This window comes from Lathyrus oleraceus, chromosome 7 (assembly GCF_024323335.1).
Source record: "Lathyrus oleraceus cultivar Zhongwan6 chromosome 7, CAAS_Psat_ZW6_1.0, whole genome shotgun sequence".
NCBI lineage: Eukaryota > Viridiplantae > Streptophyta > Magnoliopsida > Fabales > Fabaceae > Lathyrus > Lathyrus oleraceus.
Window position 1 is genome coordinate 115,362,720 of NC_066585.1, and position 72,089 is coordinate 115,434,808.

Consider the following 72,089-nt stretch of genomic DNA (forward strand, 5'->3'; position numbering starts at 1 on the left):
CAACGGACGACTAGGAAATACTCGACCAGACATCAACGGATGAATGGGAGAAAGAAGCCACGACTAGACGTCAACGGACGAATAGGAATAAAGAAACCACGACTAGACGTCAACGGACAAATAGGAATAAAGAAACCACGACCAGACATCGAAAGATGATGAATGGGAAGAGAAACCACGACTAGACGCCAAAGGACGAATAGGAAAGACTCAACCAGACATCAACGGATAAATGGGAGAGACTCAATGTTACGGACATCGAGAGATGATGTTTACGGACACCAAAAAAAGAAGGACCCACACGGGGATCAACATGACACCTACTGGTATTACTAGAATGACATCTATATATGCCAAGACCAGGCATCACATGTCGGGGACTACACTGGGGAGTCAAACTTTCTTTCCAAAAGCGGGCGAGGAAATAAACCTCTCTGGGGATCGTCAACTCTGCATGCTGTCAGGAGCCACCGCTACAAATGTGCCATGCGAATTGTCGAACAATAATCCGCCTCTGCAAGGGATATGGTCCAATCAGGTTTAGCACATGTATGCATATGTTTGGTTTGTTCTATGGCGTAATGCTCCATATTGAATGGAAATGCTACGCATTTAAGGATGCAATGATTACTACATGCAAGATGCAAATGAAGAAAACTCCTGCTGGGGAGAACTGGTTGCTCTGCTGAGCACACAATTCTGATTTGATCCTCCAACTCTGTGGGGAGACACGACAAATCTGCTGCGGATGCTTTGCTGATCTGACACTCTGGGGACGGCAGAGAAACCAACTCAACCGGGGAGTCTCTGTTGGGGAATACACCAACCTCTCAAATGTGCTGGGGAATAGCATCGCTGCTGGGGGAAGAGATAAACCTCACTGAGGGACGACCTCCACTGAATCCAATCCTCTTAGGGACTCCGCTAGGGGAAACAACCAATGCAAACCTCTGCTGGGGATAACTACCAACTCACAGGCAGGAGTAACTCTTCTGGGGATAATTTTCACCGAACCTAATCCGCTTGGGGACCTCGCTGGGGGAAACCATCAACGCAAACCTCCGCTGGGGAAAGACATTCATAACCCTGCTGGGGAAAGGCATTCACGACCCTGCTGGGGATTACAGTTCTTCAGACCCGACTGCTGAGGAACAAACTACCCACAGGCACCACCGCTGGGGATATAGCAACCTTCAGACTCAGTGGGGACTAACAGTCTTCAGACCTGCTGGGGAAAGATCAACTTTCAGGCCTGCTGCTGAGGGACAAACTACCTCCAGACACCGCTGCCGGGGAAAAACAGTTCTAATAGTCTTCAGACTTGCTGGGGAAAGAGCCACTTTCAAGCCTGTTGGGGAATCCCTGATCTCGAATAGGTTGGGGAGACAAGTCCTGCACTTGCTTTAGACAACCCAACTTCTCACACCGCCGGACAGTGTTGAACCATCTTTGAACAAACCGTGGCTTATCTGCTCTAGCCAGCAATCAAAGGTCATAACCTGCAAAACAATAAGACATACATGCCCCAGGGGTTTGTATGGACAAGATACACCCAAGTGTACTCAACATTCAAAATTATTTTCAAATGTTTTATCTTTCTGCACGTTATTGTCTAGCCTTTAGGTTTTTAGATGCAATGTTTATCAAAAATTCGGACGTTTTTTGCAAACAAAACAGTAAAAGTAAAAACAAGAGAGCAATTTGACTGAATAACGACTTTTATTGATTGAAAATGGGCCTATAAAGGCGAATACATCAGGAAGCAATTCCTAGGAAGAGGTAATTGCGCACAAAAGGAAATAAACTATCCTATTGGCAATGTGAACACGGCATCCACTATTTTCCAATTCTGTTATGACTCATAGATCATCAATTTCCTCCCAAATCCCTTGCTTTCTGAGAAGAATGATTGGACCGGTCATATCCTTCGAGATGGTAGACACTGAAGCGCGATGAAATACAGATAACTCAGACTTTAGTCTTCGCTCTAGTCCCTCTTTTGCCTGGATCGCCTTTTCAGGTTTTCAATCCATCGGGATACCCATTTTAGCCTAAGCCGCCCTTGCGGGTTTTTGACTTACCGGGTGTACATATTCTTTTCATTCTTTATCCCTAACTTTTCCCCGAACCTTTTCTTTTTTTTTTCGGTTCGCCGGGATGCCCTTTTTTGCCTGGATTCTTTTATTCTTTTCGTCCAGCGAGTCAATTTATGCGAAGTATTTTTTGACTACATCTGAGTTAACAGGGGATGGAAAATCTTCACCATCCATAGTTGTAAGCATCAAGGCTCCACCGGAGAAAACCTTTTTAACAACATATGGACCTTCGTAATTCGGAGTCCATTTGCCCCTGTTATCTGTACCGGGAGGAAGGATCCTCTTCAAAACCAAATCACCTGTCTGATAGCTTCGAGGATGCACTTTCTGATCAAAGGCCTTCTTCATCCTTCTCTGATACAATTGCCCATGGCACACAGCTGCTAACCGCTTCTCTTCGATAAGGCTCAACTCATTAAACCTTGTCCGAATCCATTCAGCTTCGTCTAGCTTAACATCCAGCAGGACTCTCAGAGAAGGAATCTCCACTTCAACAGGTAAGACTGCTTCCATACCATACACAAGGGAGTAAGGGGTTGCCCCGGTCGACGTACATACTGTGGTACGGTATCCATGCAAAGTGAAAGGCAACATCTCATGCCAATCCTTGTACGTCACGACCATCTTCTGCACAATCTTCTTAATATTCTTGTTTGCCGCTTCTACGGCACCATTCATCTTCGGTCTGTAAGGAGAAGAATTGTGATGTTCGATCTTAAAATCTTTGCAAAGCTCTTTCATCATCTTGTTATTGAGATTCGAACCATTGTCAGTGATGATTCTCTCGGGAACCCCATAACGACATATAATCTCCTTCTTAATGAACCGGGCAACCACTTGTTTCGTAACATTAGCATAGGAAGCTGCTTCCACCCACTTGGTGAAGTAATCAATCGCTACCAGGATGAAGCGATGTTCATTAGAAGCAGTAGGTTCAATCTTCCCAATCATATCGATGCCCCACATCGCGAACGGCCAAGGCGAATTCATGACATTCAGAGGGCTTGGTGGTACATGCACCTTATCTGCATAGATCTGACATTTGTGGCACTTCCGAGCGTACTTGAAACAATCGGATTCCATAGTCATCCAGTAATAACCGGCTCTCAACAACTTTTTGGACATTGCAAGACCACCAGCATGGGTACCGAACGATCCTTCATGCACTTCCTGCATCAACATGTCTGCTTCGTGTCTATCCACACATCTGAGCAGAACCATGTCAAAGTTCCTCTTGTACAACACATCATCCTGATTCAAATAAAAGCTTCCTGCTAGCCTTCTCAGGGTTTTCTTGTCATTCTTTGACGCTCCTTCAGGGTACTCCTGGCTTTTGAGGAAATTCTTAATATCATAGTACCACGGCTTCTCATCAACCACAGACTCGGCTGCAAACACATACGTAGGCCTCTCGAGTCGATTCACGTCAACATGTGGCACATGATTAGGCCAATGGACTTTGATCATAGAAGACAAAGTAGCCAAGGCATCAGCCATCTGATTCTCATCTCGGGGTACATGATACAACTTCACTGTCTTGAAGAAAGTCAGGATCCTTCTGGTGTAATCTCTGTAGGGAATCAAATGCGGTTGGTGAGTATTCCAGTCTCCATTGACTTGGTTAATCACTAGAGCGGAATCTCCGTAGATGTCAAGTGTTTTGATTCTTAGATCGATGGCTTCTTCAATCCCCATAATACAAGCTTCGTACTCAGCTTCGTTGTTGGTTACCTCAAAAGTCAACCTGGCAGAAAAAGCTAAGTGTGCACCTTTAGGATTGATAAGTACTGCCCCAACACCGTTACCATTCACATTAACTGCCCTATCAAACATCAGCATCCACTTGTCATCAGGATCCGGTCCTTCCTCGACAAGAGGCTCTTCACAGTCCTTCATCTTTAGATATATGATATCTTCATCAGGGAATTCAAACATCATCGGCTGATAGTCATCAATCGGTTGCTCGGCAAGGTAGTCAGACAGAATACTACCCTTGATGGCCTTCTGCGGCGTATACTGGATATCATACTCAGTTAAAATCATCTGCCAACGAGCCACACGCCCGGTGAGAGTCGGCTTCTCAAAGATGTACCTCACTGGATCCATCTTAGAAATCAACAAGGTAGTATGGTTCAACATATACTATCTTAGTCGGCGAGCAGCCCAGGCCAAAGCACATCAAGTTTTCTCGAGCTGCGAATATCTTATTTCACAGTCGGTAAACTTTTTGCTAAGGTAGTATATGACATGCTCTTTTCGACCAGACTCGTCATGCTGTCCCAATACACACCCCATCGAGTTCTCAGTCACTGAAGCAAGTGATTTTCATGATTTTCTAGAACTTTTTTCATGATTTTCTAGATCTAGAACTTTTTTCCCTCCAAAATTTTCTCCCAATCCAAATTCAAATTTTCTTCACATAAGCAAGTGATTTTCTTCCATATTCTTGTTCTCTGATATTGATTTAGCGTAGATCAAGCATTGAATCATTGATTTTGGCCAGAATTCATGCATAGTCCAAGGAAGAACATGAAGATGGAAAATGATTTTTGAGCTAGATCTAGGTCGTGCCAACCCTCAATTTCAACTTCAAGCTTCATAACAGTGATACAGGAAGAGATTTGGATGCTTGCCAAGCCTTGAATCTGCTACTGCCATTGTTGAAGCTTCAAGAGGTAGGTTTTTCGCATCTCCTAATTTTTGTTTTTATTACCATAGACTTGTAGTGCGTTGCTTTGGATGTGAAATTTTATTTTCACCGATTTTCATGTTTCTTTGAGGATTAGGATGAAACAATAGTGGATTTGGATCCCCTATGTCAAGACGAATCGATTGGTGTATGATATTGTAAATTCTGCAAAAAGAAAAATCATGCGTGTACTGCAACAAACCTTGCTGGCGCTAGGGTTTGTCCAGTTTTTTGCCACGCAAGAGCCTCGTGGCAGAGTGATTGGTTGTGGCTCCGTTGACCAATACCACGTGAGCCTTGGACTGGGATGTGGCATGGCCACATCATTTAGTGAAACGCCAGCGTTTCAATAAGTGGCACTCCTTGAACCATTGCGTGGCCTGTTCGAACCCTAGCTCCATGCAATTGCCATTTCATTCATTTCTTTTTTTTATGTTGTGCAATGTTTATTTCATTTTGTACATGATATTCAAAAAATCAGAAAAAGTAGAATAATGGTCCAAATCATTCCCAACTTTTTTCTACTTGTTCATGCGGATGTCTAGAATTTTATGGTGTTGATTTTATGATTTTACCATTTCTGGAAAATAAATTGTGTTGAATTGATTGAACATGTATGCTTTTGGACCATGCTTCATTCAAACTAATGTGAAATGCTCAATAATGATCCAATTGGCATGATACTTTGTGTGCTGATTCTTGACATGTTGTGTGATTTTTTAGGCTTGGTTGTGCATTTTTAGCATTTGTCATTTCTGTTTTAGGCACATGAACTTATGGTGTGACTATGTGTGTCACACAATTTGATGTTGATCTTCTCCATTTTCATTTCCTTATCAATTGAGCTCCTCTGTTTATAATTTTTGGCATGATGATTATGTTTGACATGTTGATTGTTCATAAAAATTTCCAGAATTGTTTGAGTCATTTCTGTTTTAATGTGGAATTTTGATTCTTGATGATCAATTGCATGCTTTGAAATTGCCTTTGCCTTCTCATGCTCATGAAATGACTTTGCTTAATGCTTTTGACTTGGTCCTTTTTAGGACATGTTCTTGATTGAATATATGAGCTATATGTTGAGTTTTGGTTGCTGTTTTGGTTTTTTTTCCTCACCTTTGACCCTAGGCTTTGCCCTAGGGGTTTGAACTCACATTTGAGCTGTGTATTTCAGGACCAAGCATCCAATCAACATGGTTGATGTTGCCTCATCATTTGAGTGTTTTTATTTACCTTGTCCACTAACCCTTGCTGTTTGTAGGTCATTTGAGACGATGAAACAATTTGAATGCTTGCACATAAAGCTTGCATGTTGTGTATATTGGTTGTCTGACTGTTGATATATGTTGGTTGTTTGTCTGAATATAGTATTGATTGTTTAGCTTTTCTTACAGGTACTTTAGCCGCTTTAACTCATTGTTTGAGTTGCTTTGCTTTGCTTGTGGTGGGCATACCACTTAGGTAATGATTCCTAACTCCATTTAGTCAGGAAGACCTGTCATGTTAATTTAGCAGGCACCTGTCTGAAGCCCTCCTTAAGAGGCAATGTTTGTGCTTGTTTATCTTTGTGCCTTGTACATGTAAAGACCTCCTAAGTGAAGAGGCATTGGCAGATAAAAGGGATGTGCAATCCATCCCGTGCTATTCAGTTGATTCTTTCATCTTGCTCGCACCACGTGCTGATGCATTTTGAATAAACACCCAAGATCCTTGTACATAGAGTCAGTCATGTGGAGTAGAGTTCCCCATTATGGACTCCTACACCTTCATTGTTTCAAGCTCTCCCAGGCCAGGGATAAGAGCTATGAGGTCTTACGTTCATTACCTTTTCATCTGCTCACCCTGACGGTTAATGTCAGTGGTTATGTGTTAGACGGTGTGGCTAGTGATCGAGAGGGGGGTGAATAGATCACCTCTTTAAAATTTAACGGATTTAAGGTTTTATCAGAGTTTTCAAAGTTGGCGGAAAAATCAGTCCTGAATCGACTTCCGTCTATTCCGAACCGCTACTGGAAAACCGGACACACGAGCTTAATGTTGGATTTGAATAAGAATGACAGGAACAATCCACACCAGAATTTTAGCTAATTGAATGCACTTATCATTAAAGTCTATTTCCAATGAATAAAACCTAGCTAACAATTTTGTCAAACAGTTGGTGTGTATGTGATCAATGATGAACAGCAGTAGTGTTTAATTAAAATTGTTTTCTTGCCACTGCTGTCTTGCAAAAGGAACAATCACAACACACACTAAGTGAAATTGCGAAAAACTGTTTTAAACGTAAAAAGGAGTAAGGTGAGAATACGATACGCAGAGATTTGGTAAGGAAGTTCCCCACGTCGTCCTCGCGTGTGGGTACGTCTCCCTCTCAATTTCAAATGAAATTGAGAACTTTGATTATCAATTATTGCCGAATCCGTTGATACAAGGTTATGATACAAAGACAGAATTCTAAATTCCAAGAAATTCTTCTTGTATGAACCTTCACTTGATCTGAGCACGATCCAGAATTTCCTGCACGAAATTGCAAACAATTCACCGATTCCACGACCTGCTTGCGAAATCCCCCGATCTCCAAACGCAACGCTGCGGCTGAATCTGTTCTGCAAACGTGACTCCCAAACCCTCAAGAACACTCCAGTTCTTGAAGGATAAACCAATAGGTTTTTCCTAGAAACCCCCTTCAATCTTCAACTCAGCTAGATCCTTAATCGTTCCGCTGAAAACCACAGCTAGATCCTTGATCGTACCACTGAACGTTATCTCGATAATCCTTTAACCCAACGAACAAGAATTATTATGTGTTGATGTTCTTGAAGAAAAGTGATTGAGAAGATGAAGAAGATGAAGTATCTTTCAGGTTTCTATGTGCTCTCAAACAATTGCTCCAACACTGCTTTTGATCTTGTGTTCAATTGTTTTCCCTCTAAGAATTCGTCCTTTTCGCTTCTGTCATAGCCTGTCTTATATATGCAGCATAACAGAAACTGTTAAAGCACAAAACAGCTTTATGCATTGATACATGAGAGTATGCATCGATGCATACTGTAAGATGAGTGAATTTTTGGTGAATTGAATTGAGCATGTATCGATGCATACTTCGTATGTGTTGATGCATATGACATTTACACTAACTTGTATCGATGCCTAATGCGTATGCATTGATACATAGGCTATTTCAACTGATCATGCATCGATGCCTAATGCGCATGCATTGATACATAGGCTGTTTCAACTGATCATGCATCGATGCAAGGATCGTATGGATCGATCCATAGAGCCCTTTTTCCTTTCATGTATCGATACATGACTCGTGTGCATCGATGCATACTGAACAAAAAGATTTTGTGATATACCACATGATGTATGTATCGATGCATAGGCTTATGTGTTGATGCATACTGTCACAAAATGAATTTTATGTGTTATTTTACGAGATGTATCAATGTAGGACTTTATGTACTGTTGTGCAACAATAGAATGGGATAAAAACACATTAAAACACAAATGTATTATGTAATGAAATGCACAACCAACATTTGGATGATGATCACACAATTTGCTATCATTCAAAATTAATTCAAGGTGAAGAATTTTCTCACAAACTCCCCCTTTTTGATGATGGAAAATTCTTGGCAAGATGTGTGATACTCCCCCTGAGTTTGTGCATATCTGCATTTTCTCCCCCTTTGTCAACATCAAAAAGAGGAAGAAACAGATCTATCAAGGTAGCATAGTGTAGCAGGACATGGCAAAAAATGGATAACAGGCTATCAATCACAAAGAAGGAAGCTTCAAAGTAAAGAATCATTCACAAAGAATGACGAATAAGGGCAATAACAATAGAGATAAACAAAAAGAGAAAAGCATTTAAAGATTCGAACGAGTTTAAGGATTACATAAGCTAAACCATATATTGTGCGACAAAATAAAACTTGAGCAATATGAGATGAAATGCAGTGAGATGAAATGCAGGTGGGTTAATTTGGATTGTGGCCACCACAAGACTCTTCATCATCTCTGGTAGGATCTCTGTAGCTTGGTGGAGGCGGAGGAGGAGGCATTGTGTCTGGATTTTGGCCCATGAAGGAGTATTGCCTAAATCGGTTCTGAACTTCAATGCTTCTAAAGTTGTCCATGATACCAGGATTTTCACGGCAGTCGTCCATAAAGCCAGACATTTCGTTGTAGAAAACTTGATGCCATTTAACCAAGTCTTGGTGCCAAGCGTGTTGATTCTGATACATCCTTGTATGCTCATCATGCCAATCACGATGCTCCTTGTGCCACTCAGATTGTTGTACATTCCAATACCGTTCTTCTTCATGGCGTTCTTTGTTAGCAATTTCCATCTGTTGAAGCATATGAGTGATGTCCGCAGTAGGGATTGAGGATGAAGTACCACCTGAGAATGGAGGGACTGTAGGTTCAGGTACGTAGTTGGTGGGAGACCACCTTCGTGGCACCCAATCTCCCTAACCAGCATTGGCCTCAGCTTGAGGCACATCTGTTTCAGGCGCATCCTGCATTTCTTCATCAGGCTGTTCTTCAGCAACATGGATTCGTTCCGAAGGCACGTCAAAGTTGTAGATTCTGGTTTTGGATTTTCTTTCAAAGAAGTAGAAACATTTGCGGTCCTTGTCCCACCGATATCCCATATGCGATAGAGTGGAAGAGTCAAACTCTTGAGCAGCAGATGGAGATATGAGAGGAACAATAGGTATGGCAACTTTCCAAAACTTAAGAATTTTCATTATTTGAGAAGCATAACCTAGAGCCACATTCTTGGAGCTGTCTCGCACGAAAAATAGGCGTTTTACAAAGTAGTTTGCCCAATTTAAGGGAACCTTATTTTGCAGAATGTGGAGAAGATGTATGCTTGGCCTATCCAACCGAGAATGTCCACTGTTTGTTGGACGCAGAATGTGTGTGATAATCCAGTGGAGAATACGCGGTGTTTGCTTAATCATACCAGAAGTGACGTGTTCGTCCTCACTCAGCGGTCTGTCTATCTTTAGGATAGATGGAGTAAAGTCCTTCATGTCAAATTCAGTATCAAAGTGCAGGTCATGCCAGGACTTGACAGTTATCGACGGAATTGGAATTTGAAATACCGTTTCCCAATCAGATGCTTCAAAGGTATATGTTCTGACACCGATAGAACACCGGAACATGTAGCCTTTACCAATTTGTAAGCCCGCATAAAAGGCCCGGATGAAATCCTCATGATAATCATCCTTTGTGGACAGAAATGACCCAAGTCTTTGTGCATGTAGGAGTTCAACCACCTCATTTAGGTGCAGGTGAATAACATCTGTTTTATCAAAGACATGGGGTTTCATGACTAACCTTGTCTTGAAGGATTCCTCAAATTCAGCAGCAATAGCAGGATGAAATAGGTCTAAGGCATTTGAAGGAACATCTGGTGGTTGCTGAGAAGTACCGGTTGTTTCCTTTCCCTTTCCTTTTCCTTTTGCTCTGACTGGAATAGTGCGTGGAGGCATGGTGATGTGAGATTTAGGGTTTTAGAGAGAGAGTGAAGATGAAGAAGATTAGGGTTAGCCACTGGTTTTGGGGTTTTTGAGGGCAGATGATATGAAGTCTTGAGATAGGAAGTGATAGGATTGGCTGATGTGTCGATGCATGAGAGAGAAGGAAATGCATTTAATTCAGATAGCATCAGTATGTGTCGATGCAAATGGTCATGCATCGATGCCAATTATTCACATTTGGCCTGTGTATCGATACATGCGATGGATGCATCGATGCATCCTGAACCAGTTTGTTAAAAGAATTGAAATCCAGAGGAATGTATCGATGCATACTTATTTTGAATCGATGCATACTGATGCTAAACCAGGTTTTAATGAATTTTGATGCAGTATGGATATGCATTATGCATTATGTCATGATGGTTATGCCCAAGAAAGATTTATAAGTCAGAATTTTTAATGTGCAAACAATATAGGTAAGGAATATATGCAATCAAATTTATATCAACTAGAGTAAGAACATTTGTTCTAACATACACAACCACTTAGCAGTGCGAGAATTGTAGAAAGGATTGATATTGCCTATGTTGGCGTAATCTTGTGATGGATAATTGACATCTAAAACAACTCTTATCAACCATGGTGAGGCACAATATAATTAAGAGGTAACATGCTTAAGACATCAATTGAGAAAGATCTAAGATCCCTAATTCGCGACGAATGTTGAAGAAAGGTTCCGTTGCCAACGGTTTAGTGAAAATATCAGCAAGCTGATTTTTGGAATCAACGTGCTCAAATACAACGTCTTCTTTTTCAACATGGTCACGAAGGAAATGATGTCTAATCTCTATGTGTTTAGTGCGTGAGTGTAAAACAGGGTTTTTAGTAAGGTTTATGGCACTAGTGTTGTCACATTTGATAGGAATACGTTTGAGTTGAATGTTGAAGTCTTGTAGTTGCTGCTTCAGCCATAAAATCTGAGCGCAACAACTACCAGCTGCAACGTATTCTGCCTCTGCAGTTGACAAAGCCACAGAAACCTACTTTTGGCTATGCCAACTGACCAAGGAATTTGAAAACAGGTGACATGTACCACTTGTGCTTTTCCTATCTGATTTGCAGCCAGCAAAACCAGAATCGGAGTACCCTACTAAACTACAATCACTTCCTTTGGAATACCAAAGCCCATATTTAGGTGTTCCGTGAAGATATCTAAATATGCGTTTCACCGCCTTTAGGTATGATTCCTTAGGATTTGATTGATAGCGTGCACACATACAAACACTAAACATGATGTCAGGTCTAGAAGCAGAAAGATACAAGAGAGATCCAATCATACCTCTGAACCTTTTGACATCTACACACTTACCGTGCTCATCCTTATCTAGATTTCCGTTGGTAGGCATTGGGGTGTCAATTGATTTTGAGTCATTCATTCCAAAGCGCTTGAGTAGTTCTTTGCAGTATTTTGTTTGACATACTGCGGTACCCTCATCAAGTTGCTTTATTTGCAGTCCTAAGAAGTAGTTCAGCTCCCCCATTAGACTCATCTCAAATTCACCCTGCATAACCTTAGAAAATTCTTCGACCAAGTGTATGTTAGTTGAACCAAATATGATATCGTCGACATAAACTTGAACTAAAAGAATGTGCTTCCCTTTGTGTTTAATAAAGAGAGTATTGTCCACTTTACCTCTTGAATATCCATGATCAATTAGGAATTTGCTAAGCCTTTCATACCAAACCCGAGGGGCTTGTTTAAGACCATACAAAGCTCGTTTTAATTTGTAAACATGATCTGGATTTTCAGCATTTTCAAAACCAGGAGGTTGTGAAACATATACTTCTTCATTTATGACACCATTAAGAAAGGCACTCTTTACGTCCATTTGGTATAGCTTAAAATCCTTAGAACACGCATAGGCAAGCAAAAGACGTATAGCTTCAAGGCGAGCAACTGGAGCATAAGTTTCCTCATAGTCTATGCCCTCCTCTTGGTTATACCCTTGTGCTACTAAACGTGCCTTGTTCCTAGTAATCACTCCGTTTTCATCAAGCTTGTTTCTAAAAACCCACTTAGTGCCTATGATATGATGATCTCGCGGACGAGGGACAAGTTCCCAAACGTCATTTCTTTTAAATTGATTAAGCTCTTCTTGCATGGCCATTAGCCAAAATTCATCAATCAAGGCCTCTTTGGCATTCTTAGGTTCTACTTGTGAAACAAACGCAAAGTGAGAACAAAAATTACTTATCTTAGAACGGGTCATTACTCCCTTTGAAATGTCTCCCAAGATGTTGTTAATGGGATGGTCTTTTGAGGATCTCCAAGCTGTTGGAAGATCATTCACTTCAGCTGTCTTTTCTTCCTCAATTTCTTCATGACTAGTATCTTCCTCCTTCTCATGGGCAGCTGTTTTGGACTGATCAGTTTCCTCAACAGCTTCCTTGAGTATGTCTTCTGTAGATACACCTGCGTCATCAAAAGAAATACCTTTTCCGACATTTTTCGGATAAGACTCATCAAAAGAAACATGAACAAATTCTTCAACAGTAAGTAAACGCTTATTATACACTCTATATGCTTTACTTGACAGTGAGTAACCAAGAAAGATACCTTCATCCGCTTTTGCATCAAACTTCCCAATGTTTTCCTTACCGTTATTCAAAACAAAACATTTACAACCGAATACGTGAAGATGTGACAAGTTTGGTTTTCTTCCTTTCAAAAGTTCATAAGGAGTTTTATTTAAAATAGGGTGAATTAAGATTCTGTTTAAAACATAACAGGCTGTGCTAACAGCATCAACCCAAAAGTATTTTGGCAATCCGCCCTCATTAAGCATTGTTCTTGCCAACTCCTCTAAAACGCGATTTTTACGCTCCACAACCCCATTTTGTTGTGGAGTTCGAGGAGCTGAAAAATTATGCTCAATACCATACTTGTCATAGAACTTCTCAAAGTGATAATTTTGAAACTCACCACCATGATCGCTACGAATTGTAACTATTTTGGAATTCATTTTGTTTTGGGACAGATTTGCAAAGTTTTTAAAAGCAGAAAAAGTTTCATCTTTGCTATGAAGGAATATAGTCCAAGTAAATCTAGAGTAGTCATCAACTATTACAAAGCCATAGTAATTTCCACCCAGGCTCTTTGTCCTAGAAGGTCCAAAGAGATCCATATGGAGAAGCTCAAGGGGTCGTGAAGTTGAAATTACGTTTTTAGATTTAAAAGAGACCCTCGTTTGCTTTCCCATTTGGCACGCATCACATAGGTGGTCTTTTGAAAATTTTATTTTTGGTAGACCGACTACTAGATCCTTAGATACAACCTTATTAAGCAAATCGAAATTAACATGCGCTAAACGTCTATGCCAAAGCCAAGAATCATCATTCAAGGTGACTAGACATTTAGTACTTGTCAAAGGTACATCAAACAAGTCAAGCATATAGATATTGTTTACTCTTACACCCTTAAACACAATGTTCTGTTCAGCATGTTCAATTATGCAGCAAGTTTTTGTGAACGAAACTTTATAGCCCATGTCGCATAGTTGACTTATGCTTAACAAATTGTGTTTAAGTCCCTCTACTAGATGGACATTTGAAATAGTAGTGGTGGAGGGATTACCTACACTACCTTTGCCGAGTATAGCTCCTTTGTTGTTGTCTCCATAAGTAACATATCCCTTCTTCTTTGCCTTGAAGTCTATAAAAAGCGATATGTCACCGGTCATGTGCCTCGAGCAGCCGCTATCAAGAAACCACCTTCTGTCTGCGGAGGCAAGGCACTCATCCTACAACATCAAAAGAGAGAGGTTGGTACCCAATTTTCATTGGGTCCAAGTGGGTAAGTGCTAACATGGTTGCCTTTTGGCTTCCATTGATAAATACCTTTAGGGACAAGAAATCTCCTAAACTTGCATTTCTCAATGGTATGGCCAGCATGACAACAATAATGACATAAACCATGATGATGTGGGTGTTGTTTCTTGTTCATTGAATCCTTTAGAATAAAAGAGTATTTTGCATATGGAGGATTTAATGACTTCTTAAACAACCTAGAGTCAACGGCATAAGTAACTTTAGGTTGTAGCGCCTTCTTTAATTTGACCTTAAGAGTGTTTACCTCTTTTTGCCAAATATAACAAGCGTCACAATACCTAACTCTACTACATCCATCAATGTCAATGTTTTTTGAATTTTCTGCAATACTAGCTTTCAACGCTTCTAAATCAATTTCAGCTTTGTTTACTTTACCTTCCAAAAATGAAAAAATATGTCTGTCGGAAGATAGTCTTTTAAACGCATCTACAGCTTCGTTATGCAGTTTTTCAAAAGCAATTTTTAGTTCCAAAAAAGACATAGAAGAGAAATTATTGTAATAGGCTTGTTTTACCTTTTTGTCACTGTTTTTCTTCTTGTGGTAGGACAGATTTTTTGTGTGAGCCATAAGGCACAGATTTGCGGCTTCATCACCATCACTTGAGCTTTGTGTGCTTGATGAATCACTATCACTTTCCCATGCAATGTACGTTCTTCTTTGTTTTGCTGTACCCTTTTGCTGAATCTCTTCTTTGATCCTTATACTTCATAGGGCAGTCCGTTTTATAATGTCCAGATTTACCACAATTAAAACAGGATCCTCTCCCTCTACTCTTCTTGTTCTCTTCTTGTTTCGAATTTGTAGATTGTCTTCGAAACTTCATGAGATTTTTGTCGGAATGCTTGACTCCATTCTTTCGAATGAATCTATTATATCTCCTTACAAACAGTCCCATTTCCTCATCATCTGAGTCTTTGTCACTACTTGAATCATTGTCGCTTTGCTCTTTTCGTGAGGACTTAGAGCTAGATGCCACAAGAGCTATTGGCTTCTTCTCTCCCTCTTTGTCTCTTTTCTTCTCCTTTTCCTTCTTACTTTTGTTCTCATATTTTTCAAGACTTTCCAATGCTTGCTGATGTTCTTCCAGCTTTCCAAACAAGGTTGTAATCGTAAGTCTTGTTAGATCGTTGGCTTCCTTGATTGCTGTTACTTTAGGTTGCCACTCCCTGCTAAGACACCTGAGAATTTTATTAGTAGCAATTTCATTGGAAATAGGTTTTCCAAGCGCATTCAATCGGTTAGTTAGATGAGTGAATCTCTTTTGCATGTCGGAGATGGATTCTCCTTGTTTCATGCGAAAGAGCTCAAACTCTTGATTGAGTGTGTTAATGCGGGACTGTTTTACTTCAGTAGTACCCTCATGGGCAACTTCTAAAGCATCCCACATTTCTTTAGCTGTCGTGCAATGGGATACTCGATAATACTCATCAACACCAAGTGCTGAAATTAGCATGTTTCGAGCTCTCCAATCACACGACCACTTTTTCTCATCTTTCTCATTCCAATCATCTTCTGGTTTAGGTACTATGGCGCCAACTGCATTAGTCATAGTAATTTGAAACGGACCGTTTTCAATGGCAGCCCATACTAGCCTATCTACAGAATTTATATGAACTCGCATGCAGTCTTTCCAGTAGCCGTAATTTTCACCATTGAAAATAGGCGCTCTATTATACGCCCCCTTTGGTTCAGAATCCATACTGTTTCAGGCAGCCACAGAGCACCAGCGAACCGACGCTCTGATACCACTTGTTAGACGGTGTGGCTAGTGATCGAGAGGGGGGTGAATAGATCACCTCTTTAAAATTTAACGGATTTAAGGTTTTATCAGAGTTTTCAAAGTTGGCGGAAAAATCAGTCCCGAATCGACTTCCGTCTATTCTGAACCGCTACTGGAAAACCGGACACACGAGCTTAATGCTGGATTTGAATAAGAATGACAGGAACAATCCACACCAGAATTTTAGCTAATTGAATGCACTTATCATTAAAGTCTATTTCCAATGAATAAAACCTAGCTAACAATTTTGTCAAACAGTTGGTGTGTATGTGATCAATGATGAACAGCAGTAGTGTTTAATTAAAATTGTTTTCTTGCCACTGCTGTCTTGCAAAAGGAAAAATCACAACACACACTAACTGAAATTGCGAAAAACTGTTTTAAACGTAAAAAGGAGTAAGGTGAGAATACGATACGCAGAGATTTGGTAAGGAAGTTCCCCACGTCGTCCTCGCGTGTGGGTACGTCTCCCTCTCAATTTCAAATGAAATTGAGAACTTTGATTATCAATTATTGCCGAATCCGTTGATACAAGGTTATGATACAAAGACAGAATTCTAAATTTCAAGAACTTCTTCTTGTATGAACCTTCACTTGATCTGAGCACGATCAAGAATTTCCTGCACGAAATTGCAAACAATTCACCGGTTCTACGACCTGCTTGCGAAATCCCCCGATCTCCAAACGCAACGCTGCGGCTGAATCTGTTCTGCAAACGTGACTCCCAAACCCTCAAGAACACTCCAGTTCTTGAAGGATAAACCAGTAGGTTTTTCCTAGAAACCCCCTTCAATCTTCAACTCAGCTAGATCCTCAATCGTTCCGCTGAAAACCACAGCTAGATCCTTGATCGTACCACTGAACGTTATCTCGATAATCCTTTAATCCAACGAACAAGAATTATTATGTGTTGATGTTCTTGAAGAAAAGTGATTGAGAAGATGAAGAAGATGAAGTCTCTTTCAGGTTTCTATGTGCTCTCAAACAACTGCTCCAACACTGCTTTTGATCTTGTGTTCAATTGTTTTCCCTCTAAGAATTCGTCCTTTTCGCTTCTGTCATAGCCTGTCTTATATATGCAGCATAACAGAATCTGTTAAAGCACAAAACAGCTTTATGCATTGATACATGAGAGTATGCATCGATGCATACTGTAAGATGAGTGAATTTTTGGTGAATTGAATTGAGCATGTATCGATGCATACTTCGTATGTGTTGATGCATATGACATTTACACTAACTTGTATCGATGCCTAATGCGTATGCATTGATACATAGGCTATTTCAACTGATCATGCATCGATGCCTAATGCGCATGCATTGATACATAGGCTGTTTCAACTGATCATGCATCGATGCAAGGATCGTATGGATCGATCCATAGAGCCCTTTTGCCTTTCATGTATCGATACATGACTCGTGTGCATCGATGCATACTAAACAAAAAGATTTTGTGATATACCACATGCTGTATGTATCGATGCATAGGCTTATGTATTGATGCATACTGTCACAAAATGAATTTTATGTGTTATTTTACGAGATGTATCAATGTAGGACTTTATGTACTGTTGTGCAACAATAGAATGGGATAAAAACACATTAAAACACAAATGTATTATGTAATGAAATGCACAGCCAACATTTGGATGATGATCACACAATTTGCTATCATTCAAAATTTATTCAAGGTGAAGAATTTTCTCACATTATGAGCCCTTCATACCCTACAGTGGCTTGTTTGTCGAGGTTGACATGACCCCTTGACTAAAGCCCGACTTGTTTGTCGAGGTTGACATGACCCCTTGACTAAAGCCTTACACTTGATGTTTGAGCCCCTTGTTGGTGTGTTTACTTTATGTTATATGTTTGTGTATGGTGTGATTGTATCCCCATAGGATTGCTAGACTTCGCGTAGTCTCTCGTTTGCATGTCAATTAAGGTAGCACGGTTCCTTCGTCTAGGACTTCCTTTCTTGCGTGAGCTTTCCTAAAACATAGACAAACATTATCCCCTCTTAAGGACACGTTAACTCCTTCTACTACAGGTGAGTAAGATTCCAAAGGTCGAGCATCCGGTAGATTGCGTAGTGACGTCGTTCACTTAAAAAACACTAAACAAACAGAAATAGTTTAGCCGAACTACGGCAACTCTGATTCTCATGTTCAGATGAGATACGTAGGCACGAGATGCGATGTCTTGTCGAGTTTGACTAACGACTAACCTCTAATTCTTTTCTCTAGCCCTCGTTGCGATTGAGACCTCCCTTTTCTCTTGCCCTAGTTGCAATCGAGACCCTCCTCTTGTGTGTGCTTGGAGTCTGATGTAAGTCCAGCAATTGGCATTCGGTTTCCCGGTTGTTTGTTGTTTGCTTGGAGTCTGGCATAAGTCCAGCGATTGGCAGTCGGTTTCCTGTGTGTGTTTGTTTGTTTGGAGTCTGACATAAGTCCAACGATTGGCAGTCAGTTTCCCGTGTGTTTGTTTTGTCTGGAGTTGGAAGTAAGCCCAGCGATTGGCATTCCGTTTCCAGTTGTGTGTTTCGTTTGACGTCTCGGCGTCTCTGTTTAGCGTTTTGTTTGCCGTGCGTTTGCCGAGCTACGAGTGCTCTGATTCTTACTCTAGTTAGAGAAGATACGTATGCATAGGATGTGATATCCTAGCGAGCACGTTTCCCGTTTCCCCCGAACTACGTCGACTCTAATGTTTGTGTCTGACAAACTATGTAGTCCCAGGATGCGATATCCTGCCGAGTCCCCTTCTTCCGTCTTTTCTGTGTTTCCTTCCAGTTTGTGTGCAGTGTTTGAGCAGTTTCTTTTAGCAACCTTTCTTCTATTCTTTCTGAGCGTGGATCCCGTCGAGTACGACGGATGCGTAGGGGTGCTAATACCTTCCCTTATCATAACCTACTCCCGATCCTTGCATCTCTGGTCGCGATACCATTTCCTTTCCAGGTTTACTTCGAGCGTTTCCTTTCCCTCCTTTGGGATAAATAACGCACGATGGCGGCTCTGTGTCTTTTTCCCGCCGGTTTTTCGCGTAATGCGACAGATGTTACTTAGTTTGAAAATTTAAGGGGCAAATTAGGAATATGCCTTTCTGAGGAATTATAGCAACTAAGGATGTTAGGAATGTATTGTTTAATATTTCAAACTATTAAACAATTGAGAGTGTGCTCTGATTGGTCAACAGATCGTAGTTATTTCACTTGCAACAAGTGTTATAAGATGTTGGTAAAGGAATTTATTGTTAATTTGTGTGAAGAATGTGCTGTGGCAAAAGATGTGGTGCTGATGGTTGGATGCTTGCAATCCTCATTGATGCCTGTTTGTAATTTTTTGGGCTCTTAATGAGTTCCTTGGAGTTGTTCATTATCTCAACTATCACAGCTGTGTATGATGATGGTTTGCACTACTTAACTATTATGTTTTAACATGTTTAATGTTATAACATCTGTCCTAACATTCTATGATAGACTAATTGACATTTATTTTGTCTAATTGGTCACCTTTGGTCAATTTTGACTAAAAAGGGGGAGAAGTGTTGATAAGTATTGATGTGGAATGTGGAAGCAGTTATGTATGTAGCTGAACTGAAGGACAACTATTATTGAAGGAAGTGCACAAGTGTTAAAACAAGAATGTTGCTCTGTTTACAGATGTCAAAGAGGATGTCTGATATGGTGCACAGGTGTTGATGTTGAAGCAGATGTCAGAATGACATTCTGGCTGGTACAGGTGTTGTAGTTACAATAGTTGTTGTTCTGTTTATAGATGTCAAAGAGGATGTCTGATATGGTGCACAGGTGTTGATGTTGAAGCAGATGTCAGAATGACATTCTGGCTGGTACAGGTGCTGGAGTTACTGTTATTTGATGTATGCACATATTTAGGGGGAGGAGGAGTACCCTTGTGCATTTGTGTGTCTTACTAGTTGCATCCTTAACTAGTAATTCTGTTTTTGTTGCACGGATTTAGGGGGAGGAGAAAAACCCTTGTGCATGTGTGTATTACTAGTAACTATAAAGCTAGTAATTGTGTTGCTTCTGCTACTATTTAAACTACTATTATGTTGTTTAACTGCTGATAATTTACCTTGTGAACAAAGAGGAAAGATATATGTTTTAGCCAAAAATTGCCAAAGGGGGAGCAATTTTGGTAAAACAAAGAGTGTTCACAAGATGTTATGTGTGATGTCTTAACATAAGATATCCTATGTACCTGTTGGAGTTCAAAAACATGTTCATGCAGTATTTGTTTCAGAATGTCATACACAAGGTCATGGCGTCTGATATGATATGTACCTGCTGGAGTTCAAGAACATGTTCATGCAGGAGTGTTTCAAGAATTCATACACAAAGTCATGGCATCTTATATGATTGTACCTGCTGGAAGTTATAAAAGGAATTATGGAATTATGCAGGATTTTTCCAGGATGTCAGACCCGATATCATGACACCCTGTACACATTTGCCAAAGATATATGTTTTAGCCAAAAATTTGCCAAAGGGGGAGTTTGTAGATGTTTGATTGGCTACATTTTGTGTTAAAACACTAACTGTACTCTGATGTCTTGACTGATGTCACGGCATGCTTGAGTAGTATGCTGCAGGATTAGCTAATACAGGATGTACTGAATGTCAAACTGGATGTTATGACATTCATCCATGACAGCAGATACTGAACTATAGAATAGTTGGTTTTTCTGTTATAGCTCAGTATTTAGGTCAGTCTGTTTTATAGGGGAATAACAAACCTGGCACATAGCCTATTGTCTGAATGTCAAACTGAATGTTATGACATTCATCCTTGACAGCAGATACTGAATTATAGGCAGGTTGGTTTTTCTGCTACAGTTCAGTATTTATTTCAGTCTGTTTTTCAGGAGAATAACAGACCTGGCATATGGCCTATTGTCTAAATGTCAAACTGAATGTTATGACATTTATCTCTGACAACTGATACTGAATTATAGACTGGTTGGTCTTTCTGTTACAGTTCAGCATTTAGTACAGTCTATTTTTCAGGATAATAACAGACCTAGCATATGGCCTATGTTCTGGACGTCAAACTGAATGTTATGACATTCATTCCTGACAACATATGCTAAAGTGTAGGACAGTTAGTTTTTCTGTTTCAGTATTTTTCTCAGGCTATTTATTAGGAATCTAACAGCTGAGCTAAAATCCAGGAAACTAACAACTGAGCTACAATTAATGGACCTAACAAATAGCCTATTTGTTAGCACCCTAATATGTGGAAATTAGGTTAACCTGCTTAACCTTAATTTTAGGAAATACAAAGGCCCATGTGCTGCAATATAAAAGGATGGCAATCCTACTTTCAGCAACTCAGGGGTTTTAAGCGTGAAGCATTCATTGTACCATCATACTTCACTGTTGTATTTTATGTTTGTCTTGTATTAGGTGTAACTTGTGAGCCAAGAAATTATCACCTAGATGATTGCATTGGACTAGGGTGTTCATTGAGTTGTAATTGTTGTGTCACTCTAAGCTTTTAAGCGTGAGTGTTGTTTTTCTTGATTAAAGTTGTTAAGCACAATCAAGAGTTGTTTGAAATATAACTTCGACATTGACTTTAAACTTATTAAAGGTTGTAATCACTGTGGTGATTGAGGGGGAGTGAGTAGGAACTCTGATCTTAGTTTAAGATTGAAATTGCATTGGGTAGGTCTTAAGTGATAGGATTAAACAGTCGGTTTAAGTCCTGAATTAATACTACTAATAGTGGATTTCCTCCCTGGCTTGGTAGCCCCCAGACGTAGGTGTGTTTGTCACCGAACTGAGTAAACAATTGTCTGTGTTATTTATTGTCCTTTACATTTACCTGTTGTATACATTCCTGTCTGCGCAGAATCGGATGTCATAACATCCTGTGTGACATCGATAATCTGTTACTAGAATTTCAGATATGTTCATCCTAACCGATGACGGGTATCCTCCTTAACAAATCCAAGGCAAGATTATCCTTGATATGTTCATCTTAACCGATGACGGATTCTCTTTCCTTTGAGTCTATCCTTTATATGATCACTTTAACCGATGACGGATACTCTCATCTTTGGTCTCTGCCTAGTAACCGGTAGTTGTAAATCCTATTTCTGTAGTTTTTCCCCAGCAAGTCTATTCTTGCCCAGTAACTGGTAATGAATGCACTTCCAGGCAGCCCTCAGTGAGTCATCCTTGATATATTTACCCTAACCAGTAACGGATGTCCTCTCTGATCAAATTTTAATATCTCCTTACCCAGTAACAGGTAGTGGATAATAGATTTTTGCTCCTCCTGTGTTGAAGTTTATTTCTTCCCCATATGAGTTGAGTGCGTATTTTCTTGGTGAAATCGCTTTTCCTACATGATTCGAGTATTTCAGTTTTATTCGGATCTATCTGTTTCCCCTGCAGACGTCTTTTGTTTCTTCGGCTGAGTCTTTCCATTTTCATGGAATTCCTCTAGTCTCCCAGCAGTTTTTAAGTCGTAGCTTGGCCTATGCACAACCTCTTTTATCCCCTCAGAGTCTCTATCTCCCCGGTGTTTTTTTCCTTATAGAATGCATCATGCTCCTGCGGACCTTCGGTTTCTCTGACTTCTTTTCCTCTGTGGCAATATTTCCCCATAAAGATTTGATTTTACATCCATATCATATGCATCATGAGGTCTCTTAGGGACCAAAATTTGTTTCTATATGTTTTTATTTAAGCCTATTTTACTGAGTCGATACAAAGATTTTAACCTTCACCTCCTCAGTTAGAATGTCCATAAATAGGGGCAGCAGTAAGATCCTAATTTTGACCCTAAGATCCCTCATGCCATCTCATCATATGCATTAGCATTGGGATCATACCTTGGCGTCCTCCTTACCCCTCTTTCATTGGGTTTGTTTTGGTAGAGATCACCAAGCACCATGTGATTGTATCATGCTTATATTTTATCATTTCACTAACCAAAATACCAAAAATATGTCTTTGTATTTGCCTAACTCTTTTGTAGGTAGGGCATGATCACTATTGATCTATAAAGTTCACATCTAGGGTGTAAGACCCTCATTGCTAATAGCACAACCAAGGAATGATCCATAATTGCTCTAGGCATTATATATGAGTCCCCATGATCTCTACATGTTATTTTGATCAAATTTCTTCAAGAGTTTGGAGTTGGTTTACCTTGGAAACCCTAGTTCATCTGGGTATCTTGAGTAACTTCTTCAACAAGCTTCTTCACCAATTGATAAAATTTCTCAAGGGGAACTTCAAATTTCATCATCTTATGCATATATGATCTACCATGAGCCTAAAAAGTCAAGAGAATTGCAAATTAGCAAGTTGGTTGATGGTGGTTGGCCAGATGAATTCATCTAATCAGAGCTGGGTCCCCCTAGACCCTATCTCCTACAATTGTTATCATATGAAAATGATTCCAAGAGTAAAGTTACTCTAAAGTACATTCCAAACAACTTTCATGTTGAAGTCTAGAGCTAAGATTGCTTGGAAATTCATTTTCTATGTTAAAACATTATAGGTCATTTTGTCTAAACCCTAATTTGAAAGTCAACATCCCTAGGCCATAACTTGCTCAATTTTTGTAATGTGAAAGATTTCCAAGTTGCACAATCAAATTAAAGGTGTCTACTACAACTTTGATGTTTGGAGTAAGAACTAATTCAACTTTTATGAGCATGTGATATGACGATACATTGTAGGTCATTTTGGACCAATACCATTAAACAAGTGGTTTTTCTCAACTTCAAAAATCCATAACTCACTCATCCCAAATCCAAATGATGTCAAACTAGCGACCATTTTAAGGTTTTTGAAATAGCTACAACTTTGATGAAGACATTTTTTCTCATTTGGAGCTCGCATAAAAAGTTAGGCAAGATGGAATAATTGAACATGTGGCTTGACACTTAGAAAATATTTTGAGATGTTGAAATTTCCAAACTTCCACTTCAAAATTCACCATGATACAAGTTCCAAACGGAAAAGTGTTCAACATAAGAGTTGTTCCTCTTGATCTAGGATTTCCAAAGAGTCCTAACTCATTCATTTTGGACAAAGTTTGAGGGGTCTGCATATGGCTTAAACAGGATTGTATCAGGTGGCAAGAATCATGCTTCAAACATTTAAATATATTTGCCTTGAAATCCAAGCTTCATTCAGACCTCATTTAAGTTGAATGTGGACCTAGTAGAGTTTCTTGCACGCCAGCTTTGCCTCCAACCATCGAAACCCTCACCATTGAAAGGAAAACCTGATAAATTTCAATTGAAATTTGAGTTTGAATCTCACTGTTTGGAGATTCAAAAAACTCCAAGATCCAAAGCTTTGCATCACTCTTAATCCACTTCCACAAGCTCCATAAGCAAGATCAAGCAAGAATTGAAGCAAGAGAGATCCATTTCTGCACAGCATTGAATGTATTTTTCCAGATTTTTCTTCTCTTCGATTCTCTCTCAATTCTCATCAATTCTCTTGGATCCTTGGTTGTCTGAAGTCCTACCAATGTAGGCAAGAAGATTGAGTTGCTTTGAGGTCAAATCGAAGCAACTCAGTTGACACACCTCAAAATTCAACTCCACGTATCTCTCTATATATTTGGAGTTAGGTTAAATTAAGGTGATATTCGTGATCTACGCCATTTTTTCTTTAAGATCGTGTCCTCCTTTTTCATTTATGATATGGTGATGAATGAACCAGTCCGACCAGGGTCATCGGAAAAGATGACCGGCCTTTGGCTCCGGCGATGAGCTGGAAGTGTTCAGAGTCATTGATTTGATTTAAAATGTTTTAATCTGAAGCACTCATTATGATTACCAAACATGTGGAATATTGACTAGCGTGCTGTGCTCTCTACCACTTGATCTGCCACCTCAACAAATGAGGGAGATCAAGTGGTCCACACTTTTTTGATTATCTGATTTTTATTTTTATTCCTTTGTTTTTCATTAATTCATATTAATTTTAATATTGATCCAAAAAAATATGAGAATTTCACCAAAAATATTTAAATAAAATCCTCTTTCATTTTCTGAACTAAAATTATTTTTTGGATCATTATTAATATTTTTCATGATTTAATTGATTTTGTGAATATTTTTAATTGTTTAAATATACAATTAAGTTTCCAAAAATTTTGAAATTTTTTTTCCAAGGTCCTTTGACCTTGTTTGACCTATGATAAATCTCATGGCCATTTTTTTGGTGTTTTGATGAGGTTTTAGGAAATTGACCAACCATATTTAATTTAATGCATTATTTTTAATTGATTAATTGCCAAATTAATTGTGTAGAGCCATTTTAATTGACTTTGTGAGTTTAACTTGTGTTTTTGGGCCTTGATCAAGGTTGATTTGACTTTGTTAGGTTAAGATCATTGGATTTAAGGGATTGATGGAATGTACTGTTGATTCCTTAGGATTGGCATTAATTTTAGAAAACAAATAATGTAATCATCTCTGTTGTTTTAATATGTTGGGTTGAAGAAATTCAACATCTGGACCAACATGTCATGTACGATGTCACGACATCAGGTCTGTGACATCGCACATGTGTAGGAAACTGAATTAATTAATTCAGTATATGTCATGGGATCAGCAAGGATATCTGGTGAATATCCTAACTCCCATGTGGAGGTCTTGAAGACTAAATCAGAACATATATAGGCTTTAAATATGGAGATATATATGGAGAGAGTTTAGGAACTTGAAGACCTTGTTTGTAGCAGAATTTTTCTGCTGAAGTTGTAACAGCAAAGAACAAGTCTGCTGCGATTTCTGAAGGCCCAAATCCAGTTGGGTGATTAGGTTATAAATAGCTGATTGTAATCTAGTTTTTGTAAGCCTCTTAGAATGAATTTTTAGGGGTGTGTGTAAGGTAAACCTCCCAATCTGTGGGAAGGTTACCATGTGTTTCTCAGTGGTAAACCTGAGAGTGTTTGTTACTCAAAGCCTGTAGGCAAGAGTAATTATGTTCTTGAATGAAGCTGTGAAGCACGTTCAAGGTGTTTGCACATTACATTGTATTTGTAGTGATAGGAATGGAAACTGGAGGTTTCTATCTAGGAGTTCCTAGGTATAGATTGCATTGGGTAGGGATTAAGTGATGAGTTGTAAACGGGGGAGTTTAACTCTGAATTGATACTACTAATAGTGGATCTTCTTCCTGGCTTGGTAGCCCCCAGATGTAGGTCATGTTGGACTGAACTGGGTTAACAATTTCCTGTGTTTGTTTACCTACTGCATGTTATAATCATGTCTGCCATAATTCAGGTTGTGTTACAGTCTACCAATCAAGTTAATAACAAACCTGATACAGAGCCTTCTGTTGGAATGTCAATCAGAATGTTTTGACACTCATCAACCACAGCCCATACTGTTTAATAAGCTGATGAATTCAGTTCAGTATGCAGTGAAGTCTGGTTTTAAAAAGCATATCAGACCTGGCCAAAAGAGCAGTGTGAAATTGTCAAACTGGATGTCTTGACAGTTCTTCCAGTAAGCTGATACTGAAGTAGAGACTGGTTGGTCTTTTACAGTACAGCAAATTTAGCAGTCTGTGTTCAGGAACTAAACAGACTGAGCATATGGTTCTGGGTTTGGATGTCAGACGGAATGTTGTGACATTCATTCCTGACAGCATATGCTATATTGTTGGATGGTTAGTTTTTCTGTTTCAGGATTTTTCTCAGGCTATTCTTCAGGAATCCACCAGCTGATCTAAAATCTAGGAAACTAACAACTAAGCTACAATTAATGAACCTAACAAATAATCTATTTGTTAGCTCCTTAATAAGTGGAGATTAGTTTAACTTGTTACAACCTTTAATCTAGGAAATACAAGTACATGACCAACAAACTGGAACAATGTAACAGATGATGTCCAAAACAGGATTGAGACATCGTGCTGATAACTGTGTAGGAAAACAATAGTAGTGAATGTTATGGTGCACATAACTAAGGGTTCCTCCTTTCTAGGATGACATAGAAGGAGAGGTCGTGACACTGTGAAAAGGTGCACATTAGTACAGAGTGTAATAATTGTCTTGCTGTAATAGGTACAATGTTAGATCAGATGTCGTGACTTGAAGTAGAACATCTGAATACTGACTACGCCAGAATTTCAATTGGTATCAGAGCAGGCATCCTGTTCTGTCTCTGGATGAGATCCATGGGTGATACTTTCTGGTAGCTGGCAAGGAGTTATGTTAGTACTGATGCTGGAACCTGTGTAAGGTTCTGTAATTCCCTGAATGGTCCCTTGAAGTAGGTGGATGGACTGTTCATGACAGGAATGGTGTGTACCTGTCTCTGGAGGTTGGCTATTGGCCTGTGTGTGGGACAGCTGTGCCAGTACTAAATCACATTCAAACCTGGTATGGTCTTGGAGGCCAATCTGGTGAAGTGTGTGTTCATAGGTTGAGTTGTATTATGATTTCCGCTGCATAATACATGGCAAAACTCAAACTCTGATGTAGTTTCCCCTCATGTGGATGAAAGGCTGCTGTGTTCAAGATCTCATCATAATCTACTGAAGATGTCAAAGATACTTGAGTCTCCTCAAGTTCACTCATCATGACGTTCTCACTTCAGGATGGTAAGAGTCACTCAATCACTGATTCTCTTACTCTCTTGAGTAGTGTATATGAAGACCTTGAAGACCTTCAAGGAAGGGTTGTTCCAAGGAGGTGGAACCAATGTTCTATGTGATGTTAGAACATGTTGTTCAACAAGTATGCAGCTACTGGTTGAAGAGCAGATGTTTTTAGGGTTCAAACAAAGGGATAATTCTGTTTGGAACCTACTCCTGACCTGGAAGAGGAGACATCTGTATGTGCTAAGTTGACAAGAGCAGGGTCAACTGGGTGTGTGCTCAAGAAGGTCATCCCTAGAAGTTGAGCTGGTTGAGATGTGACATTGTGCAATCTCCTGCTGTTAGGCATCTTCCTGCTGTTTGATCAGGATTGGATAGTTGTTCCCTGAAGTACTATGGTGTGTTGGAAGACAAGTCTCCTGGATGTTAGCAGTCAATAATGGGGTAACCTGATTGTGATATCATTAAAGGGGGTTGGAACCATGAATCTTGTTATTCAAACACCACGTTCAGAAGTGGCAGTTCTTACTAGGAGTGAGAATATGAAGATTCAGAGGTTGGTTGAGGTAATATGCTCTGGCAATGCATATCTACTATTGACTGGTGTTGTTTGTCTCACTAGTACTTATGGTCAGCTGAAGTCTGATTGGTGTGATTGGAGGAGTCAGTTGCCACTGGTAAGGGATGGTGGATGTCATGTTGAGACATTTGTGTACAATGCATGGATATTGGTGTGGAGTTTCCATGATTGTCAATTTGAGGAGGAGTTTTGGTTAACCTCCTCACGTTTGGTCAGCCTAGGGTCGGGTTGGCTGTTGACCTGTGTCACATGGGTTCTGGTTGTTGTGTGACACATTTGCAAGGAAGGATTCATCTCTCTCATTCCTAAGGGTGAATCCAATCTGGAAAGAGTCTCAAGACTATTAAGGTGCTTGCAAGCAGAAGATGTTGACACTAGAAGAGTATCCTCAAAGAACTCTCATGGTGGAAGTATCTGAAAGGATAATTGGGAAAGGATTTAAGATCAATGTCTACTTGTGTCAAGTACAAGTATGTAATTGATTATCCTTGGAGCTCAAGATAACTGATGTTCTTAAAGATGTGGGAACATCTCTTCTTCAAGACCCTGTGCAGAATCACAGGAAGGATAGTACATTGGGGTATGATCTAGCTCGTTGGTGGCAGCAAAAGCATATGATCTCTGAAAAGGTTTCCTGGCAAGAAACATGTTCAGCCTTGGTGTGTACAAGAAGAAGAAGGCATCACAGTCTTGATGGTGGTTACTTGGATCAGTTTATTTCTGATCTAGGTAAGGAAGTGCATTGGCTAATGCACACTGTGGAGTCAAGAACAAGTGACAGCACTCTTGACATCATGGAAACAGCCTTGCTTTAGGAAGTGGAATCCTTGGCAAAGCTGAAGGGTTAGTTTCCAACTGGTCCTTCTGAAGACTCATACATCAGAGTGTCTGATGTCTTTGGAGAAGAAGCAGGGATTCATCAAGATGTAAGCCTGGATGACTTAACTGCAAATCTGCAGGATGGAGGTTGTTTACTCAAACTGGGTTCACAATCAAGTCTATGAGAACATTGAACTCTGGTTCTGTGAAAGGGAGGAAGTTCTTTCAAGTGGCAGAAGAAGGAGCTGAATTCAACAGCTGGATGTCAAGCACAATGCTGTGACATTCGGTTCAGCATCAGATTCTTAGTTGGTGAAGTGGCACATCAACTTGAGATAGAAGGATCTAAAGGGGTGTAGACTGGACAGTTCAAAAATTGAAGTTCAAATCTCACTTGGAAGGTCAGAATATCTTTGGGAGAAGTCTGATAACCTTGGGAAGGTCAAAAAGCAGCATTTGACCTTTTTCATATGAGAATTCATGAAGGAGGTAATCAACCAGTGGCATTTGGTCTATCTCAGAAGTGAGTTCGAAGAATCAAGATAATCGATATGGCAGCTGATTAGTCTTGAGGAAAGTCTGAGACTACTTACTCTTGAAAAGAAAAGTAGCTAGTTGAAGACAAAAGGAGGGGTCTTCTCTTCATCCCTTGGAGCTTGTGGTAGGAGTTCTGAGCTATCCTTGGAAGACTGTCTCTGGTAATGGGATGAGAGTGTATATATCCCAAGTTATGTGTCTGGGTTCCTCTGGCCCAAGCTGGTGACTCAGTAATATCTGAAGTCTATCAGATAGTGCCCCTTGTGATGCTGTGAAGGATGTCCCAGCTGATGTTAAAACATCTTGTGAAGTGATCTTCTGTTCTGGTTAGAAGAGAGATTGACACAGAGTGTGGATGTGTTCAGCCAAGAGGGTTGGACAGAGGGTGCGCTCTTGAAGACATGAAGATGCGTCTTATGTTTTCCTTTCATCAAGTGGTCTGGAATCTCTTTGAATCAGGAAGTATGTGAAGGTCCAACCTTGGGGTGTTGGATATGATCATGTGTGACCTCCAATAGAGTAGGTTGTCCATGACAGGGGGAGTTGTGCCTTTGTGCTGCAAGCAATCACCAAGCTTGTGGTCTGTGTGTTCTCAGATGACTAGGTAGTTATCTGGATGCTGTGATGTATGTCAAGGCTGAGTGAGCAGAAGAATGTCTGACCGGATGTCATGACATTGCCCTGGACATTGCTGTTAATTCCTTCTGAATCTTAAAGTCATTAGGAATTATGAGGGTGATGTGGCTAAACCAGAATAAGCCTGATGGCTACAACTGTGTGGTACAGGGGGAGTAACCATCAACAGAAGTGTGAAAAGTTGGCTGTAGCAGTGCTAGGTGTCAAGTCTCTGCTGGAGGTATGACAGAGGTCTTGGGAAATGTTGAATACTGGCTGAATGCAGGAATGTTAAGACATCGCGTGCAACGTGTTTGACTGCATATATGGAATGGTCTCCATGCACTGGAACGGCTGTTTTAGAAAAGAAACAGTCAAGAGCTATAAAAGGTATTCAAAGATAGTCTGAGATTTTGTTGGTGATTCTCAACTGTTTCTCAGCAAAAATAAATGCATCTTGACCAAGCATTTATTTCTACCGGAAACTCCTAGGCACGGGCTGGACTATTTAAAGGATGCAACAGCCCTCTTCCTCTCACAAGAAAAACACTCCACTCTCAGAATCATGGGGTATGTTAAGGTTTGGGCAAGCTGCGCCTGGATCTGGTTTTGTGAAGGCTGCCTTTACAAATGTTTAGCTAAAAAGGGGGAGAGAAATATAGTCCTGGGGTTGAGAATGTACCAGAAGCAAGCCAACTGTGGATGTGGCAGCAAACAGAAGTTGGCATCAGGAACAAAATCCGCCAACTGGGGTTTCCACTTGTGTCTTGTGATCTGAGTTAAGAAGACAGTTGTGCCTTGTGATCTGAGTTACATTGTCTATGTACTCAGCATTACATATTCTTCTGGAAGCTCTCCGGTTAAGGGGAAGGGTTCTGGTACAACTGAGTATTGTCCCTCTTCTTCCCCATGTACACCAACTTTGGTGTTTGTGGTGGTGGAGTCAATGACGGAGATGAAGAGCATTCCCAAATTGGGATGTTTTGTCCAGTGTATTGTTTATTTGTTTTAGCTAAAATTTGCCAAAGGGGGAGATTGTTGATTCCTTAGGATTGGCATTAATTTTAGAAAACAAATAATGTAATCATCTCTGTTGTTTTAATATGTTGGGTTGAAGAAATTCAACATCTGGACCAACATGTCATGTACGATGTCACGACATCAGGTCTGTGACATCGCACATGTGTAGGAAACTGAATTAAGTAATTCAGTATATGTCATGGGATCAGCAAGGATATCTGGTGAATATCCTAACTCCCATGTGGAGGTCTTGAAGAATAAATCAGAACATATATAGGCTTTAAATATGGAGATATATATGGAGAGAGTTTAGGAACTTGAAGACCTTGTTTGTAGCAGAATTTTTCTGCTGAAGTTGTAACAGCAAAGAACAAGTCTGCTGCGATTTCTGAAGGCCCAAATCCAGTTGGGTGATTAGGTTATAAATAGCTGATTGTAATCTAGTTTTTGTAAGCCTCTTAGAATGAATTTTTAGGGGTGTGTGTAAGGTAAACCTCCCAATCTGTGGGAAGGTTACCATGTGTTTCTCAGTGGTAAACCTGAGAGTGTTTGTTACTCAAAGCCTGTAGGCAAGAGTAATTATGTTCTTGAATGAAGCTGTGAAGCAAGTTCAAGGTGTTTGCACATTACATTGTATTTGTAGTGATAGGAATGGAAACTGGAGGTTTCTATCTAGGAGTTCCTAGGTATAGATTGCATTGGGTAGGGATTAAGTGATGAGTTGTAAACGGGGGAGTTTAACTCTGAATTGATACTACTAATAGTGGATCTTCTTCCTGGCTTGGTAGCCCCCAGATGTAGGTCATGTTGGACTGAACTGGGTTAACAATTTCCTGTGTTTGTTTACCTACTGCATGTTATAATCATGTCTGCCATAATTCAGGTTGTGTTACAGTCTACCAATCAAGTTAATAACAAACCTGATACAGAGCCTTCTGTTGGAATGTCAATCAGAATGTTTTGACATTCATCAACCACAGCCCATACTGTTTAATAAGCTGATGAATTCAGTTCAGTATGCAGTGAAGTCTGGTTTTAAAAAGCATATCAGACCTGGCCAAAAGAGCAGTGTGAAATTGTCAAACTGGATGTCTTGACAGTTCTTCCAGTAAGCTGATACTGAAGTAGAGACTGGTTGGTCTTTTACAGTACAGCAAATTTAGCAGTCTGTGTTCAGGAACTAAACAGACTGAGCATATGGTTCTGGGTTTGGATGTCAGACGGAATGTTGTGACATTCATTCCTGACAGCATATGCTATATTGTTGGATGGTTAGTTTTTCTGTTTCAGGATTTTTCTCAGGCTATTCTTCAGGAATCCACCAGCTGATCTAAAATCTAGGAAACTAACAACTAAGCTACAATTAATGAACCTAACAAATAATCTATTTGTTAGCTCCTTAATAAGTGGAGATTAGTTTAACTTGTTACAACCTTTAATCTAGGAAATACAAGTACATGACCAACAAACTGGAACAATGTAACAGATGATGTCCAAAACAGGATTGAGACATCGTGCTGATAACTGTGTAGGAAAACAACAGTAGTGAATGTTATGGTGCACATAACTAAGGGTTCCTCCTTTCTAGGATGACATAGAAGGAGAGGTCGTGACACTGTGAAAAGGTGCACATTAGTACAGAGTGTAATAACTGTCTTGCTGTAATAGGTACAATGTTAGATCAGATGTCGTGACTTGAAGTAGAACATCTGAATACTGACTACGCCAGAATTTCATGTACATTCCATCTACCAAAATGAATGAATGATCTTAACTTGGTAAAAGTCATCATTTGTCCAATTTGTGTTTGATTCATTCCCCCTCCCTCTTCATCTCATTCCCCTTGTTTATGCATTCATGTCGTGGACCTATGATATCTTAATATTCTAAGGCTAGTTGATTTCAAAATCAACATAAGTATGGATGAGATTAGGCCCCCCACTTTGCATATTCTTTTTGTGTGTGGTATGTTTCATGAGCATAGTTCATCATAATATATCTTTAACATGCATTAACACCAAAATTCTATTGCCCAACCTCAAATAGTTATGACTTCTACATAAGTCCAATTACGATTGCTTAACATAGCGCTAAATTTTGACACAAAAGGCATAGCATTCTAGTTAGTGAGATTGTAAGTCTCTCCTCTTTCATGGTATTATGTGGAAACTTGGCCTTTTTTCCTTCCTTTGGAAGATGTCTTGGTTCAAGGATCTATGCTTGTGATAAGTGGGTTGAGTGTTCTCCAAAGAATGACTTAAACAAAACAAAAAAGCAAAGCAAAAGCAATACTAACTTCTAACTCTTTAACAACTAACATTTAATTTCAAGTTATTTATTTTTAATGCAATTTAATTTTCGAGCTTTATTCATTTGCCATTATACATACCATTCAAATTGTTTATGTTAATGTCATTTTCACTTTGTCCACTTGGACCATATTTTGTGATATATTTTGTTTATGTGTCTTGTGTTTGTTTGTGTGGTCATTGACCATTAATGCACATAATAAGAACAAAAACCCTAAAAAATATCTTGTGTGGACTGTTGGTTTGATCTGAGACAATTGGACTTAGAATTTAGGCAACACTCCATATGGAAAGGACTTGGCCAATGCCAACTTTCATGTAACCAAGTGCTTAAAATTTGAAACTCCATATGATACATCATTGAAGATCCATATGAGTTCATCTACAACATGATCATGGTGAAGCTGTTATATTGAACCTATGATTTGTGTCATCTTGAGATTCATCTGCTACATGGGCAAATTTGAAGAAAATCATGAAGTTGCTAAGCTTGGATATGACTATCTTTATTTAATGCCTTGCTCTTCGAGTTGATATTTTGTGCATTGTTTGTTGCTTGATTCTAAAGTCCAAGGGAAATTTGGGTTTCTATATGCCATTCTTGTCTATTAGATTGCAGCCCATTGGTCAGACCTTTTCAACTCACAACTTTTAAATTTGTGCTTAGAATTAATCACTTCATATCCTCCCTACTTCTTTAATTTCAAAATCTCTCCATCCTTTTAAAATTTTCTTTGCTTGTTTTTGTTGATTTCTAAACTTTGACCATTTTTGCAAATTAGAAACTTTGGCCTTATGACATTGCATTTTCAAACTCATTTTCTTAATCAAAGTTGTAAATGAACTTAACTATACTTTACTTAAAATTTCAAAAGCCAAAAAGAACTAACACTCATTCAAACCATTTTTAGGCCTTTGTGCCTTTAAAACTTAATTTTTTGTTAAAAGCAATGCACTCACTTTGAAATTGATACCTGTAACGGGAAATTCATGATCATCAAGTTATTGACAAGCTAGAGATCATTTAACAAGAGTCACCACTACGCTTTTATTGTTTCCAAGGGAAAAGGGAAAAGTACGAACAAAACCCAAAAAGTAAGAAGTTTTCAAATAAAAACTAATAAAAGTCAGAGATCACAGGTAAGGGGGTTGGTTACACAGAGGGAAGGTGTTAGCACCCAAAGTATCCTAGGTACTCCTAGGGAGCCCTTTTTGTGTGCATATGTATTTTGTACAAAGTGATGTTTACAAACAAATAGAATGGGGGGATGAGAAAAGAATTCATTAATTATATTTTTGTGTTTGACAAGACCTTCGGACTTGTGCCTACGTACCAACATAAAAATGAGGGATCAAAACCTCGTAGTTCGTGTTATAAATTTCAAAATGAGTGTGTTGGTTTTAACAAAATTTAAGTATGAAAGGCACAAAGGCCTGAAAACGGTTTGAATGAGTTAGTTCTTTTTGGCTTTTTGAAAGTTTAAGTCAAGTATAGTTAAATTTATTTACAAGTTTTATTTAAGAATACAAGTTTGAAAATGCAATGGCATAAGGCCAAAGTTTCTACCTTTTTTGCAAAAGTGATCAAAGTTTAGAATAAAAATAATTCACACAAAGAAGATTTTGAAAATGGAAGGAGAGATTTTGAAAGTAAAGAAATGGGGAGAATAAGAAGAGACTATCCTATGCACATAAATTAAAAGTTTAAAGTTGCAAAGATCTAACCAAATAAATGTGTAGCAATCCAATAGACAAGTATGTCAATGCAAACCCAGAATTCCCTTGGACTTTTTAGAATGGAGCAACACACAAAATGTAAAATTATATCATCTTGAAGAGAAAAAGACATCAAATAAAGATGGCCTTATCCAAGCTTATCCATTCCACGATCTTCTTCAGAAATAGCCCATGTAATAGTTGAATTCCACAAGTAACAGGTTCAAAATAGCAGCTTCACAATGATCATGTTGCAGATGAATCTAGAGAGATCTTGAATGATGTATCAGATGAAGTTCAAATTGTAAGCACTTGGTTCTTCAACAAGTTGGCATTGGCCAAGTCCATTAGCTTAGGAAGGTTGCCTAGATTCTAAGACCTTTGCTCAAGATCAATATAACAGCCCACTCAAAAGTTTTTTAAGGGGTTTTGTTTTCATTATGTACATTAAATGGTCAAAGACCACACAAACAAACAAAGCAACACAAACAAAATATATCACACAATATGGTCCAAATGGACAAAGTGAAAATTGCATTAACATAAACAATTAGAATGATATGTACAATGGCAATTGAAATAAAGTGCTAAAAGTTAATTGCATTAAAGTAAAAGCTTATAATTAAAAGTTAATGGTTAGTAAGTTAGAAGTTAGTTTTGTTTTGCTTTTCATTTCAAGATATTCTTTGGCGAACACTTAACCCACTTATCACAAGCATGGATCCTTGAACCAAAACATCTTTCAAAGGAAGGAAAGAAGGTCAAGTTTCCACACAATACCATGAAAGAGGGGAGACTTACAATCTCACTAACTAGAATGCTTATGCCTTATATGTCACAAATTTAGAGCTATGTTAAGCAATTGTAATTGGACTTATATAGAAATCACAACTATTTGAGGTTGGGCAATAGACTTTTGGTGTTAATGCACGTTGGAGACATAGTAATATGAACTATGCTCATGAAACATACCACACACAAAAAATATGCAAAAGGTGTGGCCTAATCTCATCCATACTCATGTCAATTTTTCAATCAACTAGCATTAGGACCTTGAGATGTCATAGGCCAAATGGAAATGAATGGATGAAGAAGGGCAATTATATGAAGAGAGAAGGGGATGAATGGGATCACAAATTGGTCAAAGGAGGACTTTTACCAAATTAATATCATTCATTCATTTTGGGAGATGGAATGTACATTCCATCAATCCCCTAAATCCAATGATATTATCTTGACAAAGTCAAATCAATCTTGACCAAGGCCCAACAACAAACAACCAAACTCAATTAAGTCAATACAAGTGGTCAACAAAATTAAAATGGCATTTATTCAATTAAAAATAATAAAATAATACATTAAATTCAAATATATTTTGTCCAATTCCTAAAATCTCATCAAAACACCAAATAAATGGCCATGAGATTTATCATAGGTCAAACTAGGTCAAAGGACCTTGGAGAAAACTTTTCATAATTTTTGGACAATTAAAAATATTTTTAAACAATTAAAAACAAATGCAAAATCAATTAATTCATGAAAAATATTAATAATGATCCAAAAAATAATTTAAATTTAGAATATGACAGAGAAAAATATTTGAAATTTTTTGGTGAAAGTCCCATATTTTTTGGATCAATATTGAATTTAATATGAATTATTGAAGAAAATGCAATTAAAATAGTGGATTCCTTGGATTAATATGATTTTTTTGGTGAAAGTCCCATATTTCTTGGACTCACTCTACTTGCTTGCAGGAGAGGAATGGAAAGGTTTAGAAGCAATGGATTCCTAGAGAATTGAATTCCAAAACAATGGAGATTCAAGCTCAAATTCAAATGAGAGTGAAGGGTTTTCAATGGGGAATCAAAGCTGGCGCAATGTGTGTGTTAATTCTGAGCAAATGGAGCTTTATTTATAGGGGAATTGGATGATATTTGCACACTCACTTCCACTTTACAAACTTGGCAAATGATGATGCCAAGCTGCATGGGCGCGCATAGGCCCATGAAATGATGGTTTGAAGGTCCAAATTAAAGATCATATGCTTTGAAGATTGATTGGATTGCAAGGCAACTGAACATTGATGCTTGAAGTTGGATCCATGCCAAATGATACCAGCCTATTTAAGCCGTGCGCAGCCTATGCATTTCAAGTCCAAAATGAATGAATTTGAGCTCTTTGGAAAGGTGAGATAAAGAGGAACAAGCTTGATGTTGAACACTTTTTTATTTGTAGATTGGAACTTGGAGAAATTTGAGGTGGAAGTTTGGAAAACATTTAAGTGCCAAGCCATATGTCTCAATATTCCACCTTGCTTAACTTTTTATAGGAGCTTAAAATGAGAAATGTGTCTTCATAAAAGTTGTAGCTATCTCAAAGACCTTCAAAATAGTCACCAATTTCATGTCATTTGGATTTGAAATGATAGAGTTATTCATTTTTGAAGTTTGGAAAAGTGACATATAATGTAGCCTCATATCACATGCTCAAAAAACTTGAATTAGATCTCACTCCAAACATCAAAGTATAAGTAGACACATTGAATTTGATTGTGCAACTTGGAAATATTTCATCTCAAAAAAGTTGAGCAAGTTATGGCCTTGGGAAGTTGACTTTCAAATTAGGGTTTAGACAAAATGACCTATAATGTTTCAACATAGAAAATGTTTTTCCAAGAAAAATTAGATCTAGGTGTCAACATGAAAGTTGTTTATAATGTCATTTAGAGTAAGTTTTAAATTGGAATCATTTTCATATGGTGCAAATTGTAGGAGATAGGGTCTAGGGAGACCCAGTTTTGATCAGATGACTTCATTTGGCCAACCACCATCAACCAACTTGCTAAATTCCAATTCTCTTGACTTTCTAGGTTCATGATAGATCATATATGCATAAGATGATGAACTTTGAAGTGTCCCTTGATAAATTTGATCAATTGGTGGGATAGCTTGTTGGAGAAGTTACTCAAGATACCCAGTCAAACTAGGGTTTCCCAGGCAAATAACCCTCAAACTCTTGAAGAAAACTTGATCAATATAACATATAGATATCATTGGGACTCATATATTATATTCATAACTATTCTTTCATCAATTCTTGGTTGTGCTCTTTGTTCATGAGGGTCTCAAACCCTAGATGTGGACTTGATGAATCAATGAGATCATGCCCTACCTACAAAAGAGTTAGACAAATACAAACACAAATTTTTGGTATTTTGGTTAGTGAAATGATATAATACAAGTATGATATAATCACAAAGTGCTTGGTGATCTCTCCCACAACAAACCCAATGAAAATGGGTAAGGAGGATGCCAAGGCATGATCCCAATGCTAATGCTTATGATGAAATTGCATGAGGGGTCTTAGGGTCAAAATTGGGGTCTTACAGCTGCCCCTATATAAGGACATTCTAACTGAGGAGGTAAAGGTTATAATCTTCGGCTCGACTCAGTAGAATGGGCTTAAATAACAACATAGAGAACAAATTTTGGTCCCTAAGAGACCTCATGATGCATATGACATGAATGCAAAAGTTAATACTTTGTGGGGAAATATTGGCACAAAGGAAAAAGAAATCAAAGAGACCGAAAGTCCGCTGGAGTATAATGTATTCCGTATGGAAAACTCCATGGGGAGACAGAGACTCTAGGGGGATAAAAAGGACTATGCGTAGGCCAGACTACGACTTAAAACTACTGGGGGGACTAGAGGGATTCCACAAAATGGAAAGACTCAGTCGGGGAGACAAACCTCTGCAGGGGATACAAATAAGTCAGGATAAAACTGATGTACTCGACTCGCGTAGGGAGAGCGATTTCACTAGAGAAATGCGCACTCAACACAACTGGGGAGAAATAAAAATTCCAACATAGGAGGAGCAGAAATATATTATCTACTACCTGTTACTGGGTAAGGAGATAATAAAGATCTGACAGAGAGACCATCTGTCATCGGTTAGGATGAACATATCAAGGATGACTCGCTGGGAACCGCCAGAAGAGAGTATTCATTACCGGTTACTGGGTAAGAATAGCCTTGCTGGGGAAAACTGCAGAAAAGAATAGGATTTACAACTACCAGTTACCGGGCAGAAGACCAAAGGTGAGAGTATCCGTCGTCGGTTAGGATGAACATATCAAGGATAAACTCGATAGGGAAGAAAATCTGTCACTAGTTAAAGTGAACATATCAAGGATAGACTTGTCTGGGATTGTCAAGGAGAATACCCGTCATCGATTAGGATGAACATATCAAGGATATACCAACTGAACAAAAAGGGTAATTACATCTATCGAAATTTGGATAAAAAACCATCGAGGAGAGAACCCGTCACCGGTTAGGATGAACATATCAAGGATTAACTCTGCGAGGGGACAAAGTAGGATTTATAACTACCAGTTACTGGGTAGAAGACCAATCAAAGAGGAAATCCGTCACCGGTTAAGATGAACATATCAAGGATAGACTCTGAAAAGGGGAGCAAAAATAGGGATTACATCTATCAGTTACTCGATAGAATACCAAATTAGAGAAAATCCGTCACCGGTTAAAATGAACATATCAAGGATTGACTCTGTACAGGGGAAAAAGCAGGATTTACAACTACCGGTTACTGGGTAGAAGACTGCAAGGAGAAGAAAACCTGTAATCGGTTAAGATGAACACATCAAAGATTAACTCTCTGAGGAACAAAATAGGGATTACAACTACCTTTTACTAGGTAGAATACCAAAGATGAGAATATCCGTCACTGGTTAAAGTGAACATATCAAGGGTAGGTTCCTGCGGGGGAAAGAAAGATATTCGTCACCGGTTAAGATGAACATATCAAGGATATACTTTCAGGGGACTCTATTGAGGAGACCAAAGAGTACTTTTGTCGGGTATTGGGCAAGAAGTTACAAACTGTAAACTAAGAAGAATATTACCATTTACTGGGTAATAGACTCTTAGGGGACCAAAATATCTATCTAGGTAAGAGCTAGAAAGAAACAATGAAACAAGACTTAACCCATTGAGGACATAACTCAATGGGAGTAATTCCATCCTGAAAATTTTCTGGAGAGGAAACTGAAATAACCATCATCCACGAGGAAACAAACTAAGTGGGGAAACGGAGAAAGGTTAAAGTCTTTCTGCTTAAGGGACTAACACTCTACAATTGAAAGAGGACAGACATCAGATTTGGTATGGGGATAAAGTACCGCCATAACAGAGAATGAGAATCTCAAATGAAACAAATATGGAGATGCAGGATATGCAAATCATGAAATTGTATGAATGTACATGCATATGTATATGATGATTATGCTGACAAAACGATCACGAAGGATACAGAGGTGTCACAAAAAAATTGAACCACCGGTACAATCCTCGGTCAATCCACAAAATATGGAGACAAATGCTGGAGAACAGAGAGATCAACATCCCAAGGGCTCAACCCTGGTTAGGGAAAGACGAGATTTGCTACGGACAAAATAACCAACTCTGTGGGGAATTTTAGGTCAACACCATAAAAATGGGAGACTACCCTACAGAGAAAATATCAATAACAAAAGCTGCTCAGAAGCCAGGAGGAAACTCTGACTGGGAGCAAAGATACACTGATTGGTGGGGACACCAAAACGATCTACTAGGGAAGATCAAACATCTCTGATGAAGATCCACCTGTTGAGGAAAAACGAACTCCGCAGGGGAAGGCTGAAACTCTGTTGGGGACAAGGACACGCCGCAATGTATCTGAATCCAACCAACTTAGCTGGGGAAAAAGAAAGAAGCTCTACTGGACATCAAACATTCCATCGGGGAACTGAACCTATCAGCTAGGGATAACAACATTTCATTGAGGAAATGAATCAACACTAAAGTCTAGGGATACCCGAAGAGTTACTGCTTGGGGAACCACGGATGCTTCGCACTTAAGGACTTACTATCCATTGAAATGTTGTTGATATTATTGTTACTTGTTTTGGAAAAGTTCTTGCTTTTATATCTTAAAGAAAACTTGATTTTGATTTAAAAATTTAATTTCAAATGATCATAATAAAATTTAAAATTATTGGCTGAAGTAAATACGAGTAGAAACAAATTGGATAAAAGCTCAACTTTATTTAATAGGATGATAGTCTGTAAACGACAAGACTCCATAGATTTTACAAAGTTGAAAATGGTAATTTACATGGAAAAGGTCACACTAAATACAAATGATCCTTAATCCCGCTACCAAATCTTGATATCCATTATTCTCTTAACCGTTGCGGGGATGATGAACTGATGTCAACCCTTGTGCTCAAACAAGTCTTCAAAATCACTAAAGATCAGTAGAATGCAGTTACTTGCCATAATCCCTAATTTTTGCATAAGTTGCCCTAAGGTGGGGTGCTCAACTTATTAGGAAATATTTCTATTTTATGTCTCTAATTTTTTCCTGGATCGCCCTTTCGGATTTTCAATCCACCGAGACGCTCATTTTTTCCTAAGCCGCCCTTTCGGATTTTCAACTTAGCGAGTTGTTCTTTTATTTTTTTAGGCGAAGTATTTCTTGACTGCATCTGCGTTCACAGGACGAGTGAACTCTTCACCATCCATAGTTATAAGAATCAGGGCACCGCCTGAAAAAGCTCTATTAACAACATATGGGCCTTCATAATTGGGAGTCCATTTTCCTTTGGAATCTGGGTTGAACGATAAAATCTTCTTGAGCACAATCTCACCTTCTCTGAACACTCGAAGTTTGACCTTCTTATCAAAAGCTTTCTTTATCCTCTGCTGATACAATTGACCATGACAGATGGAAGTTAACCTCTTCTCTTCAATTAAATTCAACTGGTCAAACCTGGTCTGATACCATTCGGATTCAGTCAACTTGGCTTCCATGAGCACACGCAATGAAGGAATCTCAACCTCTACGGGGAGTACTACTTCCATACCATATACGAGAGAGAAAGTGGGTTGCCCCTGTTGAAGTGAGGACGGATGTACGATACCCATGTAAAGCAAATGGGAGCATCTCATGCCAGTCCTTATACGTCACAACCATCTTCTGGATAATCTTCTTGATATTCTTATTCGCAGCTTCAACAGCCTCATTCATCTTGGGTCTGTAGGGAGAAGAATTATGATGTGCAATCTTGAAGTCTTTGCAAAGAGCTTCCACCATATTATTATTCAAGTTCGATCCATTATTAGTAATGATCTTACTTGGCACACCATAACGATATATAATTTGATTCTTGATAAACCTTATAACAACTTGTTTGGTCACATTTGCATACGATGTCGCTTCAACCCATTTTGTGAAGTAGTCAATTGCCACCAAAATGAAACGATGTCCATTCGAAGCTTTGGGCTCAATCATCCCAATCATATCAATTACCCACATGGAGAAGGACCATGGGGAAGAGATAACATTCAAAAATGTCGGAGGAACATGAATCTTATCAGCATAAATTTGACACTTATGGCATTTCTTCACAAATTTGCAACAGTCAGATACCATTGTCAGCCAATAGTAACCTGCTCGCAACATCTTCTTCGCCATTGCATGTCCATTGTAGTGAGTACCAAAGGAACCTTCATGCACTTCAGTCATCAACAAGTCTGCTTCGTGTCTATCCACGCATCTGAGCAAAACCATGTCGAAGTTTCTCTTGTACAGTATATCACCATTCAAGTAGAAATTACCGGCTAATATTCTCAAAGTCTTCTTATCTTTCAAAGATGCCCCAGGCGGGTAAATCTGACTTTGGAGGAAACACTTGGTGTCGTAATACCACGGTTTCTCGTCTTTGATCTCTTCAACAGCAAACACATGAGTTGGCCTAACAAGACGCATCACAGAAAAATTGGGAACTTCATTCCAATACTTTATACAATCATTGATGCTAACATTGCAAGAGCATTTGCCATCCGGTTCTCATCTCGAGGAATACGATGAAATTCAACCTTTGTAAAGAAAGTTGAAAACCTCCTCGCATAATCTCTATATGGTATCAGACCGGGTTGATTTGTCTCCCATTCTCCTTTGATTTGATTTACAACCAAAGCGGAATCATCGAAGACATCCAAATACTTGATTCTGAGATTCATGGCCTCTTCAAGCCCCATAATGCAAGCTTCATGTTCTGCCATGTTATTTGTACAATTGAAAGTCAATCTAGTTGTAAATGGTAGATGCGCGTCTTGAGGAGTAATAATCACTTCCCCAATGTCATTTCCATATTGATTAACAACTCCATCAAATACCATGCCCCAACGGGAACCAGGCTCTGGCCCTTCTTCTAGCAATGGTTCATCACAATCTTTCATTTTTAAGTACAAAATATCTTCATCAGGAAAATCGTATTGCACTGACTGATAATCTTCAATTGGTTGGTGGGCAAAATGGTCAGCCAAGATACTACCTTTGATCGCTTTCTGAGATCGGTATTCGATATCATACTCTAATAACAACATCTGCCAACGAGCAATCCTTCTAATTAAAGCAGGCTTCTCAAATATATACTTGATTGGATCCATTTTGGATATCAACCAAGAGGTATGATTCAACATATACTGGCGTAGACACTTAGCAGCCCAAGCCAATGCGCAACAAGTCTTCTCAAGCATTGAATACCAAGTGTCAAAATCGATGAACTTCTTACTAAGGTAATAAATTGAAAATTCTTTCTTCCCAATCTCATCTTGCTGACCAAGGACACAAACATACTATCTTCTAGCACAGTTAAATACATGATCAACGGTCTTCCTTCAACAGGCGGAGACAAAATCGGAGGATCAAGTAAATATTCTTCTATACTAACAAATGCTTTCTAGCAGTCTTCGGTCCAATCACAAGACTGATCTTTCCGAAGAAGCTTGAATATAGGCGCACATGTGGCAGTCATGTAAGAAATGAATCTGGAAATATAATTCAAGCGGCCGAGAAAACCTCTGACTTGCTTCTCAGTTTTGGGCGCAGGCATCTCTTGTATTGCTTTGACCTTGGCAGGATCAACCTCAACACCCTTCTCACTGACAATAAAGCCCAACAACTTACCAGAACAAACACCAGAAGTGCACTTATTGGGATTCAAGCGGAGTTTATACTTCCTTAAACGCTGGAATGACTTCAACAAATGCTCAACATGTTCATCTTCATCAATTGATTTAGCAATCATGTCATCGACATAAACTTCAATCTCTTTATGCATCATATCATGAAAAAGAGTAGTCATTGCTCCTTGGCAAGTTGCACCAGCATTCTTTAGACCGAAAGGCGTCACTCTATAACAGAATGTTCCCCAGGGTGTAATGAATGTGGTCTTCTCCATATCTTCGGGTGCCATCTTAATCTGATTATATCTGGAAAATCCATCCATAAACGAAAAGACTTTGAATTTAGCAGTATTGTCTACCAATGTATCAATGTGTGGCAGAGGGAAATCATCTTTTGGACTGGCTTTATTCAAATCTCTATAGTTGACACACATGCAGACTTTTCCATCTTTCTTTGGAACAGGCACAATATTGGCCACCTGTTGCGGATACTCAGCAGTCACAAGGAAACTGGCATCAATCTGCTTCTGAACTTCCTCTTTGATCTTCACAACCATATCAGGATGCGTTCTTCTCAACTTTTGCTTGACTGGAGGGCATTCTGGCTTCAACGGCAATCTATGCTCCACAATCTCAGAATCCAACCCAGGCATGTCTTGATAGGACCAAGCAAACATATCTGAATATTCTCGAAGAAGATCAATCAACCCCTTCTTAGCATCTGGACACATTCGAGACCCAATCTTGACTTCTTTCACATCATCTTCAGAACCCAAGTTGACTAGCTCAATCTGCTCTTCAAACGGCTGAATAATCTTTTCATCTTGCTCAAGAAGATGAGATAATTCATCACTCTCCTCTATATCACTTTCCTCCTTGGCCTCAAATACAGGGAATTCAAAATTTGGAGAAGGAGAAGGATCATTGTATTCAATGGGGTTAGGAACCAACCTGCATAATGATTTGATATTTTGATTTTAGAGAAGTGAATTTGTGACCAAATATTATGCAGATGGACAATTATATTATTTATTCATGTTTTTTTGGTGATTACCATTTTCAGAATAAAGCAAAAAGTAAAAATAAACATCAAAGATATGGATGAATAGAATTAATTTTATTGATGATCAATTTAAAATGCCCAAACAATGTTCACTTCTCCCTTAGGCATAGGAGAAGGATTTTAAAATATAAAAGCAATTACTTAGATCGATGCAAAATGACAGGAATATCAACGACAGTCCAATTGTTGCATGTCTTTCCATGCGTCACAAAGTTGGTGCAGTCTTCCTCTTCGCTATCCTCTAGCACAGCAACTAAGTGTTGTTCGTTGCCATGAATGAACCCTCCGCTACGGAAGCTGAGTTGCATCTCTTCAGATCTAACAGCTGACGAGCCCTTCTGGAACCCCAAACCAGTTCTTCCTTTGTTGTCAGAGACCTCTACCACGCGCCCCCACTGACCAACAAGACCCTCTTCAACAATCTTCTGAGCATCTTTCAGAGAGGACATAGGTGCCCCAACTCTCTTCTCAACAACAATAGATAAGGATTGGAACGGAGTTCCAACTTCATCCTCAAGTTCCACATACGAGAAAGATGACAGATGGCTAACCAACAATGCCTTCTCTCCTCCCATAATCACTAGCTTGCCATTCTTGACAAATTTGAGCTTCTGGTGCAGAGTGGAGGTAACAGCCCCTGCCTCATGAATCCATGGCCTTCCTAATAAACAGTTGTAGGCCGGGTGGATATCCATTACTTGAAAAGTAATCTGAAAATCACTCGGACCTATCTTGACTGGAAGGTCCATTTCACCAATGACTTTTTTGCACGAGCCATCAAAGGCTTTGACAATCACCCCACTATACCTCATGGGAACTCCTTGGTAAGATAACTTTGACAATGTTGACTTCGGAAGCACATTGAGTGACGAACCGGTGTCAACTAGCACATTTGACAAAGCATATTCCTTACAGTATTTCTAAATATGCAAAGCCAGATTGTGATTTCTTCCCTCCTCAGGGAGTTCTTCATCACAGAAGCTCAAATTATTGCATGAGGTGATGTTAGCCACAATGTGATCAAATTGATCCATAGTAACATCCTGCTCCACATACGCCTGTTCAAGAACTCTCTGTAGGGCTTCTCTGTGCGCTTCAGAATTCAAAAGCAGAGACAACACTGAAATCTTTGAGGGGGTTTGGAGCAGCTGCTCAACCACATTAAATTCACTCCTCTTGATCAGTCGGAGTACCTCATCATCATCGTTGGCTTTCAAATTGCTGGATTCACCAGACTTATCCTTTGAACAACCAACCAGATCTACATTAGGTATCTCCACCTTCTTACCAACAATCAAATCTTCTTTATTTTCCAGGAACACCGGTCCAAATACTCGACCACTGCGGGTCACCTTCGTTACATCAGCAATGCTCACTATTGAACTGGTCGTAGGCAATGGGACCTCTTGACCATTCTCTAACATCGTAGCATTATACTGATACGGTATAACCTTATCAGATGAATACAGGACTGGGCCCGCTAACCATATTACTAACGACGATATTGATCTTTGATTGACGTTCTTGTTACTGCTGCTATCGTACTGAATCACCAATCTCTCTTGTTGCTTGAAAACGGGCATTATGACATTGACGTCGTCATCTACATGATGGGATTGAACAATCTGAATCATGCCTTCATCCATCAAACGCTGGATGTCCCTTTTCACGACTTCACAACCCCTTGGGTTCACTCTACAAACAACACAACCATCATGGTCATTCATGTTCACAGTAACTCACCATACATATATCTTTGTGCATCTGCACCAAAGATCTTTGGATAAACCGGATGTCAAAAACTTTGAATTCACCAGGACAACCGTCCACCATATTCACTGAGGTGTTCCCATGAGCGGGCAAAAGGTTATCTTTCACATTAGGCGCACGGTCCTCAAAGGACACCATACCATTCTTCATAATCTTTTGCACCTCATATTTCAACGGATAACAGTTTTCAATATCATGCCCAGGTGCACTCTGATGAAAAGCACAGCGAAGCTCAGGTTTATACCACCAAGGAAGTGGTTTTGGGATCTGTCGTGGATTCCTCGGTTGAATCATGTTTTTGAGGACCATGGATGGATATAATTCTGCGTATGACATAGGAATCGGTTCAAAAGAGACCTTCTTCCTCTCGAATTTCTGTTGTTGATGATGATTGTTGTTATTGTTGTTGTTGTAGGTGTTCGTTCTTTGTTGCGGTTGTTGTTGTTGACGTTGATGTTGTTGTTGTTAAATTGGTGTTGCGGGTTGATTTGAAAAGACTGGAATAACGGAAGACACTTGATGATGATGATGTTGACGGGGTGGTGGATTTCTTCTGATCTGAGGCCTCCTCTGCCTCCCACTGGAAATTGCATTAGTCTCACTATCCTTCCTCTTGCTGAAACTACTGCCATACTTCTTACTCGTTAACGCCTCACCTTTTGACAAACGTCCTTCAGGGACCCCCTCTTCAAGGCTCATCCCCATATTTACCATATCGGTAAAATCACTGGGGAGACTGACGATCATGCGTTCACAATAAAATGAACTTAGGGTTTTCAAGAAGATTTTTGTCATCTCTTTCTCCTCCATGGAGGAGTGATCTGGGCAGCCAACTCTCTCCATCTCTGCGCATATTCCTTGAATGTCTCTTTGTGTTTCTGAGACATGGACCTTAGATGGTCCCTATCTGGCGCCATATCCATGTTGTATTTGTATTGCTTCACAAAAGCCTCACCTAGGTCATTGAAAGTGCGGATGCTTGCACTGTCCAACCGCATATACCAACGGAGTGCAGCACCTATCAGGCTATCCTGGAAGTAGTGAATCACCAATTAGTCATTATCTGTCTGGGTTGACATCTTGCGGGCATACATCACAAGATGAATGAGCAGAAAAGATTTCCCCTTATATGTTTCAAAGTCAGGCACTTTGAATTTCACTGGGATTTTAAAATTGGGTACCAAACACAATTTAGCAGCACACTTCCCAAACAAATCTTTACCTCTCAGCATTTTCAATTCCTTGCGCAGCTCAAGAAATTGATCCTTTATTTCACCCATCTTCTCATAAACATTCGGACCCTCAGATGGCTCGGAATGATAGATGGTATATGTAATACCCCAAAATTTACCCTTCATTTTTCCTGGAAGCATGGGATTATGTTTTACACTTCATTAGCACCATATTAGGTCATACTCATTGCATACTGCATTAGTGACATGGAGATCAGATTTTGATCGATCACTCATTAACAGAAGGAGCCCACACAAGGCAAGATTGAGAATTGGACTTCATTTTCTAAGTATACAAGTCTCAAGGGTCTCAGGGGGGTCCAAGTATCTTATTATGGTCCTCAGTTCATCAGTGAAGGATTCAAAGCTATCAGAGTGTTCATTTGGATTTAATCAGAAATTAGGGTTTCATGGCTACCTGCAACAGGCAATGTTTGGTTGGAAGTAGAGGAGCTCATCCATGTCATTCTTGGAGAGGCATCTTGGCCTAGGAAGATTCACAATTATCTCAGAAAGATCCATTGGCAATCAGTGCAATCAGTTCCTGATCATTTTGCCCTAAAACTAGGGTTTGGTATAAAATCAGTTTATTTCTGATTCTTTGGGTGAAAATCTTTTCCATGGCCCTCCATATGTCCACAAGGGTCTACATACAAAAACTCAGCTCTTTATTTGAGCTAGAAGTACTTCAATGGATCAATGGAATCGGGAATCAGACAGTTTGGGAAAAGTCAACTGTGGGGCCAGAAAAGTCAACTCCTGACATTTTGAGAGTGGAATCTCAAAATCCATTCCTAGGGGATCCTACATGTGACTTTGATCAAGGTTGGATCATGGATTCATCATTTAATCAGGAATTGGAAAAGTTACTTAATTTGGAAATGGTTGACTTTCCATTTAGGGCAAGTTTTCATGATTGTTGCACTCACTTTAAGCCCATTTTGCATCAAGATAAAAGCTCCATTTGAATTATTTTCCAACATGAAAGTTGTTCATCTTGTTCCAAGCTTTCTAGACATATAAACTTTGCTCCATTTGGATTAGAATTGATAAAGTTATGCTTATTCAAAGTGAGACATTTTTTTAGGACACTTAGAAAAATTTCTAAGTCCAAAATCTTCAAAATTTATCAAGACTTCTTGGCCAGTTTTCTTGCACTTCAAGGCATTATTTGAAAATACTTTCTTCACAACAAGTGTACCTTACCATGTCCTCTTTCACATCCTTTTTGAATCATCTCATTTGGATCCATGGTTTGAGAGATACATTCATTTAAAGTGGGCATCATGACTTGATTTTCTAGACAGATTTTGAGTCTGGCTGGCCCAATCAGATTTTCTAAGCATGCTGCACAAACCAGTCACGTTTTTTTTTATCTCTTTTGTCCATGCATTGGACATCCATTCACTTAAGTTTGGCCCAAAATAACAACATTTTACACCTCACTTCACACTTTTATTCTTATGGATAAATCACTTATTAAAAAGCCCATGAGAACACCTAATCCACCCTATTTAAGAAGCTGAAACCCTAACCCTAAAGGAGCATTGGAATTTCGTGGCAAGGAGGCAAAACTTCATCACATATCAGATTCCATTCCACTTCTATTTTCCATTAGATAACCATATCTTTCGTGGCCATGTTTTGATATATCTACGCTTGCTTACCATGTTCATCACCATTAATCCTTTTGTTTTCATATTTCTTTTTCTTATTTAAAATATTGTCTTCGTCCATAAAATTACCCAAAAATATTTTTCGCCTTTCTTAACGTTTTATTTAATTCTATATAATTTTTATTTTCTTATTTTTTTAACATTAATATTTTATGTTAATTATTTATTCTAAATGGTCCATTTTAACATACTTTTTTTTATTGATTTCATTTTTATGACTTAAAATCATTGTTAGCATTTGATTTTTGGGATGAAGGTTGACCACTGTCTCATGGTCAACCTGACCTTTTCTTGGAATTTTATTTCACATTTTCAATTTATTTTGGATTTATTTTTGACCTAGTTTGGTTGGTTGACTTTAATTTGACTTATGTTTTATTTTAATTAATTCGCGTACCAATTTTCATTATTTTTAAAATCTTTTTGGGGGATGATGAAGTCCTGACCCCACCTTATTTATTTTAATTTTTCATAATTTTCTTGATTAATTTACAATTTATTCTTGATTTATTTTTAACCTAGTCTTATTAATTGACTTTTGGTTTGACCTATGTTTTGTTTTAATTAATTCACATGCCAATTTTCATTATTTTAAAAATATTTTTGGGGGATGATGATGTCCTGACCCCACCTTATTTATTTTAATTTTTCATAATTTTCTTGATTAATTTGCTATTTATTTGTTATTTTTTAAGTTGACTTGAATTTTCAGTTGACTTCTTTATGATCGATGTTTGACTTAGGGATTGCTTATGGCAATTGAAGAGATCTTTTGATCCTCCCTCGTTCATCTCATATGACATGTATTAGAGGCCTTTTACCTTGATTTTATTTGGTACTTACCTCATTTCCTGATTAAATTATTCAGTGGACCCTTCGTGTGCATATTTTCATTTGTTTGATTCATCTGTTATCTTTTATACTTGTTTCTCTCATTCATGCTTTCTATTGCTTGATTATTTAACATGTTCATACTCCCATGCATTGTTTAAATGCTCCATATTTTGATTCTTTGGTTTGATTATATATTGTTTATTTATCCGATCTGATTGATAATTGTTGCCTACTTGTATGATGTATGAGGCATATATTCTTATTGTTTGTTTGCGATGAACAATCCCCATTCATAACAAATGTACCCCTCTCCCATAAAGTGTATAATATTTATTTCTTTATTTCTTTAGTCACCTGTTAATATAAGAATTAAAACGAACATCCGATAACCATTTCAAAATAAGATCAAAAGCTCGATCCAACGTCGAGTAATCATTTTCAAAACTTAACAGAACCAGCACGCATTCATCCATCCTCTTGTAAGTCGATTGCCTCAGGCATCGCCGTCTACCTGTAAGTCGATTGCCTCCGGCATCGCCATCTACCCTTATCCGTAACTCCTCTCTGCACTCCATCCGTCGACTCTTGTTCCGTTTAGGTAGCACCCATTAGGTAGAACCCCTTGTATGATAACATAGGTAGAATTCCCTTATTCTTTGCATGCTAACATTAGGTAGATGTTCCCCTTTGTAAATCCTAACACATAGGTCCATATTGTATGACAACTCTAGAGCCCAAAGCTTCCCCACTTTTAGACCTTCCGTGTGTTCCCGATCTTGTGGCATGTCGGTCCGTTCTATTGCAAAGAGGTAACAACCTAAGACTCGATTCAGCGAGCTGCGACACCTACTGCTAGGACGTTGAACGCACTGCCCACCCTCCTTTGACACAGCTGGTGTCCTCTTTTGTAAGTCCATGTTCAGATGGCAATCCTTAACCCCTAGTTAGCCGAACTACATTTTGCTTTGATTCTCATTCCAAATGAGATACGTAGGCATAAGACGCGACGTCTTACCGAGCACACTTCTCTTTAACCCATAGGTAGTCGAGCTACGAAGACTCTGATTCTCATACTCAAATGAGATACGTAGGCAGTGGATGCAACATCCTTGTGAGTCATTTTCTTTTAACCTTCCTTTTAGTAAATAGTACTTTAGATATACCTACACCCTTTAGACTAGAACAACCCTTATGAAAAGGGCTCCCTAGGAGTACCTAGGATGTTTTGGGTGCTTAAAACCTTCCCATTGCATAACCAACCCCCTTACCCAGATCTCTGACATTTTTACTAGTTTTTGATTCGATAAAACTTTTAGGTTTTTGTTCGCTTTCTAACCATTCCTTTGGATAAATAGAAGTGAGGTGGCGACTCAACTTGTATGGTTTACCTTGGATTTAGTCAATATCTCTAATGGTAACGAATACCCCGCTACAGTATCCTCTACGCGAGGAAAAGTATGCACAACTAGAGGTGGCACGGACATGACTGGGCTAGATGCCGACATGGAAGCAAAGGTAGGCGCAAGGCCTTCTGGCACAAAATTGGGTGGCATTCCCCACGGGAATCCGACAGGCAAGTTCGGTGCAAAGTGGGCGGTGGTAGCAGGCACGGTAGAGGTAACCACTTCTGAGATAACAGTCCTTGCGGGAGGAGTTGCAGGCGTTGGAGAAGCTTGACTTTGAGCAATAAAAACTGACTCCATCATGGCAGTCAGTCGGGCAATTTCGTCCTTCAGCTCTCGATTCTCTTGCTCAAGGTGTTCCATGATTCTCTGGTGATTAGCCCTGGTGTTGTACCGGTGAGTCACCTTGGCTAAAACACAGAAGAACACCAATCAGACACCTGGCAAAAACCTGTTTATGCAAATGATGCATGAAATGCAATGCTTGATTATTTTTATATTTCAAGGAACGTACTATATCTTTTGCAAATATATAATATATTTAAATGGAAATTGTAACAATTTGATATGACCAAAAAAATCTCTTTTTATTTATATATAAATTGGAAGGATTACACTGGGTACAATTTTAGAAACCAAAAAAATAAAAAAGGTGCAAGAGAAAAGGAGACTAGTCATCCTAAGGATCCCTAACAACAATGTCAGAAGATCTGGTTGAAGGCGCGTACTTCCTTCGAATGCGAAGGATCTCGGTCTCAAAAGAAGCCTTCATCTGATTCTTCTCGAGGACAAGCTTGTCAACAATCTTCTTCCAAGCAACGTAAGGCTGAGGCATGCTAGAAGATGAAACCTCTGGCTCTCTCTGTCTCTTCGTCACTTGGTCCTCAAGTAGCTCAATCAGTGCATCTTTGTCCATAGACTCCAACTGCAACTCTTCATGCTTCTTGCTCAAAGCACGGAAACACTTTTCCCACATATCCTTCTCTTGATTCATCTTGATGAGCGCGTCTTCCAACTCCTCCACATCTTGGTTAAGGAGAATTAATGGCTCAAACACAACCACAAACATAGGTATTTCACAAGGATAAGGCATCTTCAACTCCATAGCTCTCTTCTTCACCCAAAGAGTGTAAGCTTCCAAAGCTACACAATTGCACGGGCCAAGCTCGGATCTTCCTTTCCTACGCACATTATGCCAAGAATGCATAATTTTTTGCTTCAAATGTTGGGTATCTTTACCCTCTTGATAGAAAAGACCTACTAACAACATGTTATTAGGCTTGTCTCTCAAGGGGAACCCAAGTTGACGACAAGCCAAAGCAGGGTTGTAGTTAATTCCTCCTTGTGTACCAATGAGGGGCACATTAGAGAATTCACCGCAACTATCAATAATCTCCAAGCTGCTTAAGGACGGATCATACCAAACTATATCATCATTATTGAGGGACATAAGTCTCTGAGACCACCTTAGACATTGTTTGTTCTCCACAAAAGCAGGCATCTGAGACAAGTGCGAAATAAACCACTTGTACAGAAGAAGAGTGCAACAGACAATCGTTCCGCAACCTTTAGAATTCCTTAGATGCAAAGAGAAATACATATCACCCAACAAAGTAGCCACATGATTCCCAATCAAGAAAAGTCTAATGGCGTTAACATCAACAAAACCGTCAATGTTAGGGAACAAAGCTAATCCATAAATGAGCAACACAAAGATAGCTTCAAAAGAGTCCACACTATCGACTTGAGCAAAAGCAGTAGCTTCCTTGATGAGGAAATCATATGACAACCCAAATAACCCTCCTTTCTTCACCCAATGAGCCTCTATCTCAGACTTCTTCAAGTGAAGAGCTTCAGCAATAATACTAGATCAGGGAATCTCCTCCAATACACTAAAAGGCACTCTACTAGAAAAAGGTATCCCCAAAAGATGAGAATACTCCTCCAAGGTAGGCACAAGCTGAAAATCTGGGAAAGTGAAACAACGGTAGAGAGGATCATAGAATTGCACTAGCACACTAAAAAGTCCTTCAACCACATCAGCAGACAAGATCGATAGAAGCTTCCCATGACGTTGTTTGAAGTCCAAGGGATCTAATACAAAAGATGCTAGCTTCCTTAACTCTTTCAAGTCGGGACATTTGAGACTGTACTTCTTAGTGTTCTTTAATCCACAATCCATGGTCTGAATATATTTGCAAATAATACCTCAGTTCCTTGAAACTTTTGTGTGATGAAATGTTATGATGCGTATGAATGCATAAATGCAACAATCATAAATAAGGGATCACACACAAGGCAAACAAAGGTCAAGGGATGAATCAAGTCATTGTCAAGATCAATCATCCATTTTGGTGGATTATGGTTTACACCTCATCAACACCCAAGTTCCATTGATATTGACAAGACTTGATTGGATCAACCAAGAATCAAGGGTTTGTTGCAAGTCACGAGCATGGGGTCTGGGTTAAGACCCATCCCAAAGGAGTGAACTAAGGATAAAACCCGTAGATCATGTTCTAAAAAGTTCCCTTAGTCTTAATTCCATCTATCGGATATTACAGGTTAAGATGACTGACTCATCGCCCCATAATATTCTCAAAAGAAACTCGTCTGAGTGTAGTATCGTGTAACAACTGTTATCAAGTCTACACTTGAACAGTTTCCGCACTACGTCCTAAATAGGCCAAGATGGGTTAGGTGTTCTAAGGTCCTCAGCTTCTCGGACCCAATTAGAAATAGTAATGTCTAACCACAAATACTTGTGTGACATTTCCAAATCCAAAGGAGTCTCCACTGAGCAGATGGATCTCAAGCCAACTTGTTAAGGACTACTCCACACAAGTCGAACATGACTATACCATCCTCCTATCTTAATTGCACTCAAGTTCGGGTTAGAAATTATCTCACCACTCATAGATCACCAAGCACAACAAGCAAATTATATCACACATAAATATATGTTGGTGTAAGCCCTAGAGGCCAATACTTTTGGTACTTGTGTCGAATTATTTATTAATAATAAAAGGCATTTTTCTTTATTATGTTTGTTTAATAAAGTCCCTGGAATAGATAGTCCATTTAATGTATCAAGTATGACTTAATCATGAGATCACATTAAACATAAGGACACTATTCTTAAAGTGTCCGTAGTCAAGCTTTATTATGAAATGGGATAACATTAAAGCATGGAGACTATTATGTTTGTAGACTGATGATCACGTCTCATGGATCATGGATAAAGAGTTATCAAGTCTTAAACATAGGTATGAATATTAAGAGTAATATTCATACTGGATTGACCCGCTATGAGAATACTATATAGAAAGTTATGCAAAGTGTCATAAGTTATTCTCATGGTGATAATAGTGTATACCACTCTTCGACCTGAAACCACTATGGATCCTAGATGTAGAGTCGAGTGCTTTATTGCTGATCCAACGTTGTCCGTAACTGGATAACCATAAAGGCAGTTGATAGGTACTCCACGAAGCATGCTGAGGGACATGAATGTCCTAGATGGAATTTGCCAATCCTGCTTAACAGGATAAATGTCTATGGGCCCAATATTGAACTGGACAAGGGTGACATGGTCTATACCTTGTGTTCAATATAGACATAAGGGCAAAGGGGTAATTATACACATAATTATTATCACAGGAGGTTTTGTCAGATCACATGACATTTTCGTGACTTGGGTAGCAGTGATGTGTTGCTAGATACCGCTCACTGTTTATTATGTTAAATGCATGATTTAATATAATTGCCAACGCCGCGAAAACCTATAGGGTCACACACAAAGGACGGATTGATGAGAGATAGAATAATTAAGGAACATCGTAAGGTACGGTGTACTTAAGAAGAATACGAAATATGGTAAAGTACCAAATACTTAAGTGATTTTGGCATATTCTGAGATATGGGCCAAAATGCACTTAAGTGGGCTTTTTGGCTTGAAGCCCACACAAGTGGTTCTATAAATAGAACCCCTTGGGTAGAAGCATTCACACTCCAGACAACACAACTGAAGAGTTGGAATTTCGTATCTCTCTCTCTCTCACTTAAAGCCTTCACTCACAAACAGCTAGCACTGCGATTGAAGGAATCCGTTCGTGTGGACTGAGTAGAGACGTTGTCATCGTTCAACGTTCGTGATCGCCCCGTGGATCTGTATCAAAGGTTGATCATTGTCAGAGATCTGCACCAAAGGTTTGAATCTCCACAAGAGGTAACGATTCTATCACTGATCATGCTCATTCGTAAGGATCATTAAAGGAGAAATTTTTATATTCCGCTGCGCCTTGGATGGCAATTCTCCTTCAATATATACAAACATCACATATATACAAGTATATTCATCCAAAAAGTAGGCTAAACCCACTGGAGACTACTCCCCAGCAGAGTCGCCACTTAATTTCTATAGCGGGAAATTCATGATCGTTAAGCTATTGACAAGCTAGAGATCAATTAACAAGAGTCGCCACCGCGCTTTTATTGTTTCCAAGGGAAAAGGTAAAAAGTACGAACAAACCCCAAAAAGTAAGAAGTTTTCAAATAAAAACTAATAAAAGTTAGAGATCATAGGTAAGGGGGTTGGTTACACATGGGGAAGGTGTTAGCACCCAAAGTGTCTTAGGTACTCCTAGGGAGCCCTTTTTGTATGCATATGTATTTTGTACAAAGTGATATTTACAAACAAATAGAATGGGGGGATGAGAAAAGAATTCATTAATTATATTTTTGTGTTTGACAAGACCTTCGGTCTCGTGCCTACGTACCAACATAAAAGTGAGGGATCAAAACCTTGTAGTTCGTGCTATAAATTTCAAAATGAGTGTGTTGGTTTTAACAAAATTTAAGTTTGAAAGGCACAAAGGCCTGAAAATGGTTTGAATGAGTTAGTTCTTTTTGGCTTTTTGAAAGTTTAAGTCAAGTATAGTTAAATTTATTTACAAGTTTGGTTTAAGAAAACAAGTTTGAAAATGCAATGGCATAAGGCCAAAGTTTCTACCTTTTTTGCAAAAGTGGTCAAAGTTTAAACCAAAAATAGTTCACAAAAAGAAGATTTTGAAAATGGAGGGAGAGATTTTGAAATTAAAGAAATGGGGAGAAGAAGAAGAGACTATCCTATGCACATAAATTAAAAGTTTAAAGTTGAAAAGATCTTACTAAATGGGTAGCAATCCAATAGAAAAGTATGTCAATAGAAATCCAGAATTCCCTTGGACTTTTTAGAATGGAGCAACACACAAAATGAACAATTATATCATCTTGAAGAGCAAAAGACATCAAATAAATATGGCATTATCCAAGCTTATCCATTCCATGATCTTCTTCAGAAATAGCCCATGTAACAGATGAATTCCACAAGCCACAGGTTCAAAATAGCAGCTTCACAATGATCATGTTATAGATGAATCTAGAGAGATCTTGAATGATGTATCACATGAAGTTCAAATTGCAAGCACTTGGTTCTTCAATAAGTTGGCATTGGCCAAGTCCATTAGCTTAGGAAGGTTGCCTAGATTCTAAGTCCTTTGCTCAAGATCAATAAAACAACCCACTCAAAAGTTTTTTAGGGGTTTTTCTTTTCATTATGTACATTAAATGGTCAAAGACCACACAAGCAAACAAAGCAACACAAAAAATATATATCACACAATATGGTCCAAATGGTCAAAGTGAAAATATCATTAACATAAACAATTAGAATGATATGTACAATGGCAAATGAAATAAAGTGCTAAAAGTAAATTGCATTAAAGTAAAAGCTTGAAATTAAAAGTTAATGGTTAGTAAGTTAGAAGTTAGTTTTGTTTTTCTTTTCATTTCAAGACATTCTATGGAGAATACTCAACCCACTTATCACAAGCATGGATCCTTGAACCAAAACATATTCCAAAGGAAGGAAAGAAGGCCAAGTTTCCACACAATACCATGAAAGAGGGGAGACTTACAATCTCACTAACTAGAATGCTTATGCCTTATATGTCACAAATTTAGAGCTATGTTAAGCAATCGTAATTGGACTTATATAGAAGTCACAACTATTTGAGGTCGGGCAATAGACTTTTGGTGTTAATGCATGTTGGAGACATAGTATTATGAACTATGCTCATGAAACATACCACACACACAAAATATGCAAAAGGTATGGCCTAATCTCATCCATACTCATGTCAATTTTTCAATCAACTAGCATTAGGACCTTGAGATGTCATAGGCCAAATGGAAATGAAAGGATGAAGAAGGGGAATTAGATGAAGAGAGAAGGGGATGAATGGGATCAAAAATTGGTCAAAGGAGGACTTTTACCGAATTAATATCATTCATTCATTTTGGGAGATGGAATGTACATTCCATCAATCCCCTAAATCCAATGATATTATCTTGACAAAGTCAAATCAACCTTGACCAAGGCCCAACAACAAACAAGCAAACTCAATTAAGTCAATACAAATGATCAACAAAATTAAAATGGCACTTATTCAATTAAAAATAATAAAATAATGCATTAAATTCAAATATGTTTTGTCCAATTCCTAAAATCTCATCAAAACACCAAAGAAATTGCCATGAGATTTATCATAGGTCAAACAAGGTCAAAGGACCTTGGAGAAAAAAAATCATAATTTTTGGACACTTAAAAATATTTTTAAACAATTAAAAACAAATGCAAAATCATCTAATTCATGAAAATAATTAATAATGATCCAAAAAATAATTTTAATTCAGAATATGAAAGAGAAATTTTTTGATGAAAGTCCCATATTTTTTGGATCAATATTGAATTTAATAGGAATTATTGAAGAAAATGCAATTAAAACAAAATATCAAAAATTCAAAAATACGTGGACCATCAGATCTCCCTCATTAATTGAGGTGGCAGATCTGATGATCCAAAACGCGCCTTCCACATATGTCTTAGTCAACCGCGTGGCACAGATGGTAATCACAAGGGACGATCAAGATTAAAACACCGAGGATGGATCCTATGGTTCAGAGATTGTCCAGATCATCGCCGGAGCCAGAGCTCCGGTCATCTTCTCCGATGGCACTAACCGGATTGTTCAAGATGAACCATCACCAAAAAAAGAAACAGGGACATGATCTTGAAGAAAAAATGGCACTGAGGTCGAATCTAACCTCCAATTCCTCCAATTCCAAATATATTAAGAGATATGTGGAATTGAAAAATGAGGTCCATAAACTGAGTTGCTTCGATTTGACCTCAAAGTAACTCAATCTTCTTGCCTACATTGGTAGGACTTCAGCCAACCAAAGAATCAATGGAATTGAGCAATAAATTGAGAGAATCAAAGAGTTTAAAATTTCTGCAAATTACCTTCAATGGAGGCCTGAACTTGATGGATCTTGAGCTTGCTTGCACTTGGACTCACTCTACTTGCTTGCAAGAGAGGAATGGAAAGGTTTAGAAGCAATGGATTCCTGGAGAATTGAATTCCAAAACAGTGGAGATTCAAGCTCAAATTCAAATGAATTTATCAGGTTTATCCTATGAGAGTGAAGGGTTTTCAATGGGGAATCAAAGCTGGCGCAATATGTGTGTTAATTCTGAGCAAATGGAGCTTTATTTATAGGGGAATTGGATGATATTTGCACACTCACTTCCACTTTCCAAAATTGGAAAATGATGATGCCAAGCTGCATGCGCGCATAGGCCCATGAAATGATGGTTTGAAGTTCCAAATTGAAGATCAAATGCTTTGAAGATTGATTGGATTGCAAGGCAACTGAACATTGATGCTTGAAGTTGGATCCATGCAAATGATATCATCCTGTTTAAGCCATGCGCAGCCTATGCATTTCAAGTCCAAAATGAATGCATTTGAGCACTTTGGAAAGGTGAGATAAAGAGGAACAAGTTTGATGTTGAACACTTTTTCATTTGGAGCATTGAACTTGGATAAATTTGAGGTGGAAGTTTGGAAAAATTTGACATATCAAATATTTTTTAAGTGTCAAGCCATATGTCTCAATATTCCACCTTGCTTAACTTTTCATAGAAGCTTCAAATGAGAAACGTGTCCTCATAAAAGTTGTAGCTATCTCAAAAACCTTCAAAATGGTCACCAATTTTATGTCATTTGGATTTGAAATGATAGAGTTATGCATTTTTGAAGTTTGGAAAAATCACTTGATCAATGGTATAAGTCAAAAGTGACCTATAATGTAGCCTCATATCACATGCTCAAAAAAGTTGAATTAGCTCCCACTCAAAACATAAAAGTTGAATTATACACATTTAATTTGATTGTGCAACTTGGAAATATTTTATCTCAGACAAATTGAGCAAGTTATGGCCTTGGGAAGTTGACTTTCAAATTAGGATTTAGACAAAATGACCTATAATGTTTCAACATAGAAAATATTTTTACAAGAAAAATTAGCTCTAGGTATCAACATTAAAGATGTTTATAATGTAATTTGTAGTAATTTTCTCTTGGAATCATTTTCATATGGTAAAAATTGTAGGAGATATGGTCTAGGGAGACCTAGTTTTGATTAGATGACTTCATCTGGCCAACCACCATCAACCAACTTGCTAAATTCCAAATCTCTTGACTTTATAGGTTCATGTTAGATAATATATTCATAAGATGATGAATTTTTAAGTTTCCCTTGAGAAATTTGATCAATTGGTGGGGTAGCTTGTTGGAGAAGTTATTCAAGATACCTAGTCAAACTAGGGTTTCCAAGGCAAATCACCCTCAAAATCTTGAAGAAAACTTGATCAATATAACATATAGATATAATTGGGACTCATATATAATATTCATAACCATTCTTGCATCAATTCTTGATTGTGCTCTTTGTTCATGAGGGTCTCAAACCCTAGATGTGGACTTGATGAATCAATGAGATCATGCCCTACCTACAAAAGAGTTAGACAAATGCAAAGACATATTTTTGGTATTTTGGTTAGTGAAATGATATAATACAAGTATGATATAATCACAAAGTGCTTGGTGATCTCTCCCACAACAAACCCAATGAAAAGGGGTAAGGAGGATGTCAAGGCATGATCTCAATGCTAATGTTAATGCTTATGATGAAATTGCATGAGAGATCTTAGGGTCAAAATTGGGGTCTTACAATACCATGAACTACGAGGTTTTGATCCCTCATTTTTATGTTGGTAAGTAGGCACAAGTCCGAAGGTCTTGTCAAACACAAAAATATAATTAATAAATTCTTTTCTCATCCCTCCATTCTATTTGTTCGCAAACATCATTTGTACAAAAACACATATGCATACAAAAAGGGCTCCCTAGGAGTACCTAGGACACTTTGGGTGCTAACACCTTCCCTCTGTGTAACCAACCCCCTTACCTGTAATCTCTAGAATTTTATTAGTTTTGATTTGAAAACTTCTTATTCTTGGGTTTTGTTCGTACTTTTCCCTTTTCCCTTGGAAATAATAAAAGTGCGGTGGCGACTCTTGTTATATTGACGTCTAGCTTATTCATAGCTTGATGGTCATGAATTTACCGCTACATATTAGTCTCTTCAACTCCTTCCACTTCTTAAATTTCAAATTTTTCCCTCTTTTCAAAAACCTTCTTTGCTTGTGATTTATAAACTTAGACGTTATTGCAAATTAGAAACTTTGGCGTTATGCCATTGCATTTTAAACTCTTTTCTTATACCAAACTTGTGAATAAATCTAATCATATTGACTTAAAGTTTCAAAAGACAAAAAGAACTGACACTCATTCAAACTCTTTTAGGGATTTTGTGCCTCCTTTAAACTTAAATTTTTATTAAAAGCAATCTACTCACTTTAAAATGGATACCATGAACTACGAGGTTTTGATCCCTCATTTTTATGTTGGTACGTAGGCACAAGTCCGAAGGTCTTGTCAAACACAAAAATATTATTAATGAATTCTTTTCTCATCTCCACACTTTATTTATTGCAAACATCTTTTATGCCAAAACACATACACACATAAAAAAGGGCTCCCTAGGAGTACCTAGGACACTTTGGGTGCTAACACCTTCCCTCTATGCAACCAACCCCCTTACTTGTAATCTCTGGCATTTTATTAGTTTTGATTGGAAAACTTCTTATCTTTGGGTTTTGTTTGTACTTTTCCATTTTCCCTTGGAAACAATAAAAGCGCGGTGGCGACTCTGATTTTATTGACGTTAAATTTATCCATAGCTTAATGGTCATGAATTTACCGCTAAAACATGGATGCATGGGTGTGTGATAGGCCCATTAAGTGATGTCAAAAGTTACAAATATGATCATGAGTGATGCTAAAAGTGTGACATAAAGCCATGCATTTGGAATTGAAAAGTGGTCATGAGATTCATCCAAATGGAACCTTGAAGCAAAGCCACGCGCAAGTCATTCAAACCTTGGCCAAATTAAGTGATTTTGGAGTTTTTAGAAAGGTGAGATCAGGAGGAACACCTTTCATGTTGAACAATTTTTCATTTTAAGCTTTGATCATGATTAATTTTGAGGTGGAAGTTTGGAAAATCAAACATAATTGAAACTTTTCGAAGTACCAAGTCAAATATTCACTTCTTCCACCTTGAATAACTTTTGCTATGAGTTTAAAATGGAAAACATTCCTTCATAAAAGTTGTATCTCTTTAAAACCTCTTAAATTTTGTCACAAATTAGACCTCATTTGGATTTCGCATGAGGGAGTTATGCATTTTAAAAGTTGAGGAAAATCTCTTGTTCAATGGTAATGGCCCAAAATGACCTATAATGTTTCCTCTTGGAACATGCCCTTGAAAGTTGAAGTTCAAGTTTCTCAAAGAATAAAATTTGTATAGGACATCTTGAAGTTTATCATGAAACTTGGATGGCCTTCCTCTCATAAAAATTGAGAAAGTTATGGTCCTTGGAAGTTGACCTCCTAACTAGGGCACAGACAAAATGACCTATAATCTTTCACCATAAAAAATGAATTTACAAGCAAAATTAGCTCTTGACTTCATCATGAAATTTGTTTAGAATGTTATAAGGAGTAACGTTTATCTTGGAATCATTTTCATATGACAAAAATTGTAGGAGATAGGGTCTAGTGAACCCCAGTTTTGACTAGTTGACTTTCTTTGGTCAACCACCATGAACCAACTTGCAAACTTGAAGCTATATTGATATTTTGGACTCATGGAGAATCATATATATATAATATGATATATAATGAAGTATACCTTTAAATAATTGATCAAATTAGGAAGAAACTTGTTGAGGAGGTCACACAAGATACCTAGATGAATTAGGTTTTCCTAGGCAAACAAGCTTTACACTCTTGATGAATTCTTGATCAAAATAATAAGTGAAGATTATGGGGAACTATATATGATGTCTAAAATAAATGTGAACCATCTCTTGATTAATCTTCTTGCACTGAGGGTCTCAAACCCTAATAGTGAGCTTGATGAGGCCTTGGTGGATGCACACACTACCTACAAAAGAAACAAGGTTATACATAGACATATTTTTGGTATTTTGGTTAGTAAATAATGAAAAACAAAGTATGATACAATCAAATGTGCTTGGTGATCCCTCCCAATGCAAACCCAATGAATGAGGGGTAAGGAGGATGCCAAGGTGTGATCTCAAAGCCAATGCATATGATGAGATAGCATGAGGGATCTTAGGGTCAAATTGGGGTCTTACAGTACGGTAATTAATGAAAATTAAAAAAAAAACAAAAAGTAAATAAAAAAATGTTGCACAAGCGTTTCCTTGTTGAAAGTATCAATATTCCCCAGTAACAACGCCAAAAACTTGATGACTTCTCGATAAGTGTACCGATAATGACGCAATAATAAAATAAGATCAAATCCACGGGAACTACTATTTAACATGACAAATTTGTGAAATGCATATAAAAGAGTAAATTCAGGGGGGGGGATCAGGTTCAAATGCGAAGAGAAAATAAATTTGTTTGACAATAAGTAGAAAGCGATCAGGTTTTGTATAGAATCCTCTATTTCACTATTGTTGATGATTGATACATTACATGAATGATATTGTCACTATAATCTCACGGAAAATTTAAAAAAAACTCTATAACCAATCCCTTGCGATATAGCTCACTAATCACTACTCGAAGTTTCATATTCCTAGTCCACCAGCGTAAGCAGGATTAGGCAATGCAACAGAGCGTTAACTCCTAAGCCATTACTCGGGGTCTCCTATCCCTATCAACCAGCATAAGCACAACACTTTCCATAGGTCCAACACATAAAATAATGGTTAGTATTCACTATGTAACCAAAATTAGATTAAAAGAGTATCTCACATAAAAATCATTAAGAACAAGATGCAATTGAATAGAATTATAGATTAAAATACTCATGCAATATCAAATCAAACATATGTCCCAACAATATCAAAATAGGTTCATTAAACACAACCTAACCTAGAGGGAATTAGCTACTCATAATTCAAATCACAATACCAAAATCGATTAAGAATGTTTGTATAAGAAATCCCTTGAAGGATTGGCCTCTGATGGCTTCAAATGATCTCAAAAATCATTTCTGGTGATGTAAACTCGTACTTCTCGTGTAGAAATTTGTAACCCTCAAAAAAGTGCAGAAAGTCCCCTTAAAAAGCCTTAAGAATGGACCATAATGCATCAGAAAAGCCCAGAAAAAAGGATCATCACGCGCGTGATGACCTGCATCGCGCGTGCGATGCTATTGTTACTTCTCTATCGCCTGCGCGATGTTGCGCGTGATTTTTCTAGTAGGTGTACGCTTTTGCTCCCTTTTTCACCTGATTTTCACTAAGTCCTTATTTCTTCACACTTAGCTTATTTTTCCTCATTCTTTGGTCTTTATTCTTCATTTTTTTCTCCTCTTTAACTTGTTTTGATTTGCTTCTTCAACTGAATTCATGCAATGACGGAATGTCATCACGCGCTAAGCGAGCTCCTTGCAAGGGCGACGCTTCTAGCATGCTTGAAGCGAGCAAAGAAGGAAAATCCTAATAGTTTCACTTTTAGCACACTTGAAGCGGGAGAAAATTCCAAATTGCATAAAGTTATGCTTCAAGCATGCTTAAAGTGAGAGCAAAGAAGGAAAACTCTCCATGTCTCCAAAAGCATGGCGTGTTTATCGTGGTTGTAGCAAGAGCTAGATTAGCCTGAATTTCTAGGGCTAAGCGAGGTAAGGCGGTTCAGGTTGCTGACGAGTTAAATTGTTTCATGGTGAAGAAAGGGTGTTGCACTTAGCTTGGCTGGACTGGGCTTAGCTCGAGTGTAATTTTAATATTAGTATATATACCACTAAGAACATGAAAACCATGATCTTTTACACCTTTACCAATTTTCCAGAGATGGAAAGACTTGCTTGAGGAGAAAAAGCCATATTTGGAGGAATTGATGTGCATATGCAGAAATAATCGAGAAATCAAGATTGATGCTCATTCATCTCTATTCTTCTCACTTGTACCAAGTTACCATGAGTAGCTAACTCCTATCTTGTTGGGATTATATGTAGTTAACCATAATCATATGTATCTTTTCTGATCATTGTTGTATGAACTAGTTATGAGTCAATATTGATGTTATCTTTATTTACTTGTTACTTTTATGGGTTTGAATCTTTATTGAGAAATACTTTTTGAATCCCGACTTAAGATAATCATCTATTAAAATCTATATTTTAGAAATAGATTTTGATATAATATTCACTCCTTGTATTGATTATTAATGCTACCATATTTATTAAAATGCTAAGAGACCACCGATTAAACAATATGGTAGAACACACACCATTGTTTAGACGTAAACGATATCATTGAGCAATATATGATAATAGAGATTATTAACTAGGATTCATATAACCGATCAGGATAAAACATGCAATATAGGTTAATTAAATCTAACCTCGACAAGTTTATCTACCTGTTCATTTTCTTAAACATTTACCGTTTACATTCCTTTAATTTCAGTAGTCAAATATCATGTAAACCCTTCACTTAAAACCCTATTAATTTTTGAACAACAGTGATATCGCACTAGTCCACGTGGATATGATAAAAATAATACTTTCTTTTTATTCTACACATCACATATATTCACGAGTATTATATGTGCATAAAATTTTAATGGAAGTGTCAAACTGGTTTATAATTTCAGCATAAAACTCTTGACATATATGGAAAACGCCTGAACGATTTTTCATTAGAAATAACCAAGTACATCATGAGAAATCATCGGTGAAAGTTATAGAGTAATAATATTCTAAAGTTGACTTGAAATGACTAGGACTCAAAATATCATAATGAACTAAAGCAAAAGGTGATGCAACACTTTTATGTACACGTTGACAATAAGTGATACGAGTATGTTTGCCTCATTGACACAAGTGGCACTCATATAATGAAAGCTAAGAAAAATAGGAAATAAAAGACGCATTTTATTAAGGCTAGAGTGACCCAAACGTTGATGTGTAAGGTCATGAGAAGCAATAGAATCATATGCCACTGGTGGAGATAATTGATATAATCCATCGAACTCACTCCCTAGTCCAAGCGCCCTTCTTGTATGTTGATCCTGGACATAAATAAAATTATCATTAAAAATGACTGGACAAAATACAAAATACAATCCAGCTGACGGAACAGAACTAACTAGCAGGATTTCCTAATTCAACTGTCTAATCCATGTACTACTGCTTCACACCAATTCTTCAAAGAAAATACAATACAATGGTAGCCAACTAATAGCCAAACACAACTTTATAGTAGATGTATACCATCAACAATGCTAAAATTCCTAAACCAATAGCATACTCCATTTTATCAATAAAGTAAGATAAAGAATATTGTACACAATCTTCAAACCAAGGAACCACATCACAATATTAATGGAAGAAGAAATCAATGGATTTCAATTAGTTAAGGCTTTAAAATTCCAATATTTAACAAAGCCAAACTCACATATAATAGATAAAAATCAAACCATATATCCATCTGAAGCTAGCTGAAATTACCCACCGAATGCATCGCACACTCGAATGTTCAACAGAGTCGCCATCGAACATTATTTATCCCAAAAGAGGGAAGGGAAAACATCGAGAAAACCCAATGGGAAAAAGAAACACAGAGAAACATGTAAGGGAATCAGTTATGCAAGGGGAGGGTATTAGCATGCCTCACATCCATGGTACCCCATGGGAACCGTCTTGAATGCTCTTGCTTGGATGGGTGTTATTATCTTCATGTACCTACAAAATAGAAAATGGGTTAGAAAAAGAGTGCTCGAGGAGGATTTGGGCCCTCATGCCTACGTATTCTCATAGTGCAATGAGAAAGTCAGAGCCTCATAGTTCGGAGAACCAGAGAGAGAAAGGGGTAAGAAAGAAAAGTGCTCGCCAAGGATTCACATCCTCGTGCCTACGTATTCTCATAGTGCAATGAGAAATTCAGAGCTCCGTAGTTCGGAGGAAAAAGACTAAAAAAAGTCGGAGACTCGCATGATAAAGTTCTTACCAAAGCATTGGGTCTAACATAGTAACAGGGGAAAGAAGGAACTTGACAAAGCCGGAGACTCATATGACAATGGTCTTACCAAAACATTGGGTCTAACAAGGTAAGGGAAAGGTGTTTAAACAAAAAGAGGGGAATAACCATAGAGGTGTCAACCCATGGAATAATCATGAAGGTGTCAAGCCTAAAATAAAATTGTAGTGGTGTTTAAACCGAAAGGAGGGAATAACCATAAAGGTATAAGCCCATGGAATAACCATGAAGGTGTCAACCCTAAAGAGGAAAAGAGTGGGAATAACCATAAAGGAGTCAACCCAGGGAATAACCATGAAAGTGTCAACCCTAAAAAGGAAATTGCAGTGGTGTTTAAACCAAAAGGAGGGAATAACCATAAAGGTGTCAGCCCGGAGAATAACCATGAAGATATCAACCCTAAAGAGGAAAAGAGTGGGAATAACCATAAAGGTGTCAACCCAGGGAATAACCATGAAGGTGTCAACCCTAAAGACGAAAAGAGTGGGAATAACCATAAATGTGGAAACCCAGGGAATAACCATGAATGTGTCAATCCTAAAAAGGAAATTATAGTGGTGTTTAAACCAAAAGGAGAGAATAACCATAAAGGTATCAGCCCAGGGAATAGCCATGAAGGTGTTAGCTCTAAAGAGGAAAAGAGTGGGAATAACCATAAAGGTGTCAACCTAGGGAATAAACATAAAGGTGTCAACCCTAAAAAGTAAATTGATTGCATTGGTGTTTAAACCAAAAGGATCTGAAGAGAGGGGCCACGAGGGCTAGAGGCAGATTTGACAGTGAACTAATTAGAATTGCACTAAAATCTATGAATAGAGGCAAATACTATGAGCAATTGGGTCATTCGTCCCATACTCAGAGATATTCTAGACAAGTGTTGGGAATATACCTTCTCATCATTCTCTATTGCTTAGGGCTCATGGCATGCAAACTGTAGCGGTAAATTCATGACCATCAAGATATGAATAAGCTAGACGTCAATATAACAAGAGTCTCCATCACGCTTTTATAATTTCCAAGGGAAAAGGGAAAAGTACAAACAAAACCCAAGAATAACAAGTTTTCAAATCAAAACTAATAAAATGCCAGATATTACAAGTAAGGGGGTTGGTTACACAGAGGGAAGGTGTTAGCACCCAAAGTCTCCTAGGTACTCCTAGGGAGCCCTTTTTTGTGTGCATATGTGTTTTTTGTACAAATGATGTTTGCAAAAAAATAGAATGGAGAGATGAGAAAAGAATTCATTAATTATCTTTTTGTGTTTTACAAGACCTTCGGATTTATGCCTACGTACCAATATAAAAATGAGGGATCAAAACCTCGTAGTTCGTGGTATCAATTTCAAAGTGAGTGCATTGCTTTTAACAAAAATTTAAGTTTTGAAAGGCACAAAGGCCTAAAAATGGTTTGAATGAGTGTTAGTTCTTTTTGGATTTTGAAATTTTAAGTCAAGTATAGTTAACTTCATTTAGAACTTTGATTAAGAAAATGAGTTTGAAAATGCAATTGCATAAGGCCAAAGTTTCTAATTTGCAAAAATGGTCAAAGTTTAGAAATAAACAAACACAAGCAAAGAAAATTTTAAAAGGATGGAGAGATTTTGAAATTAAAGAAGTAGGGAGGAGATGAAGAGACTAATTCTAAGCACAAATTTAAAAGTTGCGAGTTGAAAAGATCTGACCAATGGGTTGCAATCCAATAGACAAGAATGGCATATAGAAACCCAAATTTCCCTTGTGTCGCATCGCGCAAAAAACCGGCGGGAAAAGAAAGAACAACAGAGCCGCCACCGTGCGTTATTTATCCCAGAAGAGGGAAAGGAAACGCTCAGAGTAAACCTGGGAAAGAACATGGTCTCGCGACCAAAGAGAATGGGTTCGGGAGTCGGTTATGCGAAGGGAAGGTATTAGCACCCCTACGCATCCGTAGTACTCTACGGGATCCGCGCACAAAAGGAAGGATAAATTGGTTGCTAAACACTGCTCAAGTACTCACACACACTGGCTGAAAGAGACAAAAGAAAACTGACTGAAACCGACTCGGCAGGATATCGCATCCTGGGCCTACTTAGTCTATCAGGCATAGACATCAGAGTCCAAGTAGTTCGGACTGGGGAAACGACACATGCTCGCTAGGATGTCGCATCCTATGCATACGTATCTTCTCGGACGAGAGAAGAATCAGAGCATTCGTAGCTCGGCTGACACGCACACAAACAAACAAAGGCAAAGGCAAACATGGAGCCTGAATGCCAATCACTGGACTTACATCAGCATCCGAACCAAAACACACACAAGAAGGCAAACATGGAGCCTGAATGCCAATCACTGGGCTTACATCAGCATCCGAACCAAACACACGCACGCTGGAACCCAAATGCCACTCGATGGACTTACATCAACTTCCAAGCACACAACAACACAACAAGTTAATAGGGAGTCGGGGCCTCGAGCCTATAACTGTCAGGCACACACTCAAACAGACAGACAACAAATTGCTAAGGAGTCAGGCACTCGAGCCTAGCAAATGTCGAACAACACACACAAAAAAGAAAAAGGGCGCCCGGAGAGATCAGCTCAATCTCCTGCCTACATACTTCATCTGGTATGAAGATCAGGGCGATGTAGTTCCCCTACGCAGGGATAAAGGACCTAGCCTAACCAGATAACAGAGGGAGACACAACTCTAGGGAGACTACGACTCGAGCCTAGATGTTGTCATGCAAAATCAACCCTAAGTTATGGTTTCTAGCTAAATGGCACAAGGGCCAACCTATCCTAAGTATGGCTCACACAGGAAGCAAGCCACACACACTTAACTTGCACAGGAAGCAAGCCAAGCAAAACCTAACTTGCACAGGAAGCAAGTCTAAACTAAACCTAACTTGCACAGGAAGCAAGTCAAACTATCCTAACTTGCACAGGAAGCAAGTCAAACAATCCTACAAGCACAGATAGCACACGCTATATACAAACAAGTGGCTCAAACAAGGGTTAGGTTTTAGTCAAGGGGTCATATCAACCTCGACAAACAAACCTCTGGAATGGGGTGAGGATGCTCTTAACCCTGCCATTGAGGGGCTAAGGTGAAGCAGATGAAAGGATGAAGGGAGGATGAGACCTCACAGCTCTTATCCCTGGTCTGGGAGAGCTCAAGACAAGAATGTGTGGGTTCAGAAAGTGGGAACCCTTCTACACATTTAGAACTGACTCAACTGTACAATTGCACAAGATCTTGGGTTTGTATCTGCAATGCATCAACACAGTGGTGTGAGCAAAGCGGATGACACACTGAATAGTGGGGGATAGATTGCATATCCCTACCTTCCACCAATTGCCTCTTCACTTAGGAGGACTTTGACTCTATGCAAGGACAAAGTTAAACATCCACAAACATTGCCTCTTAAGGAGGACTTCAGACAGTCGCCTGGCCAAGTAACAAGCCAGGTCTTCCAGACTACATGAAGACAAAGAGACATACCTCAATGCAAATTGCTTATATAAGCAAAGCAAAGCAAAAAGTTCACAAGGAACTAAACAAACTAAAGCACCTGAAACAGTCAAGCAGATGTTAGTATGCAACTTCAAACCAAACAAACAGAAACAGACAACAACAGTCCATTAGAGGCACATGGATGTGCAAGGCACAAGGCTTATGGCATGTGAGCCAAGCCACCTACAAAACAAAGAGGTTATACAATGATACTTGGGTAAGCTCAATCAAAAGAATTGGTCTCAATGGCCATTTGATGGTCAACCTGAAAACACAAACTCAAAGGTGAGTAGCAGGACCACTAGGGCTAGCCTAGGGTCAAAAGTGAATGAGAAAGTCCAAACAGCAAGGGGTAAGTATCCAAAATCATGTTCAAACAATTAGGAAACAAAACCAATTGGGTTCACATTCATATCAATCATCATCATCATTTCATGAACCATTTAGGTCAAAACATGGCAAACAGAAGCTCACAGAAGTCAACAGAAAGACTTGCATCAAAAGCAATCTAAACATTTTCCAAAAATCACCAAATAAATCATGATCAACCCTAACACATAGCATGGTAAGCATGTCAAATTTCATCCCATTTGGACAAGTGGAAGGCAGTCAATGAAAATCAGAAAGTCAATGCAATTTTGAACATGCTTAAGGAAGTCAACCAAACATGCATCAACTTAGAAAAATCATAAGTCAAGAATGGTGTATGATAAATGAATGGGATCAAAACCATGGCAAAGATGAGGATGTCTAGTTATCTCATGTAAAATTTCATGTCCATCTAGTAAAGTATGAGAATTTCACAAATGAAATGGGAACATGTGTCACACAAAGTCAACAAATGACAAAGCATGGGAGAAAATTCACAATCAAATGGAAAACAGCATGATTAATTCCAGGAAAA